Source organism: Malaya genurostris, chromosome 2 (assembly GCF_030247185.1).
Source record: "Malaya genurostris strain Urasoe2022 chromosome 2, Malgen_1.1, whole genome shotgun sequence".
NCBI classification, from domain to species: Eukaryota; Metazoa; Arthropoda; class Insecta; order Diptera; family Culicidae; genus Malaya; species Malaya genurostris.
Window position 1 is genome coordinate 121,385,963 of NC_080571.1, and position 72,089 is coordinate 121,458,051.

At 36.4% G+C, this 72,089-nt stretch overlaps 1 long non-coding RNA gene across 1 annotated transcript; it reads left to right on the forward strand.

The window, feature by feature from the left end:
• The first annotated feature begins 20,775 nt into the window (after window positions 1–20,775).
• Window positions 20,776–50,550, forward strand: LOC131430395 (uncharacterized). Its single transcript, XR_009229523.1, has 4 exons — window positions 20,776–22,187; window positions 37,198–37,251; window positions 49,085–49,137; window positions 49,193–50,550. It is a non-coding gene; the product is annotated as an uncharacterized LOC131430395 (long non-coding RNA).
• Window positions 50,551–72,089: the final 21,539 nt, after the last annotated feature.

Consider the following 72,089-nt stretch of genomic DNA (forward strand, 5'->3'; position numbering starts at 1 on the left):
ACCATATGGAAGATTTATTGAATAAAAGCAGGAAAAAGGCACAGGAAATAGGCACACATTGTTGACATTACTCATACGCTTGCAAAGTGTCTTGCTCCAGAATGATATGTGACTGAACCGACAGAACGCTCTCCGCTCGATTTTCGCGAATGAAACTAAGCCGATTTTTACAAGCCTATGGTCGTTTGAAAATTACGCTCAAGATGTGAATCAAGTTCAAAAACCAAACAGCTGCCTCTTTTGAAATCAGAGATATACTGGTATGCAACAGACAAACAGTAAGATTAACGTGAGATAACAGACTCAACAACACTATCGTGATTTCTCATAAAATGTTTCATAGGATCTTTTGAGGATTGACAGTATGAAATAAAATCAACTTTTTTAACTGTCCGTTTATGATAAAATGATAATGTAATGATAGTTGAATAAAAACAAACTGTAATAACTGTAATATATCGATCGATCAGTTCTCCGGGTAAAATATCATTACCATTAAGAAAATTTGTAAAACGAAACGGCCAAAAATATTCACAAAGTATCACAAATAATGATGTCTAGTCGGTTATTGTGAAGTTCCAACGCATACATCAAAATTAAAGATGTTGCTATAGTTTTAAATCATTAACAAATCACAATAGTGATTTGATTAATTAAACAAATACATGCTTAGTAGCGAGAATTTGGCGGTCTATACAAAGTCAAAAGGCTCATGAAGTAGGTGAAAACAAATAGTTATTCAGAAACAGTTACACCAGTTCTTGAATAATAAAAGATAAGAAAATGAGCATCGCGTTATCAGCTAATCATCAAAACCGTCAACACCTTGTATCACACATAACAACATACAACCAAATTATATGTTCCAAAATATAGTACAGAATGCTCTGTCGAAATTTATTACCATTAAGGTGTTTCCAGGCATATAAAACACTATAAACGTGCATCAATGTGTTTTCCATAAAAATTCTTTTGAGAGACCCGCCTTTCACAAGTAAAGCAGTCCAGCCAGCATATCATATATGCAAGAAGTTGCTTCTCATACAGGTCGTTTCTGCTGGTTCCTTCGTGAGTCGAGATTTAGTTGTTCACAGAAGAGATTTGAGCGCATTGAACTCTTAGCGCCATTCCCGACAGTCACGTCGTTCCGCTGAACAGAGGCATTCCAGGCGTCCAGAAGTACCTGCACTGGCTGGGATAAGTCCAGCGTTGCTTTGGAACTTCATTCGTTTGTGTTTTTGGGGCTTTGGTATATTTCTTCATTAACAGTTGGAACCAACTAGAAAAGGTAGACGTCAGTAGCCAGTAAAATTTATTTAGCGTAGCAACGTAATTGTGGCACTTGCCACTTTTGCTTAACACGAACCGGAAAACTTAATGGGTTTATAAAGTTTCACCGGTACTTACAATTCAATGGTTTCAGTTTACGTCTCCAATTAGTGCCGTGCTAGTAGGAGATGTGATGCGATAACTATGTCAAATTACTTTACAGAAGCGAAAACGTAATCAATTAAATTTGGTCCTACTATTGATTTACAATTGGACCTAAGTGTCTTCTATCATCTGTTCATTAGTAAACGGTCCAGAGTCCTATCTAATCTTTGAATACTTACAGATTATTTCTACTAAACGAATACGAAGCATTCACCAAGAAATCCCATCTTTCAACTCAGTTTGCTGCTCCAAGGAAAATGTTGTTGCTTTTCGTCGAAAGAGGATTGCCGAATCGGCCTTAAAGGGAACGCGGACGAAAGTTGCTCTTCGGTCTGCAATATCAGTCTCTCTTGGAACTTGAACTCGTTCTGCTAGTCTTGTGGAATGCAACAAGTTCAAAAGTAAGCTTCCATTCCAGTTACAGTGGGATAAAGTGAATGAGCGCATACGTCCGTAAAAAAAGGCACTTGAATCGCGATGAATGCATGATCGGAAGCTTCTCTAAGAGTTAAACCAAAGTGTAACCAGCGGATTGATTATTCATTATCAGCGCATTGTTTCGACTCGTCACTGAGCAAAAGTCGATCAAGTCCGTTCCCATGAATGAAGTGCACAATTCAACAATATACTGGAAAACGAAAAAAGTACTATTTATAATTTGAAACTCTTATCTGTATGAAATGGTTACAGCTATACGTAGCTTCATAGACAACAAAAAGTGGAGGTCGTGACCAAAGTCATCTCGAAAGGGGAAAAACATGATAACTTCGCGTGGAGTTTGCTTGTTACTATGTTCAGCGATTATGTTTCCCATTTAGGTCGTGTAACTCACCAGATGTCTAAGTCAAAAACCATTGAGGGGTACATAACCCTAAGTGTATTTTGACAGTGGTGCAGTGCATATTTTCGTTGCTAACATGAATATAATGGAATTAGCGAAGTATTTGTACTCATTTTTTATCACAGCTACCCAAAAAAAATGTTAAAAAATTGGTGGAACAAATTGGTACACTGGCATATATTTTCGTATGTCATAATTTCTTTGTGAATCTTATGGATGGTATCATGGAGGTTATAAGAATAAAAAGAAACGAGAAAATGTGACATTTTGGTCATTCAACTTATACAAAAATGCAAATTTAGTCAAAAATAATTTGTCATCATATCTTTCACAAAGAGGATATGTAATTTATATAAAAAAACTTGATTTTCCATACTTTTATTTTATTTTATTGTTACATAATTCCATCTGACTAAAGTCCACATGAAACATAGTCTTATATTAAAGGGTCATTCTATTTTATATCCGTGTGCCATCCTCGACATCCAGATGTAAAAGTTCGAATCAGTGATGTAAACGGTTCATGATATCCAAAGGTAGTCCGAGATACAAGAGATGAACCCTGACGCAAAAATCTGAATGGCACTCGGATGCTCAATAATGACAATAGTTAACAGCTGTCAACTTCATCATTCAAGAGTTTTGCGACAAATGCAGTCTGTTGTATACAATAACGTCGTTGAAGAGTCTCCACATTTAGCATCTAGCAGCCATCAATATATGGTGGTAGCAGGGCCGGTGAAAGAGGTGGGTACGGTGGGTAGTACTACCCACTCGAAAATTCCAAAGGTGGGTAATTACCCACCTGAAATTTCGAGCGAAAAACAACGGTAACATTAGTATTATTCATAACAATAAGAATATTTTTATTGTAATTCGGAATAATAAATAAAATTAAAATTATAGAATGCTAGTTCTGAAGATAGAGCAAAGATGTGAAGATATACCGCAGAAAGATGAGACTTTTTTTATTTAACAATATATTTATGAGACCTGACAAGGATCATTTGAGCAAGCAGAAACCTTTCAGTAACTTAACTTCCTCCTTCCAGCAGAGGAGCCGAGCTTAAGCATCTCATCAATGTAGATGTGAGAATAAGACTTGAGTGTCTCCGATATACCGGAAAGTACCGATAAAGGTCTTTTACACTTTACTATCCGAACCGGCAAAAGAAGAATGCAGTAGCAAGAAGAAAGTAACAATTTCTGGTAGCTTTCACGAATCTAATAGAAAATGGTAGAAGGGGTTTATCGAAATTTTTCCAGTAGATGTTTAAGCTCGACTCCTTCGGTAAAAATTGATAGCTAAGGTACTAAAGGTACGATTACATTAGCCAGTTTATCTGCACAAACTTGTGCAGTTTGACTGTATCATAGTGTAATCGGTTCGCAGTTGTCTGCAAGCAGTCAAAATCGGTTTGACTGTCCATCTGTGTGCAGTCAAAGTGTGCAGATTATCTGTGACAATGTAATCACAGTGTGATCATAGTCGACAGACAAACAGTTGATGACTGTACAGACAAATTTGACTGTTTCTGAAACTGTTGTGCAGAAGTTGTCTGCCACAGATTCTATGACAACCAAAAACTTGTTTATTTCATCCAAACACAAAGCAAAACGTTCCAGCACCAGTGTGAGAAGTGAGTACACGTGGTTTTCCCCAAGAGGGTTGGTTTCGTGATCAATTATTTTCTAATGTGTAGAAACCAGATAGTAATAAAAAACCTGTTTTAATCCACCTAGTGGTGTATTGATGGCTTTCTCGTATTACTCATATTCTCACATTCTCATATATGTGGTATTCTTCAAAACAATGTTTATTGTTTCTTGAAAGAAAACAAAAAAAATCAATGAGCACAACCAACAACCAACAAAATGAAACAGTTTTGCTATTGCAGGTGCTTCTGCAACCGGTGTAAATGAAGTCGGTTCGAATGACCATCTGTTAACATGACTTACAGACTGTATTGATTTTAGTCAATTTTATAAGATTTTATATGATTCGGCCATCGTATTTTAAACGACGGTTTAAATTTTAAATACTTATAATTTTAGAAATGGCAAAAATGAAATTTTAAACACATGCATCAGCGCAAAGTTCAGAAGCTCAGGAGTTTTGGCCTTTTATTTTAACCTAAATTTGTGAATATCGGTCAAGCGACCTCTACGAAATGTGAGTGAGTTCCATTTTTGAGTATATTTCAGAAACAGGAAGCCGGGAATAGCCCAAGGCTCTTTATCTATGATGCTGTGGCTCTTAAGTTCTATACACAAATATTGTTTATTTTACAAAAAAGTACTTAAAATCGATCGAAATCGATTAACGAGTATTGGACCCCAATTCCATCTCTTAACCACGTGTACTAACTTCTCACCGAACCGCGTTGTCAATGTCGTCATTTCCGGTCGAAATAATGAAGCGCATTTTTCGTAGAATTCCTAATAGAAATTACTACTGAATTTTCCGAGCTCCTCCTTCACGATAACGTGCAATGGATCTCCAGAAGCATAGTACTGGAACGTTTTGCTTTGTACTTAGATGAAATAATTATGAAAAATTAAATAATGAATTAATGAGCAAAGTATTAACTACTCCAAATATAAAAATGCTGAGCGGTAACAGAAAATGTACTTATTTGAAATTTTGTTCTAGATTTTGTAAATATTTACCGAATTTCCAATAGCTTATCGTTCGTTCATTAGTTCGATAATTGAATTGATTACAAAGCGGATCTGTCAAAATCTGAACTCTGCCCCAAAGCGAATTCATACCGTTATACCATATTTGAAATAGCTTGGACTGGAGACAACCTCCCCAAAATTTCAACGCTTTAATTGTCATATTTACGGAGGTAGGATGATTCTATGGATTTTCATTGCATTTGATTTTTGAATCTACGACTCCATTTACAATTTATTGAAAATGCATTTGTTGCGTGAAAAATACTTAACAATTGCGAAACATATTTTTTCACGCTTTCGATCTCGGTGCCACTCTGGATTTTTTAGTAATAGAAGATAGACCCGTATGATGTGAGCGTTAAGACACAAACGTGTAGATAATCAACATATGATGTGAAATAATCTCAATTTTCATGTTGTTATGACATCTGCTAAACATATCAAATATACATCATGGTCATAGAACAAACAACATCGTATATTTTCATCATTTAAAAATTGTCGAAAGAGATGATTTGGGGAAAGCATTAGAATCATGCTTGCATTTGAAGAAAAATACTGCAGAGTCAAATCAAAATCAGTTTCAAAGTTCAGGAAGGATACAATTGAAGCACTTGACTGGAAGCTTCTCCCTCACCGTCGTATTCATTTATTTCGAATACTATTTGTATCAAATGACACTAAATCAGTGAACACCAAAATACAGATAGGAAATAAGAAACAGAACAATCAAAGTACTGTAACAAAGATGAAATATTTTATTATAGAATCACTTGAAATGTTAATCGTACAGAGATGGAAAAAGGAAAAAAAAACAAATATGAATTTAAATTAAATGACTACCATTTGTTTTTATCGAAAGCCACGCATTGACTGTGCACCATTTCAATTCCTACGACGAGGTCGAAAATGGGATGTCTGATTCTCGAGGTATCCACTAATTGCCAGAAAGATGGCCACTATTTCGACTATTTTTTTCTCATTCAAAATAAACGGTTCATTTTAACAAAAACACGCTCACTTCATATTTGGTTAGTAAATGATTTTTAGATACATCGAAGAGCTTCGATTTCATATTTTTAAAAACTGTGGAAAAGATCAGTATTTGAAATTGTCTGAAATAATAACCAATCCACCATGCGTCTCCGGGCCTCGGAAATTTTTTTAGAGTTTGAGCGATTTCTATACCTATTTTTGATATTTATAAAAAAGGTAAAACAAACCGGATCACATTTATATTCCTTCTTTAATTGCTTCCAAACACAACACAACGAACTTCCGTTTGTGAAACCAGATCGATATTTTAACATAATGCAATATTCCGTGAAAAGTTCTCTGCCCCACAAACGTTCTTCCAATGTGATCACTTTGTGCAGAAAAACTGCAATAAACAGCCCACTCACTATATTTAAGTTTGATTTGTCTGATCAATGTAATCACAATACAGACATGCTCAAAAAATCTGTCACAGTCAAACATAACAACTGTCAAAGTATTGACTGTCGGCAGTCAAACTTGACTGTTGCAGTCATTTAACTGTGAATAGTGTAATCACATTGCCAGACCAAATATAAACTGCCGAAAAATTACTTAAGATACTTGTCTCGTCTCAGCTTCTATATTTTCACATAAATAAAGTCACTCAAAATCTTCTGACGTAGGACTACGTTTATGTTTTCTTCGCCATTGTGCAAATTCAAAATACAGAAAATAATACCGTTCAAACAGGTTTTGAACATTAATATCTTAATCATTTTGAACTGATTTTCAATATAATTACACAAACTTCTTGAAAATATTTCTACGCATATTTCAAATAATTGGTGATTGAAACTTCAGTTAGGAACAAAAATCATTGTCATGGTTTCCTTTAGCAAATAAAACAATTTCGTCTGTACACGGTTTTCATAAGATTTCTGAGTTCCAATGAGTGCGTTCGCATTTAATAAAATTACTCATACAAAACAAGATTCTGTATCGAATAGACTCCATCCTTATTGAATTATTTGTCAATGACATGAACATAGACTTCAGTTGTAGTGATGACTGTCTCGTTCGACTCAAATATTTTTCCCTTTCGTGTCTTTTTCTGATCAGCAAAGGACAAGCAGTCACCGGGGGCTAGGTTATTGTGGATAAGGTGTGTGAGGAAACAGATTGCAGCCCAATTCGTTTAATATTTTCATTGACTTATGTCACGATGCATTGTCCTGGTTAACGGTGTTATTTTTGTTCATTTTATGAGGCCGTATTTTACTATTTCACACATCAAACGCATCAATAAATCAATTTACTAATCACTTTTGAAGTACTTTCTAGCTCCAGGTAGTCGATTTTAATTATACCTCAAGCATCTAAAAACCAGACGCCATGATTGTTCAGCTACCTGTTACGTTTTCGGGTGGCTTTCCTAGTATGCATGCTGGTATGACTCCGGATAAAAATAGTAGATCCATGTTTCGTCCACTGTTTCATACAAACGCATTGTGAATGCGACACCCATTTGGAAAAGATGCCTAGATTTTCGTATAAGACCGTAGAAGAACTTCCAGTTCATGTGCTAACAAGCTCAGAACATCTAATCTAACACATTTTGATTTTGCGTTCGTACATTACGATTATTAAAATTTGCTTATTTTTTCCGTTTGACTGTTTCATTTGGCCACGCTCGAAATCAGAACTCCACAAACCTTTATTTTTAATGTATCCGAGTGAGGGAAATACTTGTCAAGCTAGTGCTTAGCTTGCGCTGATTTTTCCCTTTAAAAAGCTATACACGGATTTCGTTATTCCCATTTTTCATAAATGAATTTGTAACATCGCTTGTATGTTACGTCACTTACATTCAGTGTTTGTGATGTTATTGATGTGAAATTTTGACACATGTTCTCTGAAAGTTGGTACTTTCGAAAAATGAGATTAGTTCGACATCACAAACGTCATCTCTGGGTCAGTCCCGGGGCTTATTGATCAATGCGTTATGTACATCAGCGGCTGGACTGTTCATGGATTTGATTTATACGCCGTTCGACTCGCGCCACATTTTGACCGAAGATAGGTTGTTTCTTTGTATTCAAGAAAATGCTGGATGATCTGGAACCAAAATTCTCAAAGAAATAATTTCGAAATTTCGCAGACACGAATAAGTTAAAACCGATCACAAAACACTGCTACCTTTGTATTGAAAACAAATGTTGGCATTAATTTTGAAACTAGCTGGGTAGTCCAACGTTACATGCAATGTTTTATAGAAACAAAATATAAAAAAACGATCTTGCACTTTTACGGGATAAATATAATTTCCGTTAGAATAAAGGAATACACTGGAACCTTAATTTACGCGCAGAGCCGGGGGTGTGTAAATTAAATTTCGCGTGAATTAAATGAAGCATCACGTTATTTCAAATCTTTCGTGTAAAAAACGGTTTTTCAAATTTCAATTGATATCAGTATAAGTAAAATGAACAATCCTACTACGTCCGATGCTTTAGCGCCTGATGTCCAAGATCCAAGAACTACTTGGAGTATTGTCCTTAGGGACTACACTGTTTCACAGCGCTCTTATTTAGATTATTTGAAATTAAACAATTCATTATTGTACATTTCACAATAATTTGAAATTTTCTTCATTATACAAAAACCTTTTTTTTCGTGATCATCGCGTAAATTAAATAAACAATCGCGTTGTTCAAAATAACACGCGTGAAAAAAATCGCGTAAATTAAATTCGCGTAAATTAAGTTAGCGTAAATTGCGGTTTTAGTGTAATTTATAATAGTGGGTCGTTTCCCCTGGTATGAAAAATTACCCACCTGAGTTTTACATGTTTCACCGGCCCTGGGTGGTAGATTTATCGGGTCGCGCCATGGTAGGTTCCGCAATGCATATTTGACAAACTTACGCCGTACATTTTCTATCCTCAAGCTGTCAATTGATTTGGATGCCAAAAGATTGATTCTTCTTATCCTTCACTATGAATTGAACGAGTTTGCAGTGGAGAGCTTTCAAACAATAAGAATCCAAGAATTTTTTCGATATTTTCGTAATAAATCCTGATTGTAAATTTAACGTGATCATTTGATCAAGCATCACGCCCAGATCGCTAAACTAATGAGTTCTTTGCAGGACGACACCATCAACGACGTAGTCGAACGTTATACGCGGTTTGATAGGGTACAGTATTGTACAGCGCCCCTGATGGCCAAAACGCCACCCTTCCTTTTTTAAGCATTCGAGACTTTTCTAAACAAAAGTTATATCACTTACACTATCTTTTCGTAGGATCTTTCTGCTATGCAAGTTTGGTAGTTGTCGTTTACTGGAAAATATGAAAAATCTAAAAATATCACTAGGCAGCTTTTCGATGTAAGGTTTTGCTTCGACTAAATAAGCATTTTATCTGCCATTTCTTTACGGACAATTCAAGAGGCATAATGTATCGTTGTTGTGAGGCAAAATGTCTCTTACCATACCACTGATTCGGGGGCAGTATGTCCAAGGCAAGCGAAAAAACTGAAAATGTGGTCGTTTTGTAAAAACGGTAAAAACGACTTACGGTTTCGGAGTTATAGGGTAAAGTGTGTTCAATATTGTACACCGTCACTTTAACTGGCGGAAAAAAAAACCGTAAAAAATGTTATAAACTGGACTCTAAACCGTTATTCCCAATCTTAGGGTCAATTGAAAGGTCTTATGGTCCTACCAAAAATTATTGCATATTTTCGGATGCGACAAACATTTAAATCGTAATTTAGAGTGCGTACTAGTAGAGTTTGTATGTCATGTTAGTTGGTGGCCGTACGAACCGACTTTGATTATACCGGTTCTCGGGTTCCAGTGCCGGAAGTGCATATAATAGTGAACCCACTTCGTTTTCTTAAGGATGACCTACGCAAAGCACTGTTTTATTCTGTATGTTATACTAGTTAATGCACAAACAATCTCTTGGTTTCTTTCAAAAATCGAAGACAAAATTTTTGAATAGAATACCACAATATTATACATGAGAAAGGCATCATTACACCACTAGGTGAATTAAAACAGGTTTTTTATCATTCCGCACGTGTTTTTTGCATGAATATTCTCCGGTGTTTCAGTTTTCATGACATTATTTTAATGACCGTCGTTTCAAGTGGCAATTTGAGATTTTAATGACTCATTACTCTGTAATGTCTAAATAGCAAATCGGATCGAATTTGAATCTAAACGTGTGATATTCGATTGAACATTCTATAAGATGTCGAAGTAAGTTCCACTTTAGAGTTTACGGTAATTTAAGGTACTCCCAGAGCCGGTACTCAGGAACCAGCATAACCTAAAACGATTCGTATGGCCATAAATTACTATGACGGAAAAATTGTAATAGTTTCGAGTCTAACTTTGAAGCTTTTCGGGATTGTCATCTTCCATATCGGTTTGAATTTTAAAATTTCATCATCCTGTAATTCCAGAATCGGAAGTCAGAATTGGATAAAATTAATTAATTGTGTATGGGACTATAAGTTTATTTTAATTTGAATTTTGTTTCTGAAATTCGATTTGGCTTTTTTTGAGAAAACGATTGAGCTTTGAGAAAAGATTCGATACTGGAACCGGAATTCGACAATCGGTGTAGCCGAAGTCAAATAAATTCACCTGAGTAGCTGTATAGTTTACATTTGTTTCAAAATGTTTGAAAATCAGTGTAGATATCTTTGAGAAATCGTAGTGCGAATTAAATTTTTGAGTGCCTTCCGAATCGAAAAACTGAATAACACTAAAACTGAAATAAGGTCATTTGGTTATCAACTATCCAAATCTGCTAACCCGATAAACTTGATTAATTTATGTGAAATAGACATTTTAATACTAATCATCCTGTATACCCGAAGTTGGATCTGACTGAAAAGCAAGATGTTTTAAAGAATTTTAAAACTTTTCATTTGAATCTTAGATCGGCTCAGCCATCTACGAGAAAAATGAGTTACACAATTTTAATTTCGTTTCACATATCATCCTGTAGTTCCGGAATCAGAGGTCGGAACCAAACATAATTCAGGAACCTTGTTTGGGAGCATACGATTTTTCATATGAATCTGAGTTTGTGGGAAACGGTTGAGTCATCTTTGAAAAAAATTAATGAAATTCTTTGTCACACACGCATTTGCTGATCTCGATGAACTGGTTCGAATGGTATATGACATTCGGCCCTCCGGGCCTCGGAAAATTTTTCTAAAGTTTGAGCGAATTCTATACCTATTTTATATATATATATATATATATATATATATATATATATATATATATATATATATATATATATATATATATATATATATATATATATATATATATATATATATATATATATATATATATATATATATATATATATATATATATATATATATATATATATATATATATATATATATATATATATATATATATATATATATATATATATATATATATATATATATATATATACATAAAAGGTAAAAGCCAAGTTGTTTTGTGATTAGGTTATTTTTCATTTGTTCAAATATTTTTCCATTCATTGTTATTTTTCATACAATTTTGGAATTTACGAGATAATGGCAATCCCTCTACGGTATGGTAACCGAGTGCAAATTACACTCGGAGCCTGTAAAATTGGAGCATGAAAATTGAATATAAAGTTTAAAAGTAAAACTAAGCGTTAACTCATGTATGCTGTATTATTTATTCATTGAAAAATCAAGGCACTCCAATTTACTTTTACATCGATGATGGTTTTCGATCAAATTTTTAATTCAACTGATGTCTATAACAAAGTATCATTGATTTACATATCGTGTAAATGTCATTATTTTTTCTGTGTAGTTATAAATTGTAGTCCTCATTCGCTTCGAGTTTTACAGTCCCAGCAGTTCAGAACAAATTTCGACGCAAACGCTTCTGGAGGTATTCTTTATTATATATTTGGCTGGTGGTGGCACCGGTCGTTACATACTGATTACGGTATACTGATTCAGCCGTACCAAGCATTGTTTAACAATTTTGCCGAACTTATTCTTCCGGGAATTTCCAAAATTTCAAATCTGCGCTCAAAACTATTCCAATCGGAAGTCATTACTATTCGACGGCCAAATAAATCAGTTACGGTTATACTGGTTCCTAGTTCCCGATTTCGAAAGCACCGGAAAGAGTGGTGACATACTCCAAAACAGAACACAATTATTTCGCTAAAAAATGTGCGATCCGTTTAGCAAACGTAGATTGAATGGAAGATATTTTAGTCCCATATCCCGGTTCCAAGATTACAGGAGAATGAGTGTTTAAAATTTCCGGAAGTGAGCCAGAAAAATGAGAGCACTCGTTGCACTTTCGTCTACCTCGGAATATGATGGATCCGATTAAGAACTGTTTACTCAATAAATAACAACAAGAATTATTCATTTTGAGTAATGAAATAAATCGGTCAGGATGAAGAATTTACCCCGTCTCACTATAAGACCCTCTAACATTATCCTTGTGTCTTCCAATTGGAATGCTATCGCCGAATCACTTGCGAAAAAGTCTATAGTCTGAAAGCTGTTGAATAAGCACGAAACAAAACATAATAATGGTCAACATTCCGCAGTTCGCAGTAAGCATCGGTCAATGATGCCTGCGGTTAAATAAACTGCTAATGATTTGCTGCGGCCGTCCACGTTGACTAACTGAAGTTTTAGTTGTATCGAGCACAAGAGCATACAGACACAAGGAATTCCAAATGGGAATAGATCAAACGCAAACGCATTTCCCTAATAATGTTGGCGACCATTATAAAACTAACTTCCTTCAAATTGAAAAATCCGGTCAACTTTTGAAACTAACTCGGTTTCCCTTTCGTGCATTCAACACAAAAAAAAAACAAACCAACGTCGAAGTTTAGTTAGTTGAATTATCACCATTGTGATAAAAAATTTCTCCATAACTGGTATTATGAAGAGCAACAAACGGAAGTAAGATCCGCAATTGTAAATGATGCGAGATTCGCGCTTTTAAAACTTTCGCGTCAAGTATCGGTCAAATAAAAAATTTAATGTTAAAAGGTAATTTCAGACTTTTGAAAAAAGACTAAAACAACATGATTTTAATAAAACAATGCGCTGCGAATACCCATTCAATAAGTATCCTTATAAAAGTTTGAAAGTTATGATGCAAAGTGTGAATTGCTTCAATGCCACGGGCCAAATATTTTCTTTTCAAATTTTCTATATTAATACAGGTATAAAACAGCAGCACTGTGCCATTTACGGTTACAGCTGATTACGTACTCGTATAGATAGAGTTTATTACTGAAAAAGTTCGAGTTAAACCCACACCGAAGCATTGCTCGCATTGAAAATGCTACACATAAATACGGCTACTTTGTGATAGCAACGGAAGGCAAGAAATGTTGGATGACCTCAAAATTAACACAACATTCCACACTCAACCCAACTGGCCTTACGTACGAGACACTATCGCCGTCGCCGCTGTCATCGTCATCATAATCATCATCATCATCATCATCATCATCATCGACGTCACCGCCAGCATCTTCGTCGCAATCAACTGATATGTAAGGAAAGGGGATTCATACAGAAGAAACAGACATTCGACCCATTCGAAATTGCCATTGCAATGTTTGTGTACATGTATATATAGAAATAGCTTATTAGAAGTCACCATATAAGAAAATTTCACACTTGTGAAAACTGTTGCTGATGGAATAAACACACATGCACACATAATTCGTAGGAACATAACCAGCCAATATTCAAGTCGATGATGATTATGAAGATCATTGATCATTTCACTGCGTCAGTATTTGCCTTGGTACTGAAACCGTGTTGTTCGGTACTCGAGCAATTGATCTTCGAGCTGTATTCACTGGATTCTGCAATGGAATGCGCGACAGTATGTCGAACAGATTTGAATACCATAGCACATTTAACAGAACGTATAGAAACGACCTCAATGGCAATTGAGTTCGCGCAAACTAAACAGAAAGAAAAGATATGTGAATGCTATTTTTTATTAGTTTCGGCACATTTCATTACTCAGTTTGAATGTGAACACAGTTTTCGTTTCAGTTTTTGACATAACTTTTATGTTATTCATTTTCTAATGCGATAACGTGATGTTCTCATGAATCATATGGTTTTGCAGCAAATGGTCTCTTTTTCACTTGCGTGCCATCTGCGTTTCAGTATTTGAACCAGTAACAGGATAGTAAGGACTTTGTTTTTCGGGGTCATCTCTATCTCGGCACTTTTGTATTGGAAACAAAAATGCCAACAGAGCATCAACTTTCTTCGCACTTTTACCGGACCATGGTGGGGTGCTCATCCAGGAATCGTAATAAAGTTGTATCAAACAACGATATAGTCCCAGATAGACTATAGATACTCCTGCTACCGAACCACGTCAAACACTCATTTCATTAAGCTGAAAAGAATTCTTCATCGTGGTCTCCGTACAGCTTGAGTTGCATGTGGTCGAATCATTCGATGAGTGTTGATTTGCTGGCGATCTTCCGCGTAAAACCCAGATTCAGGGATCTCTTAAATCGCATCGCATCGCACCGGATCAGCGTTTCGAATCCAGTGGTGATCGAAAACTCTGATAGGGTTATCGAGCCTAATCCTCAATTCCATTTAATGTTCTTGTATTTTGATTACATGGCTGAGAATATTAATAATATCTCGTATACTTCTGATTCCACTGTCTTTTTTGACACATTTATGTATGATTCGGAAAAATTCGTAGAATCCCGGATCAAATACATCCTCAGAAAACTCTTTGATATTTTATATAATAATAAAAACAGCCGAGCAGAACAGTCGACTATGTAAAATGTCTTACACTGATGGATTATATCTAAACGCGTTCACAAGTTTTGGTATCTGCAATAACAAACTCCGTGATCCGGCTTCAGTTCACGTCACAGAACTAGCAACTATTCGGTATATCCTCATTGATTATTGAAAGCATGCCCATAAACTTTCACTTAATTTTCACGGATAGTTTAAGTTCATTAGAGGCTTTCTGGGAAATAAAATCAGAAATTATTCTCCGTAATATCTGGGGCAAAACCATGAGCAAATGGCAACAAAATATGTACTTTATTTTCTCGGAGATTGATGAACCGATTTTCACAATTTCAGATTCATATTAAAGACAATACATTCTCACAGAGTGCTTTTAAATTTTATTCGGATCCGACATCTGGTTTTAGAGTTTCTTGGTGATATATATGAAAAAAAAAACAAAAAAATAAGCACTCTATGTTATGTATCGGTTCCGCCCGATTTTTAGAAATTCAAATGATATGTTTCACAAACTCGTATAATAATGCTAACTATTTATTGTCGGTAATGCCAGGCCGAAATTTCATGTTGATGAAAGGAATAATGTACATTTCCCGAGCTTGTTATTATACATAACAAGGTGAAAACGAAAAAAAACCTCTGAAGTAGGCATATAAAACTTATGTTGTGTACCTCTTGTTAGTTATTGGTCATTAAAATTGATTTAAGAGATATCGGTTGATAATTCCTGGTTCCGGAAGTACCATAAATAGTAGTCAAAAACCTCCGTAATTCAGAGCGACGAAGCAAAAAGGAGAAAATTTCTTCTAAATTTGTCTCGAAACCGTTCATATTTGCAAGTTATATCAGTTGCTGGCCAAACCGGAAACACCAATTGTGAAACTTTAAAACTGCTGTTTTTTGGCACACAGCCTGTTAAATTTTATCCGGATTCTACTTAAGGTTCCGTAACTACAGGGTGAAGTGTATTCAAAATTTTAAATCGTTATTTTTTATTTATTCTTCTAAATCAGCTATTCAAAACTGTTTCAATTTTATGATAGTTAAAGACCGCACAAATTTTTTTGGTTTTATTCAAGATTCAATGGAAAGTTTATTGAAAAATACTAGAGTAATTTTAATAAGAGTATGAGAAACATGAAAAAGGCACCATCACACAATGTTTCACAATCGAAATGGTCATATAAATATGAACTTAAGGTGAAATGTAGCGTCATAAAATGCGCGCAAAATTTTATCGGCTTCAGTTGAACGAACCGTCGCACAAAGCATAACAAGAAAAACCGACACATAGAAACCAGAACTTTGTCAGTGATTGAGCGCTTACCTCTCGTTATGTTGGCTTGTAAAAAAGACTGGACGTAATAGATTTTTGAATCCTTCACACTTTGAATATATGCTAATTCAATCGTTATTGTTAGTGATTACTCTTACACTAGAGCTATGAATCATGAGTAATTATGAATGACTAACATGAGGTTATATGTATATGTATTGACTAACTTGCAAACCACGTATATGCCTGAGTGTAGTAGTAAGCATGGATTTTTTTTCAAAAGAACGATTGAAGACAAGAAAAGATTAAAGTATTTTAGATATCTTTGCCAGTAGTTCACCAGGCCACGTTGTTTGTATCACTGGTTATATAAAAGTTATATTTTCATATATTCTACTTGGCTTGTATTCATTTCATCCAGTAACCTGTCAACGTTGAAGTTTTAGTTTTGCTATTAAAATTGCTACAATCTAATTATTATTTGATATTACACAGCCAAGCATTATTGCTTCCGCAACATCAATGCATAGAGCTCAACAGAGTTGAACATTTTTAGCATAATAAATGACAGTTACTTAGAAAATAAACGATTTCTTACAATATCCATTTTATTGCATTCAACTCGTTTTCATTTTAACACAAAACCCAATGCTGCATAAATTCGCGTCATTATTTGATATGTAATTTTTGCTTACGATATAATGCCACCATGCCCACCGTGCATTTCTCACACCATCTCAATACTAAACAGCAGCGCGCAAGCAATAAAAAAATGCGGAAAAGTTTATGTAAACTTTTTCAAATTTTGGTTTTTTCGGCTAAAATTTTATAATTTTGAGTTGCATTTTCAGATTCTTTGTGAAATTCTGCTACAAACACTACTTTTCAGTTCTAACGCCATCCCCGTGGAACGGAACAGTAGCCGCTTATACATTTCAAAAACCAATTACGGCAAAGCAAAAATTTAAAATTCTAAGAATACTTATGTTATGATGAATTTGATTTCGAAAACTTAAGTGTTTTCGGTTTTTCGAAAATCGGTCTAGTTTTTGAATAATTGATCAAAAACGCGATTCGCGCATTCCGCTACATTTCACCTTAACGTTGTGTTTGATTATTATTTTAAGTAGTTATTTAAACCTAATATATATTTAAACGAAACTCGTATAGTTGCATGCCCAATTTTTCTCTAGCAAATTGTTATTCGTAACAACGAATTATCTTAAAGGTATGTTGCACAGCGCAGAAAAAGTGCGCTTCTCAATAACACAACAGCTATCAAAAAAGTAATGTAACACAAACAAGTGAAAATTCGATCAAAAGTGCTTCCGAAAAAAGACTGCAAGTGTTTGAGTTGTTTTATTCTGAAATTTATTGTTTCAGACGTTGAGTTCGGCGTTCGTGCAGACGTGCCTTGTTTTACAATGGTTGCAGATGATGGTTTCCTTGATTAGTATTTTATCGATTTTTTTAGAAAAACTTTTTTTTATTCAATAACGTAATATAATTTTAGGCACACTGCTTAAGCTCTTAGATGCCAAGGGTATTTTCTAATCTTAATTAAGACCGCGGGAAACACCCCCAGGCTACGAAGGCCCGGCGGGTGGCCCGCATACTGGTTTTCGACTGGAGCGGTCTTCCTTGGGCGGTGACGGTGATGTTACGGAAGAGAATGAAAAAGAAAGTAAATATTGTGGAAACGGGGTAAAAAGAAGATGTGGGAACAAAATGTCTGAAAACGACAGAGATCTAATTAGTTGCATCGAGATGGTGAAGAGAGAGGGTAGGGGGAACGAAAAAGTTAGTGACAAAAAAAAAGATCTTGTTAGTTCCAATGAAGATGGTGGCAGGGACGGGGATCGAAAGAGTATTTTATCGTTGCTAGGTTCTTTTGCTACACACCAAAAAAATTGAATTTGACATGTGGCACAATTCTTCATACGATGCAATTCATAAAGACCTAATTAGTCAAATGACGGAAAAATTCATTTGTAATGACTTAATATTGGATTAGCATTTTTTTTACTGTTTCCGACTGTAATTTGCATTCGGTTAGGTAGTGCGACTGTATGAATTAATATACACCATTTACCAGCCAACCACATGTGTGCTTCTGTGGTTGGCGATTAACGGACGTCCTTTGTGATCCAATTATTCTCAGGGCAAGTTGCGGTGGTCGTTATCAATACTCACGCAATATTACATCTTCTTGCATGTAAATTTGCGTGAACTGCGACGCTTTATTCATGTGCATCTTATAGTTGTACAATTACAGGGTTTTTTTTTCGATGTGTGTAGTACTTCTTACTGAGTTTGTTTCGGGTCGGTGTAAAACAAACATCGTTGCCCTTGGGTGTAGATATTATCTTGTCCAGTAACAGAGCTTATGATTTGTAAATATTTACTAGTACGCATCTAATTGTCGTAGGCTAAAAGCGATTCACCCGTAATCCTTGTGTTCTGACCAAACATTCCATACAAAGATTTAGCCTTTTTCAATCGCAAACATAATAAACGTACGTAATTCAGAATTCCTCTTGTAATTTCGGATTCGAAAATCGGATGGGGATGAAATCCAGTAGCAGTTTATGAAACCATAAGACGCTTCATTCCAATCACAGTTTGTGAATATAGCATAAGCCATGTCTTATAAATACCACAATGTTACCTGCAGAGCAATACAGAGGTGTAAAACCCTCCGATCGAGTGAAGAACGTCATCACACGAAATACAAAACGCTCTTTAGACCGGTGGTTCTTTATAGCCACGAGACCAGGATTATGTTGGCAGGGGACCAACGCACCCTCAGTGTTTTCGAAAGACCATCTATGGCGGAGTGCAGATGGAAGACGGAACGTGGAGACGACGTATGAACCACGAATTGTAATGCAATTGTTACAATTCGTGGTTCATACTTCGGTACTTCCGATACTGGAAACAGGGAGGGGTTTTCAACAAAATCAGTTCTTATGGCTAACTACTAACATGACTTAGAATTAGAATAGTTTTGTATCCAATTTATAATAATTTCGTTTATTCGTTTACTGCATCGCCGTCTCATACGATGGCTTGAAATTTTAAACTCTCCGGTAATTTTGAAATAGGGAGTAGAATTAAATTCAGGAATTTCACATTGGTTCATAGGAACTTTGAATTGAAAATTAAGTGAGTTCCATTTTTACAGATTATGACCACTATTTCCAGTGATTCTGGTGTCGGAATCCGGGAACCGATATATCCGATGTGAGTTTGTGTGACCTTGAGAAATTAGATCCTACTTACATCTTTTTCTATTGAAGCAAAATATTGAATTTAACGTTTATTAACTGTTCACCCTGTATATAAGTTCGTAAAAATGGGTTCAGCCATTTTTTGCGCATATCGCCCTGTAATTCCGGAACAGGAAGTCAGATCCATGCGATATTTTGAATAATGCTATGGGACAATAGTACGACCAAACACACAGACATTGTGCGATTTCGATGAACTGATTCGAATGATTTATGGTACTCGGCCCTCCGAGCTTCGATTGGAAAGTTAGTTGTTCCAGAAGAACCAGATGTAGTGTTAGAACAACTTCAAAATGGAATTAATATCAATTTCTCGGAAAAGATTTATTTTCTCAAACTCAGTTCACAATAAACGGTCTCATAACCACACTTAATTTCGTTAAAATTGATCGACTTCCGCTTCTGTAATTGCAGATTGATGATATTTTCACAAGCTTGAAATGACATTAGAAGCCGTATGTGTCCATAAACAGTAATTGAATTTTTTTCTGAGTTACTTTTCCGGTTCTGCAACAACAGATATTCGAGATTTAAAAATTTTAGGCAATTTTATTTGTAAAGACACATCAAAAACAAGAACTCGGCATAACTGGTTCCAAACCAACACTGTTTAAATTTATTTGGATCCTACTTCAAAACTTCCAAACAACAACGCAAAATTGTTCAAAATTTCAAAAATGTATATCAAACCTATTCAAATTTGTAGACTTTTGAGTAGTTAGCCAAATAAATTCATTTTAATAATGTCGGTTATGTCTTCACAATGACGTTTATAAGAAAAAGCATTATTACACTCCTAGGTGGATTGAAACAGGTTTAGGTTTATGCAAAATTTGAGCCTAATAAAAAAATAGAAGAAAAAATTTTTTATCCTATGGAATCTCTCAAATAGAAGAAGCAGAACTTTCGCAGATACTTATGCAGAAATCAAACAATCAATCTTTGCCCTATTTAAGCTGAGTATTTCGCCTTTTGCGATTCTATATCCGTTCTATGGTGGCACGTAAGACTGATTTCTATTTTAAATTCTTTATCTATATATAAAGTAACTAAACTACATTGCTTTCATACTTATTTGTTGGCCCAGCTTTCGACGATACTCCATGTTGAGCTTTACGAAACGAAACCCACTGTTCATAGTGTACAGTGATTGGAATAGTTAAAACATTCACTAAGTACGGATTAAAACATGAACGAAACGTGAAAGAAATCGCCTAGCCCGTTGTGCCTTAGTAGACAGACCGGATTCCATTATTTTCTGAATGATTTTTCCACTTCCTCCTCCATGTATCTCGCACCGTCTACCGATTACTTTTTCTGATGATGGTTAGTATTCACTAGTGTGTGGGTTTTCTGTTTTATCTTTTTCTCGGACCAGCCGCTTACAAAGATGAGAAATGAAATAGACTCCAAGGCAGTTGCCGAACGACCTCCGAGCGTGTAATATCCCGGACTCGGACGAATATATGGTGGCAGCAGGAAGTGCCGTAGGTGGCAGGAAGTTGTGAGGGCTTGGTCAGAAGGTTCGCAACCGTGTCGAGTTCCGAAAGTTTAGGAAAGGAGAAGAAGTGAAAAAGAGAAAAATGTTACGAAGTCAAACGAAAGACAGAGAGCAGTGGTGTTTTGCGCTAATGACGCCAGCGCCCGCCGTGCTTCAACCTGCAATCGTTAGTTGCTTCGCCTACTAGTTGGGCCTCACATCTCACGCGCTGCTCAATAAGCGCGACGGGCAAATGAAAACCTGAACCGCGACTTTGCTAGTCTATCATCGAACTCTGGGTACGATCTGACTGTCACTCGATATGTGTGTATCTGTGTGTATGTGCGATGTGTTAGTCAGAGGACTATAGACAAGTGTGAGTGCCACTACCGTTCTGGAATTTTTCTTCATCTCCATACGATTCATCCAGATCATCAACACGAGCGCTCGGAGGTCGCTGTTTTTCCTGTACGAGATGCGAAAGCTAGCGGATGTGCACTGACGGAACTCTCTCCCTCCCAGTGCTACACTCTGGAACAATCATGATCTACACATCATTCAGTTTTGGACCCCCATCAGTTCCTACTGTTACCAGTGTCAGTGTTTAGTGTGCGTTTTTTGAACACCGTTGTATTACGGAATTACAAATTGGATTACGGTGATTGAATTGCGTCCAATTTATTCACTTTCTATTTTCGGCTGATTGTATCAGTTCTGTTTTTGCTATCCGAAATAGTTTTTCATTCGAAATCAAGTATCCATAGCGAACCAAAGAAAGTAGATATAATAGACTATGTGTCAACCAATTACGGGTTCCGTTTAATTGAAGTTAATTGAAAGTTTGACTTTTGTGCTCAGTGTACCGATAAAGCCAATAGTGTCTTAAGTGCTGTGAACAGAGTTCGAAACCGTTTCATTCGAATGCGCACAAAGTTGATTGGTTAAATTTGGCTACGGGTTAGAATAGAAGTGAAAAATATACCCGGGACTGGAAGACGAAATACACGGACACTTGTTGAACAGTGTGATGTATGTACATATGTATCTTCGAGCGAGCTAAAAAAGATTACGCCTTAGAGACAGACACATTTTTACAAAAGTTGCGATTTGGCAGAATGAATAACTACATCATCATCATCAGTAGGAAGAAAAAAAAACAACAGTGACTACAGAAATTCTTTGCGATCTGGGACACTCATCACCACCAAGAGAGTCGAAGCGAAAAAGAGTATAAGCACGTGTTTCCCGTTTCCTACATGGCACACTGCACACATTACTCGGCTGGTCGGATCCGCTGGCATCACTGAACCACCTTTGCCAACGATCATCAGCTGTGCATCAGCTCCGCCAGAAACAATCTTATGTAAGCGTAAAAACCGTTTTAATTATTTTTATACAGATGCCTTCACTGGACCTTTGTTTTAGTGCGCTAACGATGAGTGATTGAGAATATGTATTTATTTAGTCTCAGAAGGATGGTAGAACGAACGGGACGCCAATCAGGCGATAGCTCGTGGCGCTCTAGGCGATTGTGTAATGCGACCAAAGTTTACAACCTTACTTTGAAGAAGGAATTTATTTCGTTCCTTTGTCTCACTTTTCCCCACTCGAGAAACCGAGTGCCTCGAACTGATAACATTGAGTGCTATTTTTATTTGGCCATCAGTCGTCCGCTCACAAGTCACAATAGTACTTCAGCAAACATTCGAGAGATAGTCGACCGTATGTGTGTGCGATAAACTCATGCCGTCCAAGCCGATGGGGGTTGACAGTATCTATGGTTATTGTAAAACCCGAATTCGGGGCTCAGGAAGGGAATAAATTAATAAATTGTTCATTATTATCAGGAAACAGTAGCAAATACGATTACGCATGCAAGTTTGAAATCAATCAATGGAGGAAATCAATTTCGAATAAAAAAAACTTAGTTTCAGCACTTAGGGAATCAATAAATTAAAATTGAGTTTCATAAAAAAGTTTTTCTCGGGACGAAAAATCCTAACTTCAGCATCTTAACTTCAGATCAAATTATATCAACAATGTAAAGCTATCGAGTACATGAAATATATAAAAATTATGTTTGAGTCGAGAGACGTAGATAAAATGAAATGCATGCAATTTTGATTTTTTTGCATTTTTTTTATTCTCACAAACGTGCTCACCGAAGAAAACTACAAACTGTGACCGAAATACCGTAAAATGTAGGCTGATCGGGTCGGTGGTTATCTAATGCAAGATCCGCATACACTCTTAGAAGAAATTAGTACCACACATTACGTGCACCCAAGAATAAAATGTTTTCTTGTGAGATAACAGGATGTTACATTCATTTAAAAGTGAAATTCTATTTTGTATCTCTTCTGATATCAGGTAATGTTAAATTACCTGTGAAGTTCATGACATGACACATTTTTATAAGTTTTAACTTATGTATTTAAGTAAATTACAACGCTACTATTTAATCTTTCGAGATGCCAATGTACATGATTTTTTTCATGAAATTTTATTTAATTTTTTTCCATTATGGATACTTTTGTTAAAGTATATTCAATCTTTTGAACTGTGTAATACTGTACATACTGTTCGGTGATGTTACGTAAGTCAAACCTAATATAAAGCTCAAAGAATTGGTAACAAAAAAAAGCTAAAAAGTCATGAGGTCATGAGAAAGATGTCGTCTATGCAATCACTTTTGAACCGTTATATACCGTTCGACTCATTTCATCGAGTACGAAAAATGTTTGTGTGTGTGTATGTAACAAAAATGTGCACTCGATTTTCTCGGAAATGGCTGGACAGATTTCCACAAACTTGGTCCCATCCGTTCCTATTGGATTTTACTCGGTTTGAACTTCTGGTTCATAAGTAACCGGGCAAAATGTGCAAAAAATAATGAAAAAGTGCACTCGATTTTCTCAAACACCACTCAACCGAAATCCTTCAACTTAGATTCAAATTGATGGCCTTATAGTCTCATAAATTTCTATCGAATTTAATCTGTATCGGACGTCCGGTTCCGGAGTTACAGCATGAAATGTTCAAAATGAACTAAAGTGTGCACGGCTAATAAGTAAAAAAAATATTATTCAGGGTCGTGTTTTCATACATGACACAGAAAAATCGAGCTAAATACCTTCAAATAGCCGTAAAATTTTCAATTAGGCAGGTATGGTTAGTTGATGATCAAATACATTGAAACTCAGATTCAAATGAAGAGTATTATGTATGCATAAGTTGATGTAGAATTTTATTCAGATCTGGCTTACGGTTTCGGAAATACAGGGTAGTGAAACCTGTCATATAATGCAAAAAAAAGTTAAAATCCTTCTAAATTTGGTTCAAAACTGTTATACTTGGTACTGGCCAAATTTAGCGATTTTAGCAGTACCGGTTCCCAGCTTCAGGTTCCGCAAGTACCGTTAACGTTCGAAAACTAAAAAACGGGTCTTTTGGGGCCATTTTGTTCAACCATCTAATAATTTCTTTTCAAATTTTGTTTGACATCTTCAAATATTTCTCAATTGCGGCAAAATTAAGAGTAGTTGGGTGGATTGATGTTCAATCCACGAAGAAATCCAATCCATTGTCTCGATATCATTTTCAAAGCACTTCCCCACTATAGTGACAGCTTTCTATATCAGACCAAAACTTGACATGTTCATTGTGAGCTTTAATGTACGGAAGCAAACGCCTTTTCATGTGCTTTTGTTTGTACATTAGAGAATCAGATTAGTTTTTCACGACAACTCGAATTTTTTTCCGCAATAGCAAATACCATGCCGGAAAAAAAACTTTTTTGCAAATTTAGTGCAAATCAGTATGTATAAATATTAAATGATTCAAGCCTTATATGTTTTTTTTAAATCATGATAATTTTTACGTGTGCAAGAAGCAGTGTTTGCACCAAAGGAAATCCTAAATTACAGTCCATCCATATACTTCATTACTAACTATAATTAATTACACCATTGATCACACACAATTAAAAATCGCGTGATTTTGCGTCTTTCAATATTAACATTGAACAACGGTTTTGCAATTGATTTAAGTTTTCATTTGTTTTGACACTCGTAATTGTTGATCTCAGAAGACGTAAATTAAATGAATTTTTCAATCATAATATCAGCAATTATTTTTTCCCAAATAGGTCAGAAATCAGTTTCGAAACTGGACAAATGTCATTGCCGAACAAAATTTCCTCAACAAACAACCATCGCAATCGATGTGAAACCCTCTGCCTTTTTATCCTCACGTTCAATTCCAATGATGAATACTCCGGCGGCTCTCTTCACCACCGTCTACCTTCATTGTTCTTCAGTCGATCTTTTCGGTTATTATTTTTTAAAAAACCTTTTTAATAATCGAACAAAAAAAACATCACATTTCTTATCTACCTTTACCCTGTCCTTCACCTTCAAAGGAATCCCGTTTGGTGTGCCGAGTTGCTTTGTACCTTCTGTATCCTACCTTCATCATTGATCTTCTTTCGGCTTATCTTCTTACGGTTCTTGATTATTTCGTCTGTTTCTCCCGGAGGCTGCGCTTTTTGCGGTACTTTAAATGTCAAAAAATCTCGGTGGTCGGATCTTGGCTGGATCGACAATCGAGGAGTACACATTCTCTGTAGCACACACGCCCCGGCCCGATCCGCGCAGATGAATGATTGGACGATTCCGAGAAATTTAAAAACACCATTGGCATTTCATGCCTTGTTCGGAGATATTCGCAGGATTGGTTGGTGGTGGGGGATACTCTCGACCGGGTCCACGGGGGGTTGTTTAGACTCGCAGCCTCGTCTCAATCGTTGGAACATTGCTAGGGAAGGAGATGGTCGAAGCTCCCCATGTACTCCTGCTGCCTAGGATGCGTTTCCTTGGCGGTCGAGCTGGAAACCGGCCGGGGTGTTGGTCGGTGTTTGGCTGAATCAAAACTTCAAAACATATGAACAAGACTCGTCGCAGCCAGCAAAGTGAAAGAATGGAATATGACGAGAAAATGAAGATAAGGTTATACGGTTAAGACTTAAGACGGCATGAAGAAGCGCGGTGATCCCCAGAGAGCACTTCGATGGACGCTAACCAGGAGATGGAAGAGAGAAGATGCATGATGTTTGTAAATATTTTTTCTCGTGAGAACTTTTTTTTTCAGAGTGAATATATATTTTTTTGCAAAGGAGTGTTGAGTGTGCTTTTAAACAGAGATGCCGGCAGGTTTCTGCAAGTTTTTTTTTCTATATAAATTCCTTGACGCAAATTTCATTTTGCTTTCTTCTGGGTGGGCGAATCGATGCTGAAGAAAAAGGTTACACGAGAGAACTCCGTTTGTTGATGAATGAGAAGATCAGGAAAAGGAACAATCATTTTTTTTTTGGATATCCAGTTTGTACGAGTTGTGTTCAGTGAGATTTAAATACAGTTATATGTTGAAAATGAGCTGGAGCTCAGTAGTAGGGGTCAGTGATCGCATTTTTGTGTGTGAAGAGTGAGAGCTTCTCCTATTTTGGTGCCTTTAATGTGTTATAATCTTTGTTACATTTTTATAAGCTTTTAAGCAATTAACTGCACGCCGACCGTAGCCCTAGTGAATGACCAACTGAGTTTCAATAGAAAACTCCCTTTTATTTTGTAGGCTGATTTCCAAGGATTTTAAGGAGGTTGGCATGGACAATGATTGTTTCAAAATGGTTTCTATAAATCCTATTCAAAAGTAGAAAACGAAATCCAACAGCTGCCGTCAAAATCAATATGCACAATTTTCGAACTGTTTTTTTTCTGCTGTATCGCTTCTGAGATTCGATCATATTGTATCCAATGTTATCACAATTCGTTGATTGAAAGTCGACTATTGGTACAATAACCCAATATAAAAAAAGTTTAAGAAGACGATTTTCAAAAATATTTGAAATAGTCATATCAACCTTGCACAGTGTAATAGAAATCTATATTTCTGCAGATCACTTGTGATACATTACATAGGTCAACAAAATTAACTGACATCGATTCATTATTTTGTTGTGTTGTGTGTCGAGTGTGTGTTGAAATATGGGGGATCTTACGATTTCACATATAAAGCGGAAAAAGTCGTGAGATTAACTGAACATAAAGACAGCTTCACAGGATCATTTCTGTAGGCAAGTTTTCATCACAACTGTCCATAATTTTCCAACGGACTACAAATAACTGGTTATGCTAAGCGCCCATAATTGAGAACAACGACTAGAAAAGTTTTGAATTCGAAGATCCATCCTTTCATAATTCTGGATATCCACAGATATGGCTCAGAGTTTAGGTATTATGATGAAATAACAAATTGCAGTTTTGACATTACAGATCAGTGGAATTTGACCTTTCTGTTTCAACAGACTTCGAAGCCGATTCTCAGCGTTCAGAATCATTGCAAGGCTAGTATTACGATCCTACTGATACTATGAATCCTTCCAGATCGGTGATCGAACATACGCCAGCTGGCATGTAAGACCAGCGCTCTATGCATTGAACATTGTGACAGTAAAAATTGAAAATGGAATACTTGTATGTAGAGCAAAGTTTGTCCCATTTCAAGTTTGCAACTCTTTCTAGGTCAGTTAGTCAAGTTATTGAATTCAGGAGCTTTCAGAGCTAGGATTTCAAAAAACAAGTCGTTTGTTGTAATGTTCAACATTTTACAGATCATTACTTATAACATTATAATCTAATAACAAAATTTAAATCTGCATTAAACATTGAAAACACGTGCAAAGATTTTTCAGCTAACGCACTCAACTGAAAAGGAATCATAAATTAAAACTTCTTCGCGGCTCCACCAATAACACTTGCACACATACAAAAATATATCATAAACATGGTACCAACTAAAACCCCACAAAGCAAATTTCAGGTACGTTTAACAATATAATAAAGATAATCATCCAATTTGTGAGCGCGGTGTTCCGCTACGTTATAGCCTGCAAAATCTAGCTATCTCTTAGTTTTGAACAGAAAATAAAAACAGACAAAACGATTCCACATTTCTGACACATGAATTTATCACAAAAGTCTTATTTCAAACTTCGAGGCCACCACTCCTAAACTACTCAGCACATGCGAAATTCATTTGGCTTGTCTGAATTTTATGAATGAACTTTCAAAGTTCAACGAACCTCACCATTAATAGTGGCTCGTTTTCTTGGCCCTCTTTCTTTCTTTCGGTGTCTTTCGTGGTTATATGAGCGAATGCCTGAAGTCTACACATGACGATTAGGCCGCTATAGCCTTTTTCAACCACCGCAGGCGAAGATCACACACAGTTCGCCTTCGTCTGAGCATGGTGAAAGAATGCGGCCCGAGAACAGCACAGAAAAGAGAAATTATAAATATATAAGAAAAAAAAAGAAAACCTACAGCATATCTTTTCCATTCCGACCGACCGGTCGGTCCACCACCCAGCGGATACGAACATAGACAGTGCCAACGCACCCATCAGTAAGCGACTGGCTATGTATGTAGGCCAACACGCTCGCATATATGCGAAGCCGGTCGGTACTACTAACTACCGGCGGACCACCGACCACCGAGGAGTCATCAGATCATGTTGCGGCAAAAGCATACTCTACAACAATGATGACGGACATACGATCAGTCTTTCACACTAACACACATGCAGTCAATTATACAGGGTTTCTGTGGATAGGGGGATTTCCCACTGCACACTGGGAAGAGTGTGGATAGCATTTCTAAATTAAATTGCATATTTTTCTGAACAATGTAACGATATGATTTTTATAAGTGACACATCTCATAAAAAACGTAAATTTGACGGGATGAATTAAATTTGTGGCAAACATGTTCACATTTTGAAACATATTCGTAAAATTACATATGTAAGCACTGATAATCAGGTATGAATCATGTGTTAAATGGGAGTGGATCATTTCGTCGAAAGTCGTTTCGCCGAATTTTATTTCGCCGAATGAGTCTTTTTATCAAAAGGGTCAATGCATTACAATGTGATATCTTTCTATGAGCGACTCTCGAATCTACATGTATATTAATCTATGAAATAAACATCAGTTGCCCCGAAAATCTGATTTAAAACCATGATCGATGAAAAATTAAAATGAAATGCGTAGATTTTTCAATGAACAAAATTGTACATTTCAAAAAACGTTTAGTTTTGCTTTCAAAGTATATTGAAAAATGAAGAAATGTAAAGTAACTTTCTGTTCTGTTTAGTTCGTGCTCGCATCTAATCAGACACAGTCGCAAATCGTTTACGGTTGAGACAACAGAAACAAAGACAATACAGTTTAGTGATCAATAGATTGTATGAAATGGGCAAATAAGATTTAACAAAGCCTGAAACTTGGCCTACAAGACCAAATTCAATTTGTATTGATTTCAAGCGCTGCAAAGTTAGACCAGCAGCAAATGAAATTGAAATCTTACTTAAAGAACGAATGAATCTAGACGCTAATAATGTAAGTGAAATTCAATTCAACAAGGCGTCTAACTGTGTGTATATTATGTTCAAACGTGAAAGAGATGCAATTGCATTCGTTTCGTTTAACAACGAGGTGCATAGTGTTGATCATGACAATTTTAAATATAAAATCCCTCTGTCAAGATGGAATACATCCGTGTAAACCGCTGATTACGTATGAAAATCAACTTGTTACATGTCAGTTTTGTGAACAACTTGCACACTACGGCAAACCTTGCACTGAAACTGCGAAAACAAACAAAACAAACAAAACCAAGGACAACCGCTCAACAACGGAAACTAGTGAATGCAGTGCTCCTGTTTCAAAAACACCTTCACCATCTAACCAACTATCAACTGCAACCAATGTACAACAAGGCCCTTCTACAGTAACTAGCAACGAGATCAAGACTGCGAATAACAAGGAAAACGAAAAGAAGACGGAAATCAACAATGCCACCGATGCGTCAATGGACGACTAGATGAGCCACGAACAAAGTGCCCCTCAATCCTCGCAGGAGGGAAATGGAAGCTCTGACAACGAGATCGAATACAAAAAAAAATTTATTTAAAAAATCGGCTAATCGGCCACGTAAAGCTTGTACGCAAATAGGTCTGAATAAAAATGTAAAATGTAAATAAAATAAAAAAAACTTTCTGTTCAATTGCTGCTCCAAATATGTGCATGAAAATTGATGTAAATTTACAAAATATTTTTATCTGTGCCGTTTCTCAAATGAAAAGAACTGTTTTACCAACTGACATTGTATTGAAATAATTGTGGCAGTTTTATTATGCAAAAAATCGATCGTGGGCTTACGATTTTCTGGTGAGTAACGCTAGAATATTCCTTTCAATAAATACCAAAATCGCTTTTATTCAATAGACGCTTTTTTTGCTCAATCTATTCAAATCTAGATAAGTTTTGCCTGGTAAAAACGAACGGTACGAGAAGCCCTCTGCTTGCTTGAATAATTTCTCTTCTCATCCTTGCTCTTCTTTGAGTACTATAATTTTCACATTCTCTCTCCTCTCACCAGGGGCGGCAACTATGGGGGGGCAAAGCACTTTTTGCCACTCCAAAAGATTTATTGAAGTGGCCATGCCCTCCCAATATTTTGGCAACTGGAATAAATATTTGAAAATTTGCTAGAAATATCTTACGATATGACACTTTTTTCTGCTATCTTCGTAATCCGTCTCCGTAATCGTTCATATTTCTTAACTAAGTTACAAAAATTTTTAAACTTGTTTACCACAATATGAAATGTGCTGTACTTTACCACTTTCGAATATTGATTATTACTGCCTACTGGAATAGTAAGGAAAATGTTAGTGATCGTGTCATGTCCATCTCCTCTGTGTGACGAAGAGCAAGCAAAATTTCTCCCCTCGCACTGACAACTTCAACGAGAGCTCTTCTTTTTCAAATATGTACACCACTGTTGTATAAAGTGTGCACGCATCATGAGTGCGTATGTTTATTTCCTTTTACCTCTTCCACTGAATCGCACCAATGTGCTAGAGCATTAGCTAATAAATTCTCTGAGGTGGATGCAGATACTTTCACAGAGGTATCTGCTGTATGGTTTGCGTAGAAGAAGCGTGGACACGCAAAATCAGCAAAATAAAACAATTTATCATAAAATTTTCGGTTTTCCTTGCAAATTTTTCATAGCAAGGCCAGATCTACTCTCTATTAATTGAAGTTCACAGAAGTGTTCGCTCACCATCACGCGCCAGTGGTCACTTGTGTGTATTGAGACGAGAGCGCGTGTGAGCGATTCATGCGAAGAGAATGTGTTTCACTCGCGCCTGCTGCTTTAACCACAAACACACACTCAAATGCTGTCTATTCGACACTGAGAAGAAGTGCGCTTTCCTCTTTGTGCGATGCTTCGTTTTTTGCATCCTCGGTGTGGACAAGAATCTGACGCCAGCGTGTATCACTCTGGTGAAATGCCATCTCTGATCGTGTCACAACATTCGGAAGAGAAACTAAACTTGCTTCCCTGGTTGCTTTTTATTTGCTCTAACCCATCCACTCCCTTTATAAAAATGTTTTATATATTGATATGTAGTAATAATTTTTGTGATAATAAATGAAAATTATTTTTTTATTTATTTTCATTTCGTTTATAATTTATTTTGTTTCAAGGAGAAGCTATTTTTTGAAAGTGAAGTCGCGTAGGCCTTGAGTACAAAATGTGCTCTTTTTTCGGCGTTTTCCATCGGTCAATATGGCGGCGATTTTACGTCGTATGTTGTCTTTGAGTTGAGCCACGGTTCTTGGCTTATCATTGTATACCTTGGATTTCAAATAGTCCCACTAGCTAATCAAAATCATCGACTTTCGATATGACTCGTACGGGGAACAATGGTCGTAACAAATCGATTTTTAGTCGAGCTGTATGGCATGTTGCACCGTCCTGTTGAAACCAGTAGCCCTATGAACCATTTTCACGAACAATGGGCATCACAACATCATTTATCATGGCTCGATAACGATCGCCATTAACAGTTTTCGTTGCTCCATCATCGTCTTGGAAAAATAGGGACCAATTTCCATATGCGCACAAACACCACACCAAACTTTAACTTTTTCGTCGTATAGAGGCTGTTACTCAATTAATTGAGGGTTTTCATTGGCATAAAAGCGACAATTTATAATGATTTTCCGTCAAAAGTTGACCTAGTTTTGAATATAAAGTATACAATTTCAGCGCATTCTTTAGGTGTGTACAGTTCTATGGTAAAATGGTCTTGGAATGACGCTTCTAACGCGGTATGTCATTAGTAGATCTGACAATTCTGTCAAAAGCTATTGGGTTGACCAGTGCTTCCACTCAAAATTGGAAACCCTTTAGATTAATATTCGGAAATTTATATTGTAGATCATGGAAATTATGTCAAGATAATTACAGATCATCACATATTTTCGTCTTCACTCTTTCGATTACCATATAATTCATTAGTAATTAATAGATATTAATTATGTCTTTGTTTATCTTGATCCTTGACTGTACAATTGAAATAAATTCATACATGCAACAAAGTGGCATGTTAATAAATTCCCTTTTAACACAGATTCTGCATCTCTAGACTTATATTGTAATTGTATTGTTAAAATTTCAGGCCTTTCAAGTAGAACATTGAATATGCATTAATGCGTTGTTCACATGACATCATGGCTAAACCAAACCATTTCAGAGTGCACTCGGTGCACCACAAATCAAATGTATTAGCTTGAACTGAACGTGCTTCATTCAACTTCTTTCAGCACTTGTAGACATCGAAACAGTGCAACGATATCGCAATTAACGTGGTTATGTTGATTGAAGGAAAATAGATACACTTTTTACCAGCATTCCAACCGTAATTGACGTTCACCACCGTCAATTGCAATGGGCGACACACGATTAATATAGTTATCATAGAATGAAATTTTGAGGTCACACGTTTTCTGCATGCGGTCAGCATTGAGCTGCTTGTAGTATATGTAGCTTTATGTATCACATTCCTCAGAGAAACTAAACACACCGAAAGATGTGCCCGATGTGTTTTAGTGAGTAACATTTGCGTTAAGAAAAAAAAACAGCTCAGTTCTACATACTGAAGCGGCGCTTCATCTTCGCCTTTTATCTTTATATTCGCCGTTGTCTTCTCGCGAGAATCTTGAGAAAAGATTTACATGAATGGTTTTACTTTCCCATAGAACGCTATTTTGTTCGGATCATAAGCCCTTACACGAGCATTAAAAATATCATTTTAAATGATGACTAACTAATGATGTATTTCAAATTTGTTAGAAATTTCGTCATTAGTGCACCATTACACGTTCATTAAAATGATATAATTTTTTAGTAATGACATTTTTAATGACTCGTGTAAGGGCCGCTATACTACCGGATCCAAAACTAAAAGGTGAAGTAAGTTTTAAAATTCATTCAGCCATTTAGAGCGGCGAAGCAAAAAAGGAAAAAAATATTCTAAAATTGGCTCAAAACTGATTTCGAGTGGAAAAAATTGTGCTAGTTCATGCTTAAATAAACTTTCAGAGTTTTAATCAAAACTAGAATAACATTTCGAACAAAAAATCTTTAATAATATTTATGAAAATATGAGTATTATGAAAAAGGTATCATCACACCACACAGATTTTCAATACATCAATACGTCACAGATTTTCAATACATCAATGAAAGAATGAAAATTGAAGTTCTGTTGATGCTACCTATTGGCATATTGTCGCAAAACTGAAATGTAGAGGCGCTGCTTGCTCAGAGATGATACTCTCAGCAAGAGCTGTCAAATCGGTAGGAAAATTTCTAATTACTCCACCTTTTCAACAATTTCTTATGAAAGCGGGCAAATTCATTTGAAAGATTATAGTAGAAGTTGAAGAAAAAGTTTTTACTCTCTCGCAATGTTGATCTTAGTTCATTGTGCGAAATCTACCGTTTATTCAGAATAGAGCATTAAACTTGGTTTGATATCATATTTCAAATGCCTGGAAAAAACAAATAATATTCCAAAATAAATAGTACTCAATCGCTATACATTCTAGTACTTGAGAAATCAACATTACACTGGTTTCTGTTTAAAAAAAATGTTGATCCGAAAAAACCTAACCTTACTCAATTTCACACATTTCTGAAGATTTTCCATGTTTAATCGTAGTTTACACTAAAAAAAAGTAGTGGTAATAACTTTGAAATCGATTTTCTTCTACTCCGAGTGTACTTTTATTGCTGATATCTACTTGTACTATTGAATAAACGATAAAAATGTTGTAAATCACTACTGCCGATATGAAAATTTCTGAAAGATTTATTGGTTCCATTTTTCATTGGCAGGTGTCGCTACCGGTAAATCAGCTTTGCGACAATGTGCCAATAGACGTTAGTTTGGTTTCGTATTGTTTGAAGTATTATTGAAGAACGAGTGACGTTGGCAATTATACTCTCTCATTTTTCAATGAGAAACGAAAATGCTTTGTCTCTTTTCGTTCGTTCTGGTGTCGGTCATTTACGAATGAGACATTGAATATTGAAAATGAAATTGTTGGAATGGTTTCTTTCATTAAGAATGTGTGACAATTTTAAGCTTTGGTTTGAATGATCATTTTTCATCAAAACCTTGTTTCTCCAATGCCTGTTAATTGTTTTAGCTATTATTGCTTTATTATGGGAAAGGCACTCATTACTCAATACTTAACATAGCATTAAACTTTTTTATGTGTGTCACATAACTGCCCAGTGAATTTCTTACAGCTTCTTCCTATTCAACAAATTGGTCGCTCGTTCCACACAAAACAAATCGTTTGTCATACTGAGGATGCGTTCAAAGTTTCGTCCAATTCGGAACAAATCAATCCGGGTTTTGCCACTGTTAATTTCTGCGTTCTAAACTGGTTAAAATTCAATACAAAGTAAAATGATCACGTACAATCTGAACCCGATAACGGCTTCTCATTTTTTTACTTGTTAACAGAAGATAAACACTACGGGCGGTGGTGCGCCCCTATCATAAAATAAGATAAACTGCTTTGCTTGATGTATCGTGGCCCGCGTGAACCGGTTAGGAAACGATTCCACTAGAATATTCAAATATTGCAACCATCTCGACGTATCAAGGATTTGGTACCAAGAATTGTGATGGCTCACGCCGTTCCGTTTGAGCATCGCGGTGGGCAATAATTACGGTGACCGAAGGAGCACATCGCTCATGGTTTTCTGCATGAGCCGCACTACACTGGAACCAGGAGAGCGGCGAACCGGTTACTCGTTATAGACCGGTCGCGGTACTCGTCGTTTGATCATTGGAACAGGAAATTTCTATTATCACAAGGTATCCGCTAGCGGGAAGCGATCCTCGGAGCAAGAAGAAATCGGTAAAGAAATTCCATGCTCAGGGAGAATCACGTTTTCGTCTCATGCCACTTGGGGTGGTGAGCTCGAGAAAATAGAAATTCCACGCTGGACAAGGTACGGCGTGGTCCCTGATCCGTTTCGTAGATCCACATGCAGTTTGCGAGGAAACAACATTCTCACGCTAGGAGAAGCAATGGAATTCGTTTCAGCTGCCGAATGACTGGAAGGTTGTCTATGAGAACGAAAACTTCAAACAAGAAAACGAACGGATAATGTTTAGTGTAAATTCACAATTTGAACGGTTATACTTTTTTTGGCAAATTTATTCGCGAAAACACGACAAACCAGATTAGCGAGCTTTTCTTCCCACCGAAGATGTGTTCGATGCGGAAACTAGTTTCGCTACTTTTTTCGTTTACGCAAATAGACACCGGCGCTGTTATTTCCGGAATCTTTGTTCTGTGCTGTATTCCAAATGGAGCAGAAGAAACTTTTCGGCGTACAATAGATCTAATTTAATTTACCAGTTTAACGGCTGGGTGGCAGTGTGAAATGGACTGTAAAGCTACAACAAAGCTGCCTTCGATTTCGGCTGTTAGCGGGTTTAATTGCAAAACCGTTTATTTTTCGCCTCAGTGGCTCTTCAGACAGGGATTTCGGTTTCGAAGTTTTGAGTTTAGAAGATGTGTATAGCCAATCAATTCCATCTTTCATATTTTACTCACTACAGAATTAAAATACGAAAACTGTCAAATATTTGAGGTATTGCTGATATTTTTTATTTACTTTGCACATAAAACAATTAATCTAATAGTTTGTAGTATTCTTAGCTACTATCAAGGGTGAATATTGGAATAGCAAAGGTGTATTACCGATATTTCATATAATAAAACCATGATTTAGCATCAGGTAACACAATAAATAAAAAAATTCGGAAATAAAATTTTGATCTTCTTTTTCTCGACATGCCGATTTTCCATATGGGACTGATGTGCAAGTATGGGCAGTGTAGCGTACGTAGTACTAAACTGAATACAAAATTTACTCTAAGATTCCAAAGCGATTATTGAATGGATAAAATTGAAACTAAACATGAGCTCAGGTCGTTCAAGGTGCCTAAGAACGGCACACAAATGATACTTCTTATATTACACTCACACTAAAGAATTAAAATATTTGAACACAGAGTAAAACAGTTTAAAATTACATAACTACAAGGAAAACGTCATCAATATAGTCTTAAAACATAATCAACTCCACATAAGCTCAAGAAATTATTAGGGGAAACAGAGGATAGACCGGACACGTGGTTAAACCGGACAGCTTGAATATCTTATAAACCTGCTATTCACCCCTATTCTGTACGTCGATCGATTCGAAATATTCCGATCGAATATGCAATTTCCATTCTGCATTCCGTTCGAGTAGGGTATGAACTCGAATATCATTCGTTCGAGTTGTTAAATTTTCGAACATTACTCGATCGACTTGCGTACGTATTACTTCTGTTCGGTTTAGAACCGTTCTAATTTTTTTTATACAAGTGTGACGGTTTCGTTTACTAAGATATGAATAATATAAATAATATAAAACGTGTAAGTAGTGTTGAAAGCTTTGATAGTTAGTGTTCGAAATTTCAAGTGTTCCCGAACGAATCATACAAGTCGAACGGAATAAAGAATGCAAAATTCGAACTCGAACGAAAGTGTAGATTCGTTCGTATCACAAATCCGTCGGATTGCAGAATCGGGGTGATTATTTCGATTCATGGATTGACCTTGGTAAACGTGCTTGGAGATGACTTGGGTAAAAACCCAGTTTAAATTATTTTATTTTTTTCAATTTCTAAAAGGTATTTGATTTAGCCCCGGTCCCTTCTATATTATGAAAACACCTCCCGAAATTTTATACCTCAGTGTAATTTATCTACTCAAATAAGGAAACGTGTGGATTAATGAGCTAGAAACTATTCTTTTCTATTATTTTTTTGTAACTTATATGACTTCCAAGACTGAACATTATCATATTTTCTATTTATTCCAGATGCACCAGATCAGACTCATCTGTTATAATCCGCATTGTATCGAGAACTATTAGGTAAATAAAAATCACATATACGCTATATCAATCAATATTCACTATTAACTTTTCTCAACTTGTTAATCCTGCGTAATCCCTTCTAAACTTTTTAAATTTCTGTTAAACACTTTTGTGAACTTGCTAATCCTCGGAGACCACTTTAGTTCCGTACAATCCCTCCTAAACTTTTTTCAATACTGCACAATCCTTTATAAACTTGCTTACATTTGATAATCTCACACAATCTCTCCCACTTTTTTAATCCTAATAATTTTTGTGTGAGTTCAGACAAAGCTTAGCGTGGTTTGCCTCTTGGTAGATACCTCCTTTCAAAATCCAAACACCTCAAAATTATGGATTGAACTGCAACTTTCAATCGTATCCCTAAGAATTATGACATGATCGTAAGTCAGGATAGGTCAGAAATATTTCGAACTTTTTGAACCACCCCGTTGTCTCAATACCGCTGAAGCACTTCTTCGCTGTAATGAGAGCTTACCAAATTCAACCAAAACATTACAAGTGCATTGTGAAGTATACGAAGAATGCGCTTTTTCAGGCACATGTTCCTGTACATTCATAGTCTTGTTTGTCAGGAAATTCTGGAGTTTTATCGGCAGCTGCAAATACCTTATCAATCTCTTGCGAAATTATCGGTAATAACGAGTTTGGACCTGCTAGGACATTGATCAACAGCTTTATAGAACTTTTGTCCGGTTGCTCACAGTCCATCTTCGTTTCGTCGTCCATAATAATGCATCCCTCGTGTTTCGTAAGAACCTCGTTGCACCGCTTCCGGGCACGCCAATGGTCTCTAGATTCTGTTTCAGTGTCTTGTTACTTAAGCGCAAAATCTTTCCCGCAGACAAATCCTTTTGACCTGCGATATCATTATCCGACAGTCCTTTAACACGTTGTTTCAGAAAAAACATTTGGAAAGCTCAATTGGTTCTGATCAATAACAACACACGGACGGTTTCAATGCTAATGCTAATGATACCATTATCGGACAGCCCTTGGTGAGCCTTATTCGTACTCAGCACCTTCAAATAAAGCTTCTGATTCGTAGTTTAACTGCGACGCATAAATGAATCAGGACTTAACCAGTGAACAATAATGTATTGAAATAGGCCGTCAACTACGAACACGGAACAATGCTCAAACGGGAAATATAAGACTACTAGGAATCAGAAAACAGGGTTTGCGGTTCAATGCATAGGACGCTGGTCTTACAAGCCAGTTGTCGTATGTTTGAGCCCCGACCTGGAAGGATTCTGTACACTAAGAATCGGCTGCGAAATCTGTTGAAACAGAAAGGCCAAATTCCACAAAAGGAATGTAATGCCAAGACTTTGCTTTTGACTTTGCTAGGAATCACAAACCATCTAAAATCAAAGTTTAAGGATAATAACCTGAAATAAAAAAAAGAGTAGCTAGAATTGTAGAAACTATTTCGACCCTGCTATTACCCATAATCAATTAGTCAAAAAAAGTGAGTATTTGCAAGTTCAATTAATGATACAGAAACATTGAGTCTAATTCTACTTAGTATTGTAAATTCAATCGTGTTCAGTCAAATGTGATGGATCATGACTCGGAGAAATCACAAAAAAGCTTTTAGGTCGGCATTTGATCTCAGTCGAAAGTTGACTTTTATGTCTTTTTTGCTGGAGAAATCTGGAACTCAGCTAGAGTTTTTTTCGAAACAAACAATTTTCACAAAAAAAATATGTTAAGTTTGCCCTAAACAACAGTGGTGTGAGTGAATCCGATATAAGAAAAGAAATTATAGTTCAATAGCGTTTAAACTAGAGACAAAACTGGCTTTGAACAGATTATTTGACAGAACTTAAGGTGGAGACTTGATTAGGTTTGACATCCGACGAAAACGACACGAATTTGTGGTTTCCGGTGATATTCATTTTTTTCCAAGATTCACTATAGAAAACACTAAACATGATCAGATTGTTTTCTCTTCATTCTTCAGAACGTAACACTTAGAATCAAAGCTTAAAGTTGTCACGCATTCTCAATGAAAGAATCCAATCCAACAGCCGTTAGTCGTTATTTTACTGTCTCGTTCGTAAATGACCGACATCAGAACAAACGAAGAGATGACAAGACGAAACCAAACTATCGTCTGCGGAAAGAATCAGCAGAATTTCAATTCTCATTCTTTCATAGATGTATTGAAATGCTGTGACGCTTGGAGAGTGTCTAAAATATGATAAATAGAAGTAATTAATACATTCCAGAACCTCTTTGGAAACTAAAACTACTGTCATTATCGATTAAGCTTCGGTTGAATTTGAGTCAGGAAAATGACTTTTATTAGCTCTGCTTAGGTTCCATTCAGGTTTTTATGAACACTTTGAAAAATAAATATATTATATTTTCAATAGGGATTACTCTATTGTCTGAAGTTTGCTATGCCAGTGTAAATTGACGTCTCTACTCAGTATTGTTCGGTAAATCACCATGAATAGATTAAGTCCAGAACAACGCTTCCAAATCGTGGAAATTTATTTTGAAAATCACTGTTCAATTAAAACTGTTTATAGCGCAAAATTCTCTTAATTGATGAGGCGCATTTTTGTTGAATTTGGCCATTAAGAAAAATTGCGCATTTGGAGCAAAGATAATCCACACGCCGTTCAAGAAATACCGATGCATCCCGATAAATGTACTATTTGGTGCGATCTATGGGCTGGTGGAATGATCGGTCCTTATTTCTTAAAAACTGAGGAAATGAAAATCGATACATAACCATAATCAATGCATTTTTGTTGCCAAATCTTCAAGATATGGATGTAGACGAAATGTGGTTTCAACAGGATGGTGCCACTTGTCATGCTACGGCCGAAATAATTGACTTATTGAAAAAACATTCCAACGACAATATTATTTCGAGAAATAGACCAGTTAAATGAAACCAATATTCAACGTGTCATTGCTGAAATACGCCCTCAAATGCTTGAAAAAACGGTCGAAAATGGGACCTCCAGAACGACCTTTGTGAAAAATAGTCGTGGCGGCCATATGCCCGAAATCATATTTAAATGTTAAATGCCAAGAAATTATCTACCGAGGAAAAAAAATTAAACGTTTCATAATTTGTTTTGTTTAAATTTCAAATCAGCAAGTTCTTAAAAAATCACCCCTCAATACATCAATAAAAAATCGATTCATTTTACCAAATACATTCGTTATAGTCCGCCTTACAGCATAAGTCACAAAAATTATAACAAACATTAAAATTCCTCTTGCACCGAGTCTATACCGCATCATGTGTACGTACATGTATTCCGGCATTCTCTGGGATTCCTTAACCATAAAATAAAATACTCAGTACTCTTGCAACAGGGCAGACTCTAATCAGTGCATTGATTAATCCACTGTGTTTATCAATTTGCACTCGCATGCCAGCGCGTGTGTATTTACTTGTATATGCATTCCTACTGCAACAGTGTTGCCTTCTACAGTACCGTAGAAGTACGTTCATACATGCTCGCTTGCAGTTGCACACTATTCAAGTGACGGTGACGGTGCCAGGGTAAGCCATTACAATCCGACCCAATCCGAATCCGTACCAGACCAACACAACGATTTCATTCATAACAGTGTTCTGCTGCCCCGCGCCTACCTCAGGAGCCATTCAACCATCCGTTTCCATTCATTCATGATTTAGTTTCATTCATGCTATTTTTTCCTACCTTGGAAAGCATTCCATTCACCACCGATGCTAGAGGAGCGTTGCTTTCCACACCTGTTGCCCGTTCTACAGCAAAGCGCTGTGTAGCGTTAAATTAATCGTTAATTATCATTTTTATTAATATTAATATCACACAAAGTGGATTTTCTTCAGTGGCCCGCTTTCAGTACTTCTACTCGAGCGACTGATTTCCTACTTCTGTTGTCATGAGAAATACGCTGTGGAAAAGTTTCCACCCATTTCTAGCTTACATTTTTCACCTCCAGCTGAGAGGCTGAGAAAATACAACTTGTGTCTTGGATGTAGTCCAAGTTATTTCTTATTCAAGGTTTTTGCCATAAATATATTCAACTTTTCTAGCAACCACGACTTATGACCTGGCACTACAAATTTTCCCACACGTGACTCTTCGGGTTTAATACGATCCCAAACTCCCAAACCGTTTTAATTCCAATTATGTGTGCCAGTTGGAGTGCAACCACTAACGGCCATCACTTCTACTGCAACTGAAATATGCGCGTAACGATGGCATCATTTAAATTTCCGGTTTGTTTGTTCCTATCGGGAAACTAATTTACAATCAACTTGTGAATATTTCTTTATTAATTTGTGGACATGAACAACTTTGAACCAGAACCGTTAGCCTCAACATCGATTATATAATTTCAATCGATAGATTGAAATCTCGTTCATTCCATGTACAGCCAGTTTAAGTTCGATCGGTTTAACTTTTAATTATTCAAAGAATTTCATGACTCATCTACGCGATTCGTCCATCAACATCCTGTTTAAATGAGTTCCACTTGTATGCATGGGACGGCTACAAGCTTCATCATCTCACCGAGCTGTTGTGAACATGCATCACTGCCAACTGGAAGCTGCAATCAGTGTGACTCATATGCCCTGACCCTGTGTCATTGCGTAACTCTCCCATTACTCGGTTGATTATAGTGGCAGCCCCGAACTGCTGTCGCCATCACGAATACTGCTTGTTGATGGGGCCACCGTGGAAGGAAATCTTTCCGATTCATATTCTCATGTATCATTGTATCAATGCTTACGGCGTGGTTAGATTTATAGGTTTGAAAACTTGAACTAAAAGTTTGCTACATAATTACATTACTCCTTCAATACAATTGGTTCAAAATTCATTTTTCTACGCTGTAGGTATTACATAATACTGGGTTCAAAAAGTTCTATTTTAAGACAGTACATGTCTTCAAAGTAGTAAAGATCACGTTTGACAATTTTCTAAACGGAAAAAAATTTCGGCTACAACGAAATAAAACTACGACTACTACGACATTGGGATTGTCATCATCGAGTATTTACATTAATTTGAGAATTTGCCTTACCTGTCAACCCTTGTTAGCCCTTTGGTGTTCTTTGTTGTATCTCGCAAATGTGTAATTCGGTCCATACTTCATTCAAACTTCATAGCTCACTATCCACTTGATCGGTTCACCTTGCTCGCAATGCTCCTTTTCTTTTAGTGCTAACGGGATTAGAGTTATACTACGTTCACACTATGAGTTAAAACAAGTTTTAACTCTGATTTCATGTTTTAAGCGAAATAACACGTTTTACTTTTGCGTTATTTCATATTCAGAAACGTCACATTAAAACATGTTTTCCCGAAATAACATGATATAATTGTCAGTAAAGCACAACCCTGCTAGCATTTTCCGTCACTTTACGACTATGTCAATTGACAAGCTGCTCAACAACAGCAGTTTTCCATCAAAGTAGCCATGTGATCATAATAAAACAAAACTGGAAACTGGTACCAACGTTGCCAGGTATAGCGATTTCTCGGTATTTATACAGATTTTTGCCGTCTTTACCGCAATACAGATATGTACTCCCGAAATACCGATAACTCACTAATCATACAGATAAGTACCGATTTTGGTTTTTAGCTTGAATAGACATGAGAAAAGGTATGTTATGGTTATGTAAAAAAGACTCTGATACCGATATGGTACAGATAGATTTTTGCGCCGAATACAGATTTTTGGAAAAACGGCCTGGCAACGCAGACTGGTACAACCACTTTTGTTTTTTAATTAGAAGATTACTTTTTTGATCATTTGCTGCTCAAAAATATTCGAAACATTGGCAATAAGCGTGAAACGATAATATCCTTCATAGCTAGGAAAAGTACCTGGCTTATTTCTTATTTTTCGGATGTTGTCAAAATAGTTTTTTTCTTTCCTATCTGCGACGTAGGCATTTTTGCCGTTTGTTTATAAACGAACTCAATACCAAGTAATATTTCATGCGTATAACATAATCTTAGTGTGAACATTGCGGTTTTAACTTTATATTACTATCGTTAAAACATGTTATTTTCTGCAGGTGTGAACATAGTATTAAGAATCATTTCCACTACGTTGCCGTCCTGTGTTGAAACGGCGTGCCCACACCATCGTAGTAACCACATTTCTGTTGTGCGTACGATAAGTAGTTCCCCAAGTAGCTGTTGCAATTCGTGGATCACACGCCGTGTTCACGTTCCATATTCTTCCTTATAAAAATGACAAACCACTCCCTCCATCCTTTTTTGCGGTAATATCTCCCCTTAAACCTTAGAAATAATCCAGTGCAGCATTCTAACCAGTGTCTCTTCACCATATTCGAGCAGCTCATCTGACAATTGGCTCTGTTAACCGATATCGTCCCTTAAGGTCTAAGGCCAGTGTGTTTTAGGATGATTTAGAGGGCTATTTTCACGCTTCAAATCTGATTTTCTCAGGTGACGGTGACGAATATAAAAAAACCCAACTGACAATCTCTTAGAAAATTAGTTTAGATTATTCTGTGAAAATTTCAGACTTGACACTAGCGGTCAGGATGTCGTAAATGAAGAAGCGGTAGAGGATGTCGTAAATGAAGAAACGGTCTTTAGTCTTCAATACGCACGTCCTGTTGCTGATTGGTAACCATACGACCATGCGCTTGCGCATTTTTCCATCATCGTAAAGCCAATTCCTAATACACACAGCTCCGGTGAGAAGTAGCTGTTCGATGCCCCCTGACCAAGTTTATGCAATTCTACGACATCGAATATGCTAGTTTACAACTCATTTCGAATCGGATTACTTGCAATATTATTAATAACAATAATTTTCCAAGCGGCACACTTTACATAACTGACACCTGTGACAGCTATTTTGTTCCATCTACGGTAAGGTTATAACACCCTTGCTCAGCCTCTCATTCTGCTACTACATTGGGATGCGGAAACATCCAGTCGTTAACATACGTGGAGGGATAAGATAGGAACTGGTGAGTGGTGACCCACTATAAGTTTATAGATATGACGGCAATTCACTGTTCAAATCACTCATGAATACCAAAAACCGGAACAATCCAAGACGGCTTCTTTGTGGAACATGTAATGTTAATTGAATCGAACTCGATAAGTAAGATATTACCGAATACTGACCTCCACGAGAGGACGTTGTGATTTCGATTTTTTCATAAATTCAGGACACGTGAGTCTCAGCATAGTAATATCTCTGGTGGAATCCTGGATCAACTTCAAATTCTGTCCGATCGAAAATTCATTATCCATTTAATAACGTGAACTTCATAAAACGGTAGTTCGCAAATCATTCCGTGAATGTTTTTGGAATGATGTATCCAAGTTAAAATCAGTATAAATTCCTATTCATTTGATATCGTTCAATTAAAACTGTTACGCATAAATTCCGCTGGTTATTTTTAAACGAACACTCAACCTTTAAGATAAGATCCCAAAAAGCAAATCCTACTGCGAATCGCAGTATTTTATTACTTCCGTCCCATCGTGAAGGCGTTCGCATTCGAGGTCAACGGCATGGCAGAATAATTGGCGGATTTTCCACGACTCCTTGGTACCGAAGTGCAAGGCGCCACACGCTTTCGCATGGTTTTATTCCTCCAACCCTCATCATCATCTGTCACGGCCGATCCATTGTGAAGCTTCGGGGGCATAAGTATCTCTTTTTTTTTGTTGCTGCGCTTTTTGCTTCCCAGTTCATTCTGTGGGAATTCAAGCACAACCATCACGTTGCTAAAAAGTGTTAGTTTTTAATAGGACAACATAAATGTTTGTTGGAAAAATTAATCCATTGCACTCAAGAGTGTGATTACAATTATCTTTTAAGTTATTTACTGGTGATTTTGATCATCCATCATTTAACAGGTTATTATATTTTTACACTAGAATTATATTTCGTTTTGCATTCGAACCGCTGTGCAGCTGTGCACGTCTCGGGAAATAAGTTGCCTTTGCCTATATATTTTACGTACGACTGAGGTGATGAAGTGGGCAACACGAACAAATGAAATCGTTCCAAGTATGGGAACCGACGCTCTAACCGTCTTGGATGAGATCATTACTTACTGATAGTTAAGTAAAAACCTTTCTGATGAAAAAAAATCTTAACGGATTAACCATTTCTATCTGATTACCTATCAGGATTTATTTTACTTCATTTACGCTTTAATAGAAGTATTATATTTTTCAAAAGTTTAACTAAATATTACTTTTAATAGTATGCGAATACACGTGGTCAACAGATGATCGTTTGCTGCCGAAGTAAAGCTTTCTGCTAAATAAGAAAATTTTAAATGTATGTTAAAATCATTTAAGTATGTAATTGTAACATCCCTCGATATTATGATTATGTAAGCGTAAAGAGATTCCAATAGCTTTAACAAAATAACCAAGTTTTATTTTCAATGACACAAATGCATGTAGTCTATGCTAGTTTCGTTTATTAAATTTGAAACCAGACAATTTAGTTCTAACATATAACGAAAAAATCGTGTAATACTTCTATTATAGAGGTTTGAACTTTGTGGCCACTAGGGCTAGAAACACTTTTCGGCGCTATATACGGGGTTGGGAATCGAACTCAGGTTTGTTGCATGCCCATTATACTATACCTATTGTCTAATACGGCATGCTTATATTTACGACATGTGTAAATTCCTTTTCTTCGTATTGGAAATGATTGTTTCTTACCATGCTATAAAAAGCTCGTTGTTCGGTCGAGGTCATATTTGTGTGGTAAATTTTTAAGAATACCGTTGGGATTTTTGATTTTATTCCCATTTACAAATAAGTCAGAAGTTCCTCAAGGTAGTAATATGGATATCCTTCAGCTCGCATTGTTTTTCAACGATATCGCCTTGCAGTTTGATGCTGTACACAAACTGATATACACTGACGTAATATCGTGCATTGTGTTCATCTTCAATAGCTTCTGGATCAATTTGTCGAATGGTGTTAATGAAACAATCTTGTGATTAGCATTGTCAAATGTCAAATGATTATATTCCACCGAATACTGCATCCAATACTCTGCAGCTACAAAAGCGATGTACAAACGCTTACCAAAGTTGACTATTTTGGCCATCTTGGTATTTTTCTGGATCGATCAGTCCTAATATCTAATAACCACTACTAAAACACTACTCATTGAGAAATTTAACAAGCTGTCTTTGTATCGAAAATCGACGTCATACCTACGCTTTAAAGAACCTGTCCCTCGACTGCTGCCTTTCAACCAACCTCGCATTATTTAGACCCAAAAAACTGTTATAGAACCTGTTTGAACTTTCTTCATAGTAGAAAAATTGTTTGACTCTGGAAACTTTTGTTGCCAGATAAAATGAAACGTGGGTTGAGTAAAGTCAGAGACATAAGTGGGTGACTTAAATACAAATAAAACTTTGTTCTATGTTCATACTTCCGAGTAATCTTTTTCGTTAAATGATTGATAGTTTAAATTGTGAAACTTTTACTTTTCTTGCATCTAAACTAAAATATGAAACAGTGCGAATTACATTTTCTTACTAATTTGTCACTTGAGCGTTTAGTAGAATAAGTTCACTAGAATAATATTGTATCACCACTGAATACTACTATATAAAACGTCACTATACACATTCACTATGTATCTCACAACACCATAAACGTGTATAATAAACGTATTATTAGTATTATTCAATTTTATCAATCAATTACAAATTAAACAATGATACTTGTGATCCAAATCCTCTCCGATATTTCTAGTATTTTATTAATTTTTCACACTACTGAAAATTAAACTGTTGCGTTGAGTATAACAATAGACATTCATGATTAAGTTCTACCTATTCTAGAACAGGATTCATTTTAAATGGGCGCTTCATAGAAAAGTAAGTGATTTTAACGTCAAAGCTCCGTTAGTTTCAATATTAGTACGACTTAAACACAGCTGTAAAAACAATCTATGCATAACACGTGTTCCAACATAATTTACTGAAATGTTTCGATGATTATTTCTTTGACTATTAATTGTTCCTATGAACAAGACAAAGACTTTAGACAATAAATATCCTTCATATGCTCGGCTATCTTTCTTACAAGTAATAAGCATAGGAATGCTTGTTCAAACACGTAGCTAACTCGTTGTATGAACGTTAGGATTATATCAAAGGAAACATCAAGATTTTTCATTGAATGTCCAAACCGAAAAGAAATTTTAAATCACCTTAATATAATGCAAATATTATTAGTTGACATTGCAGAAAAGCAGCGTCCTCCATATTTCGGATTATGTGGTTATCCTGGAAATTATTATTCATGAACCGATTATAGTAAAATTGATGCTATATCGATAAAGTGCCTCACCTTGCAGGATTCCTGATAAGGCATTAAATCATAAGATACACCACAATCGCCAATCACTTGCTGACGTGCTGAAAAGTTTATTACTCAACATGGAAGTGTCCTAATAAATATCAACAACTTAACCTTATAAAAATCTGAACAATTTCTCATCAGTCAACTGTTAATATTTTCTATAGTCTGCATCCATTCCAGGCAATGAAAGAGCCGATAATTTAGCCAAATGTGGTGCTCTTGAGGGTGAAATTTATGGGCGAACGATTGCTTTTCACGAATTCTATAGCCCATCTTGCCAAAGAACATTTGCCAGCTGGCAAGCTTCTTGGGATAAAGATGATCAGGGTCGGTGGATACCTTCAATAATTCCGAAAACATCGACAAAGGCATGGGTTAGGTGACAGGATGTGAGTAGGGATTTCATTCGTGTAATGTTCAAACTCATGTCCAATCACTACACGTTAGATGAACATCTCCTTCGAGTTGGACTTTCCTAAACTAATCATTGTGCTTGTGGCAAAGGTTATCGCGTTATTGATCATGTCATTTGGACATGCGTGGAGTATTATCGTGATGTCAGATCTTAACTAATGAACTCCTTGCGTACCCAAGGTACACTATCCAATGTCCCAGTTCGCGAAATTCGTGCTTGTCGTGACCTTCCGTACATGAAACTTCTTTATTTTTTATTAAGACCATTGGAGTTTAAATTTAAATTTTATTTTATGTTAGCCTCCTTCCTCTTCCATGAGTTCAACCAATAGCCAGCTAACTTACTTTGAATAAAAGTGATGTACTGATACAAACCTTGAATAGTTATAAGATCAAGTACAGTATGTACAAAATAAATGTTTTCTTCTTTCATGTAATTTATACTATCAAATCGTTTGATAAAAACACTGTTTAGATTAAATTATGAATACTGAAATACTAATATGATGTTTGAGGAAACTAGTAGTAATAGGTTTTATTAGTTATGACTGTGTTCGAAATATATTAGGTGAAAAGTACTATGTACGGTGGATGCTACGGCGAAGTCAAACTAATGTATATTGTCTTATGAAATGAACGTATTTATGAAAATATTTTCTAATTGATTTGAAATCAATCGAATGTTGCTAAATTACAAATAACCGATGATTAGGTTATTACCTAAAGTGAAAGATCTTGACGTTTTCTTTGATAAGATTTTGACGCTTGACCACAGAGTTTTGGTTATTTAGGGGGTTGGTTGAAAGCCGTTGTTGTACTTAGGGCACATAATCGTTTTCGCTATTCTTTACGTGTCGTCTTCGACTCATCAGTGCATAGTAGCTCGAACTAAACTGCGTAGTGCAAACATGAACAGTTCAATTTGAAACGCTATAATGCCAAGACTTTTTTTTCAACTTTTTAAGATTAGTAACAAGATCATTAAACCGTATAAAATTTCTAAAGTACTTATTCACTTGTACTAATCAAAACCATCTCTTGTTTAGTTTCAGATACCAATCGGATTACCTTATAAGCGAACAATGAATGGTATTATCAGGTAACTATTACCATTTAATTTCGATTTACAATTATTGCTCTCTTGCGTTTCGCAGTTTTGTAAAATTCATATTGCCATTTGAAAACTATTATAACCGGTCTCAGTTCAATCCGGACCAACGCAACACAGCAATCTGAAACCTGGAACCACATCTAGGATGGCTAGCCTTCACGGAACAAATCGCGTTTTTCGCGTTCACGGCCATTCCACGATACGTACCCGTGTCTCCGGTTTCGAATAGTTGGCGAACAACTATTAACCGAACGCCATTGGGCCACATTCCATCACGACCTGGCCTGCTGAGTGTACCTGAGCCGAACCGAATGAATGGATCAAGCAAAAGGCACATTCTCATTAAAATTCAATGAATGTTGAGCTCAGCACCCGTACATCGAAAGCTTAGAAAATGGTTCACAGCCAAGCCAAACCCGTTTCAGGAGGCAGTAAATCTCAACAACACTCATATGCCACATCCCTTGTAATGCGTGGTTTTCGTTTTACGACCATTGTGTAAAATGTTTTGAAGACAAAAAAGGGTTAACCTGTTATTAATAATACAAATAAACCCCGTTCCCATGGATCTTGGCATTGGTTTATCGCTAGTGTGAATCGGTACGCATTTGAGTTTTTTTTTCATCTGGTCACCGGGTTATGGACACACTTAACCAGACAACTGTCTACGGAATACCTAATCAGAGAGTCGATGTTCAAAAAGATATATACATGAGCTCTTTTGTGTTATTTACCTAAGCAAATGATCAATTGTCTGCCGAGTTCCTGTTATTTTTGCTGAACTCATGTCCGTGATTCATTCCATCGGAATGTTTGAGCACAGTGCTGGAAACGTCATCCTGAATGCCAAATAACCTAGGCTGTAATCGGAATTTAAACTGTTGCCGTTTACCTCTAAATCAACGGACTCAACCTGTTAAACCGGACAGCAATAATCAATGTTCACTTATGCATTCCATTCACAGACAACGACTTTGCTGGGACGGAACTCCCTCCGTTAATGCGCGAACTTCACAGCTTGACACCATATTAGGATTATTGGTTCATACGCATACATCACCGCCTTGCAACCGCTTCTAGGTTTGTTATTGATTCATTCACACTACGACTCACGTATCTACCCGACGAAAGATGACTATAAAAGTGATTACTGCTTTGCGGAATGTGGTTTGCCTTTACCATAAAGGATCAATAGTGTACATTGGAAACTGGTTACGTAATGGCCGGCACGTTCATACGTAGCTTAAGATTTCGTGTGCTACTTATGACTTATTCAAGACTTGTTAGCTGCAAACGCAACCGTCTGCCTTTATAGTAGGAGTCTTCATTGCTACCACCGACGTAAGAAGCCTTTTTTCAGAATACTTGATCATGAAATAAATGTTAATAAGATCCATGGAAGTGTCGTTCAGTCACAGTGGTTAATTATTTTACCTTCTGTTATTATCCAACTAATTAAAATCGAAAAGTATTTTACACAATTTCGAATCCAGTCGATACGCATAACATTACAAAAATGTACTTTACTTTTCTCATTATTCGATCATGAATTACTTTCGCAACCCAACAATGTTTCGACTAATCTAAAAATAGTCATACTCGAACAATCGAGTTATTTTTAACATCTATAACACCATTGAATTCAGCTCTACGTTTGAAGTCCCCGTTGCTAACTGTTTATCTGCGTTGTTCTATTTCCTGACGCCCCGAAGTCGTAATATTTCACCGCTACTCCGAAGCTTCTGAATGCGGCCGGATGGAAACATGCAAAAAAATATATTGAAAAAACAGTAAAAGTCAAGCAAAGCTGCAGATGCGTGAATAGTGCAGACAAATATATATTGTCCTTCTTAACACTCCCTCTACAACAAATCTATTTAAACTGCTGAAGGTAAAAACGGTCTGCAAAATATTTCAATCAAATTTTCGTCTGCGTAATATTACACCGAAACTGATGTTCGGAATGGCGTATGCTTAGGAAAAACAGCGGAAGTCACACTTTCAGAAAATATAAATGGAGTTTGAATTTACTTCGCATTTGAATCATTGCTTTGATGACATGCATTCGTTTTTGTCCACTACCTGGGCAGTTGTGTAACTCATAGCAACAAAGTACAGGAATGCAGTTTCAAAATCTTGCTCCATTGAAACTTGATTTACTGGAATCACTGACAGTGAATCATCGGCATTCTTCACTGGAGATAATGTCTAGAATAATGAGTTACATTTAAATATGGGTATGGTTTGAAAGATTCATTCGCTGACTCATAGAGACTTGCACGGGAATAGAGACAATATTCATTTTTACGATTTGTTTTTAAGCAGCATTTGTGGTTACTTTGCTCAATTTTCATAGTTTTTCGTATTCCTCCTCCGCTGAACAGACGTAAAGCTAAAACTCTACATAAGTTGCAAATTATTCAAATTTCTGATTCACTGAGGAGCCGAACTATTTTTTAGGGTTGAGTCTTAGAGATTTGACATATAGAAAGACTGTATCAAAATAAATGCCACAGACAAAATTTATTACAAAAAATTTATTCTAAGTCGTATATTTCTGAAATCCGCAGCCGAACCAATAATGATTTAAACAGCTTTCACAATTAAAGAAAGTATATTTTAAACAGTGAATGCAATTATGAAAGATATTGAAATAGTTCTAGCCGATACATTTTTAAACGGGTTGTTACTTAAAATTTCAATAAAACTGTACCGATACTCAATTATTTTACTACCGTTCCCTTACCATTACCGAACGAATTGTGAGATCTGCCCTGCAATTAACGACTTCTTCTGGTATTCGTACCACTTGTCATCGGCCGTGGTTTTTAATCTTTCCAATTTCAACATATTTACCTACTTGGTACTGTTAATCACGGGTCTGTGCTATTTCAGCACTTTCTAATTTTTTTTTCATCCAAACACGTAACACTCAAAAATCTGCGTCATTCAACGATCATGTCTCATGGTCGCATTTAGAACAATATGTGGTCTTGTATAGAATAAGTTTTACGCGTGTCTCTGTGAGCAACGGGATTTCAGCAGGTTATGGACTTCGTAGAAAACCCTAGTAACAACTTCCACACATGTTTTCTGCTCGCGGTTTACCCAACACAGTGTCGGCTGCCTCGCTCTTTCTCTACCATCTATGCATATTTTCTATTCTATGTTTATTGTCAATCTAATCATCTCGGTTTTCCCCCTTAAAAAGGTACAAAAGCCTCTTCCACAGCTCTACGATCAATACCAATGACATCAATGTCGTCTGAAAAGCTGGGAAGCATATGAGGAATTCCATTTGAATTCGGTGAACGATTTTTTAGTATTTTTTGAGTTATGTATAATTACAGATAATTTACGGAACATTATAATTAATTTTTTATTGGTTATATTTATTTTTTGACAATTTCGGATGATTTCTTTTTATTTTATTCGATTGAGAAGCTAATTTTCGTCAAATTTCTTTATTTCATTTTTTTACAATGTCAGATAATTACATTTGTGAATGATTTCTTATCGTTTCATGAAAACGGCAATTTGTTTACTATCATCACAAGTTAAAATTGTCTTACTTCTATTGTTTTTCTAGTTAACTGAAATGAATGAATGGTATTTTTGCCTTTCGCTATTGAAAAGTATTAGAATTGCTGGAAAAACCGACTTTCGAACGGAGCATCGGAGACCCATAGTGTTATATACCACTCGACTCAGTTCGACGGGATCGGAAAATGTCTGTGTGTGTATGTGTGTACACTTTTCGAAGATATTTTTACCGCTCAATGTTCTCAGAGATGGTTGAACCGATTTTAACAAACTTAGGCTCGTTTGAAAACTACTATCGGACCATTGATCAAGTTCGAAGACCAAATGGTTGTGACTTTTGGTTCCGGAGATATAATGGTATAAGTGACGTAACCGACAAAACACGTTGATTTTTACCGCTCTTATACATATGAGAATGCCAAAATTTCGGGATCACCTCTATTTTCGCAAAGTTCTAGTACTCAAAAGTTCAAGTACCTAGAAAAAAGCCCTCATGCAAAATTTGAGCTAAATCGGACATACGTAAGGGGTGCTGCTCAGCGGTAAAATTTTGAAAATTTTCAATCTTGAAAAAGCACCATAGGGGGGAGTACATGAAATTTCCAAAATCGAAAACTTTTTTGATGCCAAAAGTCTCAAAACTGCATGATACTTGACGATTTTTTGGAAAAATCAACTTTCTGGGACATAGAAAAATTTTGATATTTTCGATGATTTTTTTTTTCGAGATGACACTAAATCTCGACGTTTCATGCAATTCTAAGCCTTTTTTCATCGAAAATTTTTTTTCGACTTTGGAAATTTCATGTTCAACCCCCCCCTATGGTGATTTTTCAAGATCTATGAAAATTCCACTAAGAATGGTTTTGCCTTTCTCTATAGAAAGGTATTAGAATTGCTGGAAAAACCGACTTTCGAACGGAGCCTCGGAGACCCATAGTGTTATATACCATTCGGCTCAGTTCGTCGAGATCGGAAAATGTCTGTGTGTGTGTGTGTGTGTGTGTGTATGTATGTGTGTGTGTATGTATGTGCACTTTTCGAAGATATTTGAACGCGCTCAATTTTCTCAGAGATGGCTGAACCGATTTGAACAAACTTGGGCTCGTTTGAAAGCTACTGTCGGGTCATTGATCAAGTTCGAAGATTAAATGGCTGTGACTTTTGGTTCCGGAGATATGATTGTATAAGTGACGTAACCGACAAAAAGCGTTGTATTTGAACGCGCTCAATTTTCTCAGAGATGGCTGAACCTATTTTAACAAACTTGGACTCGTTTGAAAGCTACTGTCGGGCCATTGATCAAGTTCAAAGATCAAATGGCTGTGACTTTTGGTTCCGGAGATATGATTGTATAAGTGACGTAACCGACAAAAAGCGTTGTATTTGAACGCGCTCAAATTTCTCAGAGATGGCTGAACCGATTTTAACAAACTCGGGCTCGTTTGAAAGCTACTGTCGGACCATTGATCAAGTTCGAAGATCAAATGGCTGTGAGTTTTGGTTCCGAAGATATGATTGTATAAGTGACGTAACCGACAAAAAGCGTTGTATTTGAACGCGCTCAATTTTCTCAGAGATGGCTGATCCGATTTTAACAAACTTGGGCTCGTTTGAAAGCTACTGTCGGGCCGTTGATCAGGTTCGAAGATCAAATGGTTGTGACTTTTGGTTCCAGATATATGATTGTATAAGTGACGTAACCGACAAAACACGTTGATTTTTACCGCTCTTATATATATAAGGGTGCCAAAATTTTGGGATCAACTCTATTTTCGTAAAGTTCTAGTGCTCAAAAGTTTAAGCACCTCGAAAAAAGCCTTCATGCAAAATTTGACCTAAATCGGACATGCTTAAGGGGTGCTGCCCGGTGGTAAAGGTTTGACAATTTTCGATCTTGAAAAAGCACCATAGGGGGGAATACATGAAATTTCCAAAATCAAAAATTTTTTTTGATGCCAAAACTCTTAAAACTGCATAAAACATCGAAATTTAGTGTCATCTCAAAAAAAAATTTTTTTGAAAAAATCAACTTTCTGGGACTTCATATTTTTTCTAAGTCCCAAAAAGTCGATTTTTTCAAAAAAAATTTTTTTCGAGATGACACTAAATCTCGACGTTTCATGCAATTCTAAGCCTTTTGGCATCAAAATTTTTTTTTCGATTTCGAAAATTTCATTTACTCCCCCCTATGGTGATTTTTAAAGATATATGAAAATTCCACTAAGTGGACTAAGAAGGGTTTTTGCCTTTCTCTATAGAAAGGTATTAGAATTGCTGGAAAAACCGACTTTCGAACGGAGCCTCGGAAACCCATAGTGTTATATACCATTCGACTCAGCTCGACGAGATCGGAAAATGTCTCTGTGTGTGTGTGTGTATGTGTGTGCACTTTTCGAAGATATTTGAACGCGCTCAATTTTCTCAGAGATGGCTCAACCGATTTTAACAAACTCGTTTGAAAGCTACCGTCGGGCCATTGATCAAGTTCGAAGATAATATGGCTGTGACTTTTGGTTCCGGAGATATGATTGTATAAGTGACGTAACCGACAAAAATCGTGCTATTTGAATGCGCTCAATTTTCTCAGAGATTGCTGAACCGATTTTAACAAACTTGCGCTCGTTTCAAAGCTACTGCCGGGCCATTGATCAAGTTCGAAGATCAAATGGTTGTGACTTTTGGTTCCAGATATAGATTAGCATTACTGTTCTCATACAAATAGGCAACGCAAATGTCAAGCACTAGTTTGGAAAAATGATGCTGACTGTGTGACATAAACACTGAAGCATGCTTTTGTGAACTACTCGAATCAATCTGAATCAATTGGTGTCTAAATTTATTTTATAACATATGAAACATATTTTCATGAGACTGTTATGAAAGAAGAGAAAGGCATTATCACACCACTAGGTGGATTAAGAAGGGTTTTTTAGATTAGCATCACTCTTCTCATATAAATAGGCAACGTAAATTCCAAGCGCTTGATTGGAAAAACTATACCGAGTATGTGACATAAACACTGATGCATGCTTTTGTGAACCACTCGAATCAATCTGAATTAATTGGAATCAAGAATGAGCCAAAATTAGTGTCAGAATTTTTTTCATACAATGCTAAAAAAATCATGAGACTGCTTTGAAGAAAGAGTAAGGCATTATCACACCATTAGGTGGATTAAGAAGGGTTTTAATTCCTTGAATAGATCACCGCTTTTGAATATTGTTCATTAGCTTGTTTCTTGGTATTCGTACTCTATTGAAATCACACAGAAAAAGAAAATTTGTGTTAGTTGTTCCTTTTTTCGATTCAATCGAATTATTTCTTTTGCATTTTTGTTGTGAAGTTCATGTTCCTTAGTAAGCCTGGCTCTTGAAGCCACATGTTCTATTGATTCTCCTAAGGCAGGAGAACCTTTTAACTCGGAAAAGTTAGAAACTACAATTTGCACAACACCAATAATTTAAAAAAAATAGCAAATAATTTCTTGTTGTTTCATACCTTCTACTAAACTTAATAGAATAAATAAAATTAATATAAGGAGCTTTCCCTTGTTGTAGTCTTGAATCCAAACAGCCGCATAAGGTTCGCGAGCCGCAGATTTTCGGCCTTTATAGTAAGGTATCACCGTGTAAATTTACGTCTTCTGAAGCCAAAATATTCGAGCATCAAAAACAAAAAATTTTTGCAGCTGATTGGATGCAATTCTCATGCATTTTGATGTATTTTTTACATTCTGAAGCATGTTATTTTACGTTACAACGCGAAAGGCTAGATATGTTTGACCCAGATTCGCGTCATTCTTGTAAAATTCAGAAATTTAACTAATTACGTTATCACAAAATCAGTCAGTGCGAGAATTTACGAAGCTAGTAAATCTCAATTTTTTTTACTGAGTGTGCTTACAAGACTGCAAGTTATTTCTATACTTATTTTTATATATTTATTTTATAACCGGATAACAACTGCTAAAATTAGCCTTGGATTTTGCAGTGCTGAAGTCGTTTCTAGCCATTTTAGTTCAAGAATCGGACAAGAAAAATTATATGCAAAAACGTATTAAAACGTAATCAGTTTTCCGGAAATGATATTTTCATCCGGTTTTACCATTCGAAATTTCTGGACTGACTGCCGCAGCGATCGCTTGCTTCGTATCCGATTTTAAAACAATATAAGTGAAAAAGTCCGCATACGCAATTATTTGACGTATCAAGCAGCGGGAAGTATGGTAATCAACTTCACACAAGATTAAGTTTCCACGTTATTCTCGTTACCAAAATACCCAATTCACTAAACTCATATTTCCTATCGAATTGTACCAAAATCGCGTAACATTCATTATCACCGCGGGCCAGATCAGTCGGTTATCATTTTTTTTCTACTTCGGAATGACAATTTGCTTTTTTTGTACGCATCATTTCAGCTGACCCTTTCCGTTCATCATCAATGAATTCTTCTCTCGCGCTTTCTATCTTGCCACATTCATTATTATTATCACCTATTTATTATACATATTGCCCACCACACGAACGCACGCAGATGATCTTTAGACCCTTTCCTATTGCCATCCGTGTGACCATCACTTCCATAGGGGCCACATTCCAATCCTCCTCCTGATCTATCCCTTGTATACGATTATGTCTGTATCTGTATATGTGTATATTCACTCTGTGGCAATAACGGATCATTCGCCACGATACTCCGTTGCGAGGCAAAAGAGAAAGGAAGTCAAAGTCGTGAATGGGTTATCTCCAAGGCGAACCTATTAACGATGGAGCAACAGAGACAGCGAAGGAATGGCTGAACTCGTCAAGAAAACAAACCCGTAATAGGGAGAAGACGTGCGACGCGGTGGGTAAACAGAAAGTCATTCATAAAATCAGAGCTCCACTTTTAGCCACAACTCGCCTGCTGACTCCAGTTCGACAGTATTGCGATCGGATTCTTTCTCGCGTTCGGTTCGTCGTGTACCCAGTAAACTACCGCCATCTCACCATCGTTGCTGTTATCCAAATTTGGCCCTCGCGACCATCAACCACTGTCAACAGTCAAGGTGTTGCTTCTTAATCTTGTCGTCGGCTTTTGGTTCATGTTCCTTCACATTCCTTATTATCATTCTTTCTTCCGTTGTTTTTTTTTCACCGAGCCGTCCTTATGCTCGTATGTTCAACCGTCTTTTTATTCGTTTATCTCTCACATTATTTTGATCATTTTTACACTTAACATGCAATTCTCATCTAGTAACACTCAACATCGTTGGTCACCGGTTGGCGCTTTTTCAATAAGGTAAGTAGAATAATATTTAAGACTAAGCGAAAAGTTTCCCGAAATTTTTCATCATTTACTGCAGCGGTAAGACAATAACCGTCATCTTCCATACTACATCCAAGCTTCTGTAAATAATACTTCGTTTTTATGTTGAAACCTTGTCTAACCAATTAGCGAAAAACTCAAGCAAGTCCAGCTTAGCGGAATAAAAACGACACCGTACGAAAAAATTTCAATTCTCACGTTTTCTATTTGCCACCCGCGAACCTCCGAGTTACTACCAACCAATTCACACATTGGCACACACCGACAGACACGACCATTCCAGAGATGATAAAACGAAATGGAAGGCAAGTAAGTTAGAACAGCATTTCCGCAGCAACATCAGAAGCAGCAACAAGTCGGGAGTCGTACCCAAGTGCATACCAATCTACTAAATACACACGTATATCCGTCCCGTCCCTCCCTGTGGATGGGGGACGCCCGGATGGCAGACGAGCGGACCGCAACGCGCAAAAGCAATCACAGAACCGGTTTTCATTTTCGATCTTACTTATTTGATTAACAAGAGTGAGATCATTTTGAAAGCTGATTTTGTACGGAGAATTCAACCCTTGCGCTGGCCAGATCTCCCAGCATCACACGAGGAGAGGTGTGATTACAAGTGTGAAGTGAAGCAAGAACGAATTTAAATGTCCGAAGAATATATCAGTGCCGCACAATTGAGCAATAATTGATTCAAACTAATTTTGGAGATAATCTATGTAAGCTTCTGATCAAATCTTGTTCTGTTTTTTTTGCAGATTTACAATAAACTCAAATTGTGGAGTTGAAGAATAAAACATATTTTTTTATGAATAATAGTTCTACGTTTTAGTGTGTTAATGTTCAAAATTGTATCCGAACTCTCATGTTTCCAAACGTCTGCCTATTCTTAAGAGATTATGACAAATACATATTTTAAACAAACGTGATTGTAAACCATTTAATCTCACATTGCATGGCCGAATATATATAATAGAGGAAGAGGATGTTCGCATCCCCTAAGAGAATGTTGCTATATCTAAGCTAAACAACATTTACATGATTATCTTCAATTACTATTTTTCCTCATAATCGCAAACGAATACTCGCTGTTTGCAAGAATAAATACGTGAAATATCTCATTCATCAAAACCCTTTAATGATTTCCAATCAAATTTTTGCGGGACAAAACACTACTATTAGTTTTAGTTGGATTAAGTTCAAATATTTCAGTTAGTCTTTATTTTATTATTGAGTTAAATTATACATTTTTTGAATTAAGTTTACGTTTCGTCTTCGACTCATCAGTGCGTCAGCAGATTATGCTGACGCAAACCCCCGGATCAACATAATCCGCTGAGCAGACGTAAAGTTAATGCTATTTGCAAGACACTTTTTTTGTACACAAGAAGTGTAACGTCTAAACTGACGTCTCGAACGAAACAAGTTTCGGCTTACTGGCCGTACAGATTGTGATAATTTGAAGAGGAAAAAGCTTGCTTTTACCCCCAAATTTATGCTAGGTGCACATAACCATTTTAAATTAAGTTTACGTTTCGTCTTCGACTCATCAGTGCGTCAGCAGATTATGCTGACGCAAACCCCCGGATCAACATAATCCGCTGAGCAGACGTAAAGTTAATGCTATTTGCATGACACTTTTTTTGTACACAAGAAGTGTAACGTCTAAACTGACGTCTCGAACGAAACAAGTTTCGGCTTACTGGCCGTACAGATTGTGATAATTTGAAGAGGAAAAAGCTTGCTTTTACCCCCAAATTTATGCTAGGTGCACATAACCATTTTAAATTAAGTTTACGTTTCGTCTTCGACTCATCAGTGCGTCAGCAGATTATGCTGACGCAAACCCCCGGATCAACATAATCCGCTGAGCAGACGTAAAGTTAATGCTATTTGCAAGACACTTTTTTTGTACACAAGAAGTGTAACGTCTAAACTGACGTCTCGAACGAAACAAGTTTCGGCTTACTGGCCGTACAGATTGTGATAATTTGAAGAGGAAAAAGCTTGCTTTTACCCCCAAATTTATGCTAGGTGCACATAACCATTTTAAATTAAGTTTACGTTTCGTCTTCGACTCATCAGTGCGTCAGCAGATTATGCTGACGCAAACCCCCGGATCAACATAATCCGCTGAGCAGACGTAAAGTTAATGCTATTTGCAAGACACTTTTTTTGTACACAAGAAGTGTAACGTCTAAACTGACGTCTCGAACGAAACAAGTTTCGGCTTACTGGCCGTACAGATTGTGATAATTTGACGTTACACTTCTTGTGTACAAAAAAAGTGTCTTGCAAATAGCATTAACTTTACGTCTGCTCAGCGGATTATGTTGATCCGGGGGTTTGCGTCAGCATAATCTGCTGACGCACTGATGAGTCGAAGACGAAACGTAAACTTAATTTAAAATGGTTATGTGCACCTAGCATAAATTTGGGGGTAAAAGCAAGCTTTTTCCTCTTCAAATTATCACAATCTGTACGGCCAGTAAGCCGAAACTTGTTTCGTTCGAGACGTCAGTTTAGACGTTACACTTCTTGTGTACAAAAAAAGTGTCTTGCAAATAGCATTAACTTTACGTCTGCTCAGCGGATTATGTTGATCCGGGGGTTTGCGTCAGCATAATCTGCTGACGCACTGATGAGTCGAAGACGAAACGTAAACTTAATTTAAAATGGTTATGTGCACCTAGCATAAATTTGGGGGTAAAAGCAAGCTTTTTCCTCTTCAAATTATCACAATCTGTACGGCCAGTAAGCCGAAACTTGTTTCGTTCGAGACGTCAGTTTAGACGTTACACTTCTTGTGTACAAAAAAAGTGTCTTGCAAATAGCATTAACTTTACGTCTGCTCAGCGGATTATGTTGATCCGGGGGTTTGCGTCAGCATAATCTGCTGACGCACTGATGAGTCGAAGACGAAACGTAAACTTAATTTAAAATGGTTATGTGCACCTAGCATACATTTTTTGTCTTTCTCATATAGAAAAGCTATGCAATCACTGTAAAAACCGACTTTTGAACGGAGGCCCGGAGTGTCCATTCGACTCAATTCTTCGAGATCACAAAATGATTGTGTGTATATGTATGTATGCAAGTATGTGTGTATGTGATAAGTAATGTCACTCGATTTTCTCAGAGATGACTGAACCGATTTTCAGAAACTCAGATTCAAATGAAAGATCCTATGGTGCCATGGATCGCTATGGAATTTTATCCCGATCTGACTTCCAGAATTACAGGATGATATGCACCAAAAAAATATGCAAAAAAAAAAATGCTGTGTGACATCAAACTGAAAACTAGTTTTGCTCTCAGTGAAAGCACATTGGAAACTTAATGTGATGTAGATTTTATCGAAATGACACGTCACGAGCAGAATCTAAAAATAGAACAGCCAAAAAAGGTCTGGGATAGTATACATTTATGCGATATTACTCGCAAGCAAGAAAAAAGATTTTATGCAATCTTCATATTAGTCGCAAGCAAGAAGAAAAAAGATTTCATGCAATCTCCACACTACCACGGAGAGAATCTGGTTTCGAACTTAGGTAAATTGGAATGCGAACTTTTTGCGATTGCTATAGACTGCAAGTGCTAGCTATAAGGGGACGGAAAATGTTCAGGTTATATGACAAGCAGTGTTGTTTCACAAAGTTGTATAGAGGTAGTTTCTGTCAGTGCATACTCGTTGCGTCGCTTCCATCCCGCATCCACCATGAATAGCAGTGTGGCTATTTGAGCACAGTATAAAAATGTTCTCTTTGTCTTTCTCATATACAAAGCTGTAGCATACATTATAACATTAAATTGAGTTATCTACTTGATCTCACACAACTCGCACATGTAATCACTTTGAAATATGTATTTAGAGGCTCTGAAGACCGAACATTTTACAGTGAAGTCTTCTACAACACGAGGAACGTGAATTAGGAATCCGGCAATAAGGTATCCCAGATCATTTGTTTCTTCGACTAATTGGGACAATGAACGATCATCTCGCTTCTGACCACAGATAGAACCATAATGTCTTCAGTAAATTTTTGTTCTTGTGTAGACTTATAATTTACGATCATTTGATGCAGAATTAGTCCTGTGACACAAAATTATGAAGATTTAGTTGGACGGTTTCTTTAAAAAAGTGTATTAAAGATCGAAGATCTATTAGATGATTGATAAAATATTTCTCATCGTATCTAGCGTTAGTGAGTATATGAAGTTCTAAGCATTTATAACTAGGAATGAGAATTGTTTTGAAGAGTGCCTTCGACACAGTTTGTGGATTACTTAGGAATATACAAATTAAACATATGTTTTCTTGGTGGCTCCTCTAAGCCACTAAAGTATTATTAATAATTAGCTCTAGGTTCTGAAATCTTAGACATTCAATGTTCGATGTTCGAACTTCGTAAACAATGAATTTTTCCATACTGTTGGATATAAAGTTATGGGTATTCTCAGAACGGGTTTGGCGAGTACACTGAATGCACTGAAAATAATGGTCTAAGAACTTTGGAATGAACTTCGCGACGTCGTATGATTACAAATATCGAAACATTTTTTTTAAATTGAACGCAAAAATTGTTACAGGATCGGATACTTAACGTATCTAGAAGGAAATAGATGACGTCAAAGATATTTCTCGTGTCAAATTCAGAAATAGCTCCTTCTACGGCAGACGATCAGCGAGATGGGAATACCAAAGCCACTATTCAGATTGACCTGCTTCAGACAAACGTGGTACCGATTATCGCAAATTTATCTAATGCCTCCCAGACGTGTGGTTTGACACCAATATTCTCGTGGTTAAAAAGGAGCATTGTTTGCGTAAAAGTGAAAAAATGTTGAAAAAATCGTTTCTTCGCGGTTATGGTTGCGGTCAACTGCAGGATCTCGGCAGGATGTCAAAGCATTTTTGTAAAAGCAACATAGGATTGAGAGAATAATTCTTCCATTGAAACTTAACTTTGTATTTTTGTGTTGCCATTCGAAATTTGCTCGATTTCAATGGATTCACTAAGTTTTTGATTTTAATATTTTCATTTTTTGAGTTTCACAAAACTTTTGACTTTAAACAGCAAAATGATAACATAATGTGATATTGATTGAAAAATTGATGAGTCGATATCATATTAGGATTTCAATCTGATGTTGCTATCATAATCAGATTTCAATTTGTTCTCATTTTGATGTTAGACTTTACTCGGGTTACCTTACTTCTACCTAACAGCTATAGGCCTGGGGTGTCCTTTGCTGTATCAAGCAAACGTCTCTACATAACTCGGTCCATGGCTGCTCGTCGCCAGCCATTCAAGGCACGGACGCTTCTGAGATCACCCTCCACTTGATCGATCCACCTTGCTCGCTGCGCTCCTCTTCTTCTTGTACCAGTTGGATTAGATTCAAGAACCATTTTCACTGGGCTGTCGTCCGACATCCTTATGGCATGCCCAGCCCATCGTAGACGTCCGATTTTAGCTGTCCGTACCAGTCACATACCCAGAGGGAGGCCCGAGGGGCCCTGGCCCCTCCCGAAATGAAAAACATATAATTATTTAGAATGTCTGTTACAGAAATAACAAGACAGTAAGTATGTTAAAAACAGCTGTAAAAAGCACAAAGAGAATTAAGTACATAAGCAATCTTAAGTAACATTATTTTTTAATCTTTCGGCCTCTCCCGAAATGATATCCTGGGTACGGGCCTGGTCCGTACGATGGGTGATTACCCTAGCAGCTGTTGCAATTCGTGATTCATACGCCGTCTCCACATTCCGTCTTCCATCTGCACTCCGCCATAGATGGTTCTCAGCACCTTTCTTTCAAAAACACTGAGGGCGCGATGGTCATCTGCCAACATAGTCCAGGTCTCGTGGCCATAGAAAACAACCGGTCTAATGAGCCTTTTGTAGATGGTCAATTTCGTGCGGTGGCGTACTTTTCTCGATCGAAGGGTTTTTCTGAGTCCAAAGTACGCGCGATTCCCTGCCAAAATAGGTCTCTGTGTTTCTCTGCTGGTGTCATTGTCGGCGGTCACCAGTAAACCCAAATACACGAACTCGTCAACCACCTCGATATCGTCACCGTCTATCAGTATTCGTGGTGGGAGGCGTAGTGTTTCCGATCCGACTTCCGGTTCTGGAATTACAAAGAAATATGTGATATGTGCAAATTTATGAGTAAATGCGCATTCAAGTTTAAATCTATATTTTTCCGTTGAAAAATACGTAAATTTGTAAATCTTTTATTCAATTTGTACCTACTTGTTAGTGTTATTAAAATCATTCAAGATTGATTTCTTGGCAGAATCTTCTAGTGATATTTTTGAAAATTTAAGTAATATGAGAAAGGCATCACTACACCACTAGGTGGATTAAAAGGGATTTTATCCAACAATATGTTTAATAAGGCACACTGCCTTAGCTCTAAAATGCCGAGGTCCTTTAAATTATACATGAATAATAATAATAACAGTTTGAAACAAATGTTTCATGGAATTGTACAAATAAAAACCTGTTTTAATCCACCTAGCGGTAAAATGATACAATTATCATATTACTAATATTTTCAAAAATATCAATAGAAAATTCTGTCAAGAATTATTCTTTTAAATTTGAATAAAATTAGAAACTTTCTTTGGCTATAAACTCACATAAACTTTTTAATTTGTAAAGAGTTGTGTTACATTAATAAGATTTTTTCCTTATTTTGCATCATCACACTAAATGAAGGCTAGAAATACCCTACCCTATAGCTTCGTAACCGGAAGTCGGACCCACAGCAATCCAACAGTAACTGATGAAACTATAGGACCCTTCATTTGAGCCTAAATTTGTGGAAATCGATCGAACCATCTCTGAGAAAAATGAACGAGTTTTGTTTTTGAGTTTTTTACCGTTTTCCGGTATTTCCGGAACCGGAAATTGGAAATATTAAGTAATAAATGAAAATGTAATATAGCCTACAAATCTAGAAGAATTTTACCCTTTTTGCATCGTCGGTCTTAATGACGATGTGCAATTTTAAACACAGTTTACTCTTAAATTCCGGAACTGGACGTGGGATGCGGATGAAAATCAATAGGAATCTATGCGACTATAAGACCTTTTATTTGAGCCAACGTTTGTGAAATCTGTCAAGTCATCTCCGAGCAAAATAAGTGACATTATGTGATACATACAAACACATATTTACATACATACGCACACAGCCATTGCTCAGTTCGATGAACTGTATCAAATAATATAGGACACTTGGCCCTCCTAGCCAATTTTCACCAGTAAATTTTTCAAGAGATTGCACAAACTTTCTATAATAGAAAAGCAAAATGTATCCTTTATAGAATACAATCGTTCTCATGATTTTGTGATAATACTAACAAGTAGGTACAAATTCAATATAGAAGAAAAAGTCAAGGATGGTTAACACTAAAAATGGTACCATCTGCTAATGACGGTTTATCTATATTGACTTTTCTTGCAATTATTTTAGCGTAATTCTTTAGACTTCTTAAATTTTGTCTGATTAGAAGGAAATGTAAGATAGTAAAAATAAATTATTGCCAATTTCATTACAATAAACGCTACCTCTAAACAAAAAGTAACATCATTTTAAAATCCGATTTAATTACTTTTTCATTTAGTTGCGCTTTAATTTCTTATCATTTTCATGTACAGATTTTCAATACAGAATATTAATACACCCATACAGACATACAAATCATTCTCCTGAGAATATAGATTTAAATGCAATGCTGCACGCTATACGAAATTGAACAAAGCGCGCTGTTTGCTTCGTTCGTAGTATTGTTTTATTCTTCCATAGCAGCATGTACCGTATCGGTTTTGCATAGTCATTTTGTATGACGGTTTGAAAATTGGACACTCATCGCCATATAATTTCGGAACCGGAAGTCAGATCTGGATGACATTACACAGTATTCTTCAACGACAATGAGAGCTTTAATTTGAATCACGATTAGTGAAAATTAGTTTAACTGTTGCTGAGAAATCGAAGTGAGTTCCGTTTTGGGAGCTTTTCTCAACAAACAAATAGTATTCCCAAATTGGGTTATATGCATTCACCAACTAATAAGATTTGCAAACTGGATGAATTTACTAGTAAGTTTTATATAAATTTGCATCTCGTTTCGCCATCACTTGTGAAATACTACTAATGAAAATGAAAACTTTCACTCATTGCGCTGTAACACCGAAACCGAAAGTCGGATCTAGGTCATTTTTCCGGGGACTTTTTAAAGAATTTCAAGACCTTTAATTTGCATCTTTCCGAGAAAATTGAGTGTGCATTTTCTCGTAATTTTGCACATATTACCTTGTAATTCCGAAACCGAAAGTTGGATCGAGATAAAACTCAACAGCAGTCTATGAAACCATAAGACGTTTAATTTTAATATGAGTTTGTGAAAATCGGATCAGCCATCGCTAAGAAATTTGAGTGACTTTATTTGTCACATACAAACATATATCGGAAGGGGTGGTAGGGTAGGGTAGTACACACACGGGAAGTTTGTGATCTCGACGAACTGATATGACAAATGGTATATGACACTCGGCCCTCCGAGCCTTCATTCAAAAGTCGATTTTCACAGTGGCCTATTTGAGAAAGGCAAAATAAATTGTGATGCCTGAGTTTTTTCCATACTTCTTTTTATTTCCCATTTGCCTTTCTCATATAGAAAAGTTTGCAAATCTCTTGGAAAATCGACCAGTAAAACACACCATTCGGCTCAATTCCAGAAGTTGAGCAATGTATGTGTGTGTATGAGGTAAATAATCTCATAAGGTTTTCTCTGAGATGGTAAAACCGATTTTGTCGAACTTAGGTTCAAATGATAGGTCGTGTGGCTCTATAAAAAGTCATGATATTTTTTTAATCCAACAAACATTTACACTGTCGTTTAAATTACAATGCCAAAATCATATAAAATCGTCTAATTTTTTTTAAAATTATAGAGTTATGTTAGTTAATGGCCATACGAACCGATTTCGATTATACTCGTGCACCAATCCCGGAAGTACCTGCCATGATGGAACTCACTTCGTTTTATCAGAGATGGCATAACCAATGTGAGTACTTTTTCTGTAAGTTATACTAATAGATGCCCACACAAACTTTTTTTTCTTCAAGATTCAATGAAAATTGTTTTGATGACTAGCACAGTATTATATATGAGAATATGAGTGATATGAGAAGGGTGTTATTTCACCAGTAGTTGGATTAAAACTGTTTTTTCCAGACTTCTTCTTCAAATATTTCTTCTTTTTTCTTCCCTGATCGAATCTGCCTCACAAGTGATGAACAAATTACAAATGCTTTTAAAAGTTGATAAAACTATTATTTGCAAAAAGGGTAGTATCAAACTATTTATAGACACTAATTAAATATTTATACTGATGCGAAAATAAAAATCTTTAGAATCCACAAAACTTGAATAACGATAAAGTTCACATTAGCAAACAATTCAATGAGGTTCAAAATAAAATCGTGCTATTTTATTAGTTAAATACTGAATTTTTTTAGCCTTTTCAAGATTTATTCTATCCCTTTGAAGATGTCTTTCACATATAACTTTTGTTTTCAAGAGTATTATTATGGGATTCTTCAAACAACTTCTCTTTGAATCATGAATAAGAAACAAAAACAGTTATGAGCCAACTCAGGTTAATTGAAAGTATTTTGCTCGATTTTTCAGTGTCATGTATAAAATCACGCTTCTGAAAATGAAGTGTTTATGTTTATCAGCCTGTAATACCGGAACCGGAAGTTGTCTAAGGATGAAATTCTGTAGGGTTGTATGGGATTGTAAAACCTTTCATTTGATCCAAAGCACGTGAAAATTAGTCGGACGGTCTCAAAGAAAATCGAGCGCACTTTTTTATTTCTTTGCACTGTTTACCTCGTAGCTCCGGAACCAGAAGTCGGATTCGAGCCGATTTTGACAAACTTAGATTCAAATACGGAATCTCTGAATTTCATCGGGATCCGACTTCCGGTTCCGTAATTATAGGGTAAAGTGTGTTAAATATTGTCAACCGTCATTCAAAGCGACGATTCAAAAACCGTATAAAATTTTCTAAACTGGACTCAAAATTACACAAATCGAAATCCATTATTGGTAGGCAGCTAAGCAAATTGATTACGGCTATCCTAGCTTCCGGTTTCCGGTTTCGTTTTCTCGTGGATGGCCTAACCGATCAAAGAACTGTTTTATTCTGTAGGATATACTACTTAATACACAAACAATCTACTTGGTTTCTTTCACCATTATTTACGGTACTCCCAGAGCCGGTATTCAGGAACTAACATAACCAAAAATGATTCGTATAGCCATAAATTAATACTCCAAACAATTTACATCTTTATATCTGTATAAATTTTAAAAACTCATCATCCTGTAATTCCAAAATCGGATAAAATTCACCAATTTTGTATGAGACCATAAGTCCTTTAACTTGAATTCTTGTTTTTTAAGTTCGATTTGGCCTTTTTGAGAAAATGATTGAGCTTTGAGAAACGATTCGATACTGGAACCGGAGTTCTAAAAGTCGGTGTAGCCGAAATCAATTAAATTCACCTGAGTGTGTAGACATCTGAAGTTGTAGTGCGAATTAAATTTTTGGGTACCTCCCGAATCGAAAACTGAACACCGTTTAAACTGAAATAAATTTATTTAGTAATCCACTATCCAAATCTGCCAACCCGATAAACCTGATTAATTTATGTGAAATGAACCTTTTTATACTAATCATCCTGTATCCTCTAAACCGGAAGTTGGATCTAACTGAAAAGCAATATGTTTTATAGGATCTTAAGACTTTTCGTTTGAATCTTAGATGGTTCTTAGATTTCACTTGAATCTTAGATCGGTTCAGCCATCTACGAGAAAAATGAGTTACACAAAAAAAATTAAAACAAATCGTTTGCAATTTTTTTAAATAAATCCTTTGGCAATTTTAAGACAAATCGTTTGCCTATACCCATTTGACTGATAAAGCCGCATTTTTTTCCGATAAGACAATAATAATAATACATAAAATTAAACTGAATGATCAGAAAGAGAAGGTGCTCGCGCATGCCATAGTTGAACAAGATTCTGCAGATGAAGAAGATATCCTGCCGCTGGATCCCACACCTAATTATTTAGGACTAAAAATACGATCGCAAGCGCACTTCGAATACATGTTTAGATAGATCCATTATCATACGTTAGAGAACAGAATGATTAGTCAACAATGGACTGAAGTATACTTTTTGGAGCACTACCTCAAAACAGAAAAAATGCAAGCATTAGTGTGCATTAATGGAGCGATTGGAGACCGGAATCGCTGTAAAATGGCCTTAAATGAAGCACATGAATATCGCGATTATCATAGTTAAAATCAACAGTTCAGGATTCCAACTACCTTATTTACCTGGTTTGGCTTCCTCGAAGTATTATCTGTTCCCAAACCTTGAGTCGTCTATGAAAAATCGATGTGAGGTTCGTTTTGGAATTTTAGACTACTACTTCCGAAACCTGAAACCGAAACCAGTAAAAGTAAGTTTGTATGGCAATCAACTAATATGACCTTCAATTTAGAAGATGTTTTCTGTTCTCCACGAAGCAAGTAAGAAAGGTATCTCTGACAACTTATCTCAGTTCTACTCGCGATTGTTTTACTACTGTGGGCAAAAAGTAACTTTTTCTAGGTTGATATGACTGTCAGTGAAATCGTCAAAATATTAATTATTGTTCAGTATACGTCTCTCTTTCTGAAATATTGAAAGCGCAATCGGCGACTTTTACAACGAGTAAAATCATTCAACACAGAAGTTACAAAACGTTCAGAATATTGCAAAAGGCCTTCGATGATGATTGTATGTCGCGAGCAAGTCCTTTGATTGGTACACGCTGTTAAAAAGGGTAGAGAACGCGTCACGTCAAAGCAAGTCAAACATCAAGATAATGTTGACAGTTTTTGATTGATTATCGATGTGTGGTGCATTCCGAATTCCCTCCGACCGACCAAACTGTCAACAAGGAATACTATTTGAGTCTTAAGCGTCATTTTATGGGCCAACAACTATTGGTTTTTGCACCACGATAATGCACCGTCGCATACTGCCTTGATTCTTTGTGTGTTTTTTCGCCAAAAATTCAACCAATATCGTTCCGCAACCTCCGTATTCGCCTGATTTAGCTCCGTGTGACTTCTGGCTATTCAGCAAACTCAAACGGCTACTCCGGGGAAACCGTTTTGAGTGAATTGAAGACATCAAACGTGAATCGCTACGCGCATTGAAGACTATTCCGGAATTTGACTTTAACAACGGTTATACAGTGAATTATCGTCATGTAAAGTAGGAATTTAGATGTTCATGATCATCATTTGCCCATCTATATCGCATCATCGCAAATCTTGTGGATTGCTGTGCTTTAGAAATGAATATTTAGAAGGTCTCAGACATGTGTGACAGAAATAGTATGACAGTAAACGTTAAGAAATGTAATATAATAATCAATAAGTCAACTTTTTTTGTCGTGAATACGACTTACTTTACAATGGGGTGCCTTTTCAAAATTTACCCTCTGAGAAAGTGATAAGTTTTTGATCGTGAATATCTCTTGTTGTATCTAACGAATCAACATAATTTTTGCTAAAGGCCATCGGAAATATAATCACAATTTTATGATAAAATTTTCAGTTGGGTCACATAATCTCAAATAATTCAAAATTAAACTTTTCTGAAATGTTTGGTATAAACAAGTATCAAAGAGGATAATTTATAAGGCGCGTTTGCCTTTCTCGTATTTTTAAAGCTCATAGCTCAGTGATTTGTGAAAGGATTTATATAATCTAACTACCAATAGAATCGAAATTTTTCAACTTAAGCATGTAAACGAAAAGCGTTGAAGTATTTCAATAGTACACTATTGAAAAACCTGTATCATTTAACCTATGTCAACACCAGCCAATCAGAACGCGTTCTGAGGTAGAGAACAAAATATCTGCTGCTGTACAACAAATCGTTCGAGAAAATGTTCCGAACAGTGTTTAATATCGTAGTGAGTTCCACAATTTGGTTCTTCTGAAAGGCAGGAATGAATCCCGTACAGCATCCGGATAGTTTCTTTCAATGAAATGCAAATCCGAAATGGAATATCGAAATTTAAATTCTATATGCTGCTATTTTTATAGCCGTTAGGACCGCCCATTAGTGAAAAATCTACAAACGAAATCAGATAAAAACAAGCCTCGCAACAAAAATTGGATCAGTTTGGATTCTATCGCCACTGCGAGCAGATGTATTTTGTGTCATTTGCAAAGCTAGTTTCGCCTCCGACAAGAGCGATTACGTCACAGCTGCCAGTCATTTGCATTGGTGAAAAAGCAACGGTGGAGAGCATTACACAAAATCAGCCGTTCTAATGGCTCTAAAAGTTTTCTAAAGAACTATTAGGATTTCTTTCTAAGGGAAATATCCTCAGTTTAGTGCAAATCTAGAACTGTTTGATTTGATTTGTGCACTTTTCGCTGTGTGAAATTCACAGTAACCTAGATCAAGTGAAGCCTTCTTTGTTTTTGCGAAAAATGTGGAAAAGGGGAATGCTTGCATAATTCATACAATTGATCAACTAATTGATATTCGGAAGTGCTAAGGAACATGTCAGTTGTTTTCGTATTCACGACATCCAGTTATGTCTCTGACATTACCCACCCGCCTTTTTTTTAAATATTCTATAATGACATTTCCAATAGAAAAGTCTAAAGTATCTGTTGAAAACGCCGGTAAAAGGCGCACCGAGAATGAGGTATATAAGTTATCTGCAGTAACACTGTTTTTTTTTATCTGAGAGCCCCTCCCGAAATGACATTCTGGGTACGGGCCTGATGACAGATATTGAAAATATACCTTAGAAATGGTAATAAAGGTATTTTGTATGGCGAAACAGTAAAATTTATCGAATTTGGTGATAATTGATACTTCTTGTACAGGGATACTCATATATTCAGATGTAGTAAGCATTTTAAAAAAATGTGGAAGGAAGTCGACGGACTAATTGATCAAGGATTATTGTTT